The sequence below is a fragment of the Vidua macroura genome, chromosome 2 (genome assembly GCF_024509145.1).
Source record: "Vidua macroura isolate BioBank_ID:100142 chromosome 2, ASM2450914v1, whole genome shotgun sequence".
Classification (NCBI taxonomy): domain Eukaryota; kingdom Metazoa; phylum Chordata; class Aves; order Passeriformes; family Viduidae; genus Vidua; species Vidua macroura.
In genome coordinates, this window is record NC_071572.1 from 26775852 (window position 1) to 26847787 (window position 71936).

At 40.6% G+C, this 71936-nt stretch overlaps 2 protein-coding genes and 1 long non-coding RNA gene across 4 annotated transcripts; 2 read left to right on the forward strand and 1 right to left on the reverse strand.

Moving 5' to 3' along the window:
- Nucleotides 1-263: 263 nt before the first annotated feature.
- On the forward strand, nucleotides 264-27641 carry LOC128804268 (uncharacterized). Of its 2 annotated transcripts, XR_008435987.1 has the most exons (4): nucleotides 264-417; nucleotides 8190-8338; nucleotides 19686-19764; nucleotides 21202-21257. It is a non-coding gene; the product is annotated as an uncharacterized LOC128804268 (long non-coding RNA). The 2 variants fall into 2 exon arrangements; XR_008435986.1 differs by lacking the exons at nucleotides 19686-19764; nucleotides 21202-21257 and adding an exon at nucleotides 26096-27641.
- Nucleotides 27642-33609: 5968 nt separating this feature from the next.
- Nucleotides 33610-36195, reverse strand: SOWAHC (sosondowah ankyrin repeat domain family member C). The gene has a single exon (XM_053970173.1). The coding sequence runs from the start codon at nucleotides 36114-36116 to the stop codon at nucleotides 34608-34610; it is 1509 nt and encodes a 502-aa protein (XP_053826148.1). The 5' UTR covers nucleotides 36117-36195; the 3' UTR covers nucleotides 33610-34607.
- Nucleotides 36140-59974, forward strand: SEPTIN10 (septin 10). Its single transcript, XM_053970172.1, is given in 12 exon segments — nucleotides 36140-36336; nucleotides 36338-36437; nucleotides 36440-36480; nucleotides 39967-40084; nucleotides 40767-40962; nucleotides 42036-42222; nucleotides 45776-45937; nucleotides 47443-47539; nucleotides 48099-48261; nucleotides 55279-55411; nucleotides 57761-57949; nucleotides 58170-59974. Coding segments are annotated over 12 exon segments (1620 nt in total). The 5' UTR covers nucleotides 36140-36240; the 3' UTR covers nucleotides 58308-59974.
- Nucleotides 59975-71936: the final 11962 nt, after the last annotated feature.

The following is a 71936-nucleotide window of genomic DNA, read 5'->3' on the forward strand; positions in this document are numbered from 1 at the left end:
TTTCCAGGGATTTATTAAAGGAGATATGTGTGTTTCTGTGGGAGGCATATTGCAAACATGAATGGCATTCTTTTCCCCAGTATCTCCTTTTCACTACCTGACCGTGATTTAATTTCTGATATATCAATTCTCAAAAAACCCACGAAGAGTTCACCTCTCTGCGTGGTAGTTCTGCACACACCTTGTTGCTAAGAGCCATGTCACAATATATGAGTCAGCTACCTTGAGAGTCTTGCAATACACTTGTAAGGGAGAGTCTGGAGGAGCTGAGTGACTGGACATTGCATGAGCTTCTCCCCCGTGAACTTGATTGCAGCATGAGGCCATTTATAGCGGGCTCCTGCTGTACTGCTGGGCTGCCTGCAGTCCCTAGGGGATGTACACCACTTCTTGACTGGTTTCCAGGAGGCTTGTGAGGTATTTGAAATCAATGTTACATATTACTATTAGCAAATTGAAGAGGCCAGACTATTGCTTAGGTGATAGAAGAAAGATGCCTGTGAAGAAAGAAAAATAGCAAAGTACAATAACTTCTTTTAACAGCACATCTGTCTTCTTATATACACATTCCCCAAAATATTCATTTCTCTGGCAAAGGTATCACTGACCAAACATTTGTCATTTCCAAGGCTCAAAAGAACACATGGACTCATGTGTACTAAATCCTATGAATTCAAGGAAAATTCAATGGAGATTTGATCTGCTTCTAGAAGGAAAAATTCTTTACCATGCCTCCTTCAAAGAGAAACAAAAACATCCTTTATTATTCTTAGTGAGGGGACTGTGCTGCTGCTACCACTCTACATAGTGAAATGATGATTCCTTGAAAATCTTGCTCCTCTTGCATCTTAAATAAATGCTAACCTAATGGGAGTGATAGAGAATTAGGCAATAAGATTAGAAAGAGAGATTGTTCCTGAATCAGTCCATTAGGATTAACCAGGCTTTGTTCCATGGCAACTTAGCTAAGAATAATCATGACTGCAAATAGTGCTGTTCCAGTTTCTTGGGTGGAGTGCAGAGTAAAATTGCTGGTCTCCAACTGCAATTGTTAATGTGTTTGGCGGTTCTTAAATGTCACTGTGGCTGTACTTCAGCAATTCAGTTAGAATTGGTTTTGCCATCACATGTGATGCATAAGGAATTCAAACCCCTGCAGGCAAGCTGAGTTCACAAGGTCCTTGTATTTTCAGATTATTTCTGGTGGGACATGATTTCTGGCATTAACAGCTGAGACTGACAGCATTGACTCTGCCAAGAGTCACTGGTTGTACAGGAAGTGTGAAAGGAGTATGTGAGAGATGTGGGCTGGGGCAGTCAGGCTGGCACATTGGTGGGTCCTGATGATAAACCAGTTCTCAAGAATGTGGATCTCAGGTGGAGGAGAAATTCAAAACACCTCTGTTCATCCATGCTGCAGGACACATAGCCAAGCCCTGTTGTGGCAGCAGCTGAGCTGAACCCAAGGAAAGGCAGTGTCACCTATGAGCAGTTTGATTACATTGATTGTGTCCAGGAAGAATCTTGAGAATTTATTAAGAATTGTAAGTCTTGAATTGCTTTATATTACTTGTTTTTATTTTTCTGCTGTATAGTCCTCTACCTCACATTGCAACATATTTTTATTTTAAAAGCATCAGCCTGTCTCTTTCACGCTTGGAAACTATGGTGCTTTCTTAATACACCAATTTAAATTGGCATGAATCATTTCTACATATTTGATTATGGTGTCACAATCATTTAAACAAAGATGATGTGAGTGAATTTAATCACTTCACTGCAGGCAACACCAAACTTACTCAGGGTTCAGGTAGCATTTATTTGTGTATTGAAAACCACTGCAAGATACTCTAGCAGGAAAAAACCCACCGTATTTATTGGCTTATGGTTTAAGGTGTATTTCTAAACAGTCACTTATTTCTCCTAAAACCAGCCAAGGCCCTGGAAGAAGGTGTGTTCAGGGACATCCCTGCTTCACAAGTGCCTCTCTTTAGGGTGCTCGATGGGGTAAATCTGTACCTTTGGGGCACTCTCCAGCCTCTCCTGCCCACAGCCATTACCAGGCCTGTTGATCCAAGAGTCTCAGCTCTTCTGGGCACCCCACAGCCTCTGTCTATGAAGAGTGTGGCTGATGCCAAGAGCAGATGACATCTTGTTTACCTTTAATTGTCTGGCCTGAGCCTGCTGCCCAGGTTCCTCCACCAGCTGGTGGCATGTGGTGGGTACCACCAGGGAATGGCTCAGGGGCTCTTGTGACACCTTGGGGATGGAGGACCTGCCTCCCACAGACTCTACCTCCCCTCCCCTGGCTGCAGACAGGACACAGGTGTCCAGCCAAGACCTGACCCAAATGTGTAAGAAAGGAAGGGAGATGATTGACAGTCAAGTCATCCAAACACACATTCACTGAAATAAAACACTGTTTATTCCTTTTAAGGGAGGTGAAGAGCAGAAGATGGGATGAGGAGAGTGAAGCCCATGCACACATTTCCCCATTAACTGTAGGTTTTAGTTGGGCTGCTCTCATTCTTGAGTTCAAGGTCACCCTTTATTATGGGTGTTTCAGCCAGATGGTGTTGACTTTACACACACACACAGATGCACACGCCCTCCACCTGGCTTCTTTGGTAGATCAGCACCTTTCAGCTTTTGGTCTCCCCTTTTGTCCTAGCTCCAGATCTGGGTTCTCTCCAGCCAGACACTCACCAGGGCATTCTCCATCTCACTGCTGTTTTGCAATAGGCTTATAGTATTGGCTGAACCCCACCTTGCCTTGCCATCATTGCCTTTCCCAATTGTTTCCAATTGTTTCCCCCCTCCAATTCCCCTGCTTCTGATTTAACTCCATACAACCAAGTGAATAATGGCAAACTCATAAAAATTACAGCATCTTTACAGTATAATATTCATCCCTGTTACATTTACAACATGGTGCTCAAACTCTTCATCATACAGTTTCATTGAAGGTAATTCTGGAGTCTGCTTATTTTTAAAATAGACACAAAAAATGTACATATGATTCGTGCTTGTGGTTACGTACAGCCCTGTGTGCCTTTGGAAGAAAACACCTACAAATCTTGTGGAGACATGACAGATAGACTTTCTGGGGTATATAATTTGGAAAGTCATATGCAAGATTGCAGAAAGCCCATCCCACTGATGGCAGGCTTCAGACTAGAGGAGATTATCCATGCAATGCATTGGGCACAGGCATAATTTACAACAAAGGGCCTATCCCATCTGAGCCATGTCATGGGCAGTGTGGCTTGCTGAAAGAGTTGTGCATGTGTGGTCATGCTTCTGAAATTCCCATCTGCCATCCAGTTTTCTTGTCCTGGTAGAAGCCTCGTTGTGTGCCATACTTTTGCCATGAGTAGGAGTATGCATTGCTTACCAGCTGTGCTTTGATTCCACTTGCTGCCCCTACTCTGTGTCCTTGGGTATGTACTCCTCTTAGGTTGTCTGCCAAATCACTCAGTTGAGGCTGAAATACTCTTCAAGATACTGGGTTAGGAAATATTTGTGCAGGAGCGACAAACAAGAAAATGTGGCCGCTGTGTTATCCTTTGGCTTGGAGCTAAAATTAAGTTTGTCAGGAGGAGAGGGGAGCAGATGCTCTGCAGGCCAGTGCTGGTGCACAGGCTCCAGGGCCAGCTGAAGCCATGAGAGGGCTGCACCTCCAACGCACAGCCCTGGGGAGCTCACACTCACAGCACGGGGGTAAAGCTGCAGCGTGTGTGACAAAGAACCCTCCATGCCCTTCATCTGCCCCGAGCAGGAGGTAGGACAGCCCTTGTGCCACTTACCAAGTGCATTTCTTGATCTTCAATTCTATCTAAAAAGAGAAAAAAATAGAGAAAAATAACACCCCCCCTTCCCTGAATTACAATAATTTATTCAATGCTTTGTGCTGTTTTGTCAAGTTCATAAAGAACATCTCCTTTTTAACGCTCTACTGGAAAATGCTGATCTGTTTTCCAGAACTGATTTAATCTGTATATATTGTTGTTTAATATCCCGTGGATGTTTAGCTAAATTTTAATAAAGCAGCCAGAGTGTGCCACCATGGGAATTCTAACAAAACCCTCCAGAGGAAAATAGTATTCATCCCAAGGGATGTGTCATAGGTCAAACAAAAGCTGTCATACCTCCTCCTTATTTTGAAAGCACCCATCCTCTCAACTTTTATTTGCAATCAATGTAAAAAAACTTTTTTGTCAGCAATTTGTCTTTTTATTTATATGCTGGTGTGTTAACTAATTATTACAATTCCACACAGTGCTAATCTTGCCATAATGGTATTTCTAGTATGACAACTTTCATCTGCTGACTAAACAAGCACAGTCTTGCCTTTTCTCAGCATGGCCATGAGTCAAAAACAAGTCACTGGGAATTGAGGATCCTAGGGCTCGCCTGTACATGGTTTTTCCATGGGTGCAATTAGACAAGTTCAAGTCAAAGCAATGCATCCCCCAAGCATGGGTGAAACTGCATTCCTGTTAAAGTCAGTACAGCTTATCTGAATTCAGTGCAACAAGCAGTCTATGTTAGAATAACTGCTCTGGAGAACATGGACTGGCTGAGACAGTATCACAACATCCACCACCGTGCCAGCGTTCCCAGAACATTTTTTTCTGACAATATAAGTGTGATATTTTAGAAAGAATTCTTAGGGCAAGAAATTAGGCATCATGCCATTCACCAAAAACATGAGATTTTTCCCTCTGCCTCCTTTCAGATTTGGGCATTAAGAGCCTGAACTCTGAGGCTACAATTGGTTATAGGGAGCAACACAACACAGGGAACTTTTGTTAATCTCACACTAAATGACTGGGTGCAGGAAACACACCCTTTGCCACTTACCTCAGGGCAGCAAACATTCTTCTGATACAGAAGCTCGTGCAAGGGGCTCACCATGAGAAAACCTCACCACAGGGCCAGACTGAGGGTAGTTGTCCTTTACCACATCTTGTACTGTGCATGACACATCTTCTATATTGTGGGAGTTTTCTTTGTTCCTTTTTTTTTTTTTTTTTTTTTTTTTTTTTTTAAGCCTGACTACCATGTGCTGATGGTGCAGGTACACAATGTGTTTGCTTTGGCAGTGAAAGCAGCTGAATAATTTCCCACTTCTTCCCCCAGCCCAGCTGTTCACCCTGTTCCTCTTGGTTGTGCTGACTGTTTGCATATGGGTAGGACAAGCCAGGACAGAGAAATAACAATGTTAAAAAGTAACTTTCAACAAAAAATCCCCAACATTCACAGTTGCAAGGAGGACACTGACTTGTGATTGGGACAGGAATGCAGTGCAGAGGACAAGTAACTTTAAAATACATCATTAAAAACGTATTTCATATAGTCTGCAAAAGAAGTAGGAAGCAGCTTGTGTTAGGGACAAGGATGTTAAAGCTACAAAACCTGTGAAAAACAAGTGTTGAAATAAATAGACTAAACAACTAAGATGACATTTGGAATTACACAAGTGTGTTGTCATCTACTGTGAGCATCACGTGTATTTCTTCAATCTGTCTAATCTAATATAAACATAGAGCAGCAGGTAGATCTAAAAAAAGCCTCTTCAGAAACACCACAGATACCCATCTTGCCTTGGGGAGATGATAAGGAAGACAGCAAACCAGGTATGACAGCACCTGCAGGCACCATTTAATGTGTGGTTAGAAGGCATTCACATTCCACTCTGATGAGAGCAGTGAACACGAGGAGAGGAGAGAGGAGAGGAGAGGAGAGGAGAGGAGGGGAGGGGAGGGGAGGGGAGGGGAGGGGAGGGGAGGGGAGGGGAGGGGAGAGGAGAGGAGAGGAGAGGAGAGGAGAGGAGAGGAGAGGAGAGGAGAGGAGAGGAGAGGAGAGGAGAGGAGAGGAGAGGAGAGGAGAGGAGAGGAGAGGAGAGGAGAGGAGAGGAGAGGAGAGGAGAGGAGAGGAGAGGAGAGGAGAGGAGAGGAGAGGAGAGGAGAGGAGAGGAGAGGAGAGGAGAGGAGAGGAGAGGAGAGGAGAGGAGAGGAGAGGAGAGGAGAGGAGAGGAGAGGAGAGGAGAGGAGAGGAGAGGAGAGGGACCATGCAAGTTCAGCATTAAAAAAAAGAGATAGCCTTAAAGCTTCTTTTTTGGATGCTAAATTTATTGGACCATATGGAATGTTTTTATTGCCACTGACATATTCAAAAGCAAGTTTTCCTTCAAAATATTTTTTTCTTTTTTTGTCTTATAGCAAGCTGTTATGATTAAAAAATGCCACCTGTTTCCAAACACACAGCATTAAGACAAAAGACCTGCATGAATTCTGGTTTGTAAGAGTAACTTTGACTCAATTGAATCGCTTTTGGGACACTCCTAGAGCCTGTGTTTTGTAGAACTTCAGACTCACTGATTACACAATTTTTTCTTGACTGCTAGTTGATGAACCTACATTGGTTTGTCCTTCCACCCTAAAGTGTTATTGGCAAGTACAGTGAGCTTTGATGTGCTTTGCAGTGAGGATAGGAATGAAGCTGCCATTTGATTTTTAATGGTGACTTTCTGGGCCCAGGTTTGCTCACAGATGACCTTGCTCAAGAAAGAGGAGAAAGAACTTCAGGTTCTGCAGATGAGAAAACTTCCTTCTGAGAGTAGAAACAACACTGCCTGATATGTGATCCTTGAATGTCTTTTCACTGTGATTTTAAGTTAAGCCAACAGATACTTATTAAAACTTCTGCCATATTTTAAGTGTTGTTTGGATCTAATCAGTAACAAGTGATTACAGTTGTTCAACAGTAACAACTTCCAAAATGTCCTCACTCTAAACAGGAGAGGATTTAACATGCATTTTTATCTCATGCTAAGGAAAGATTTCTGATCAGGATTAGTTGAGGAGACAGTATTTGCATTTGAATTACTTTTCTGCCTTAAATTTAAATTCTGCTATAATAACACTGTCTTTCCAAAAAAACTTTTCAGTGTAATTGTCCCTGACAATGCTGGAAATCCCATTAAATCCCTGGTGGTCATATTTCATAGGTTTGTGGGTGAAATTTTGAAGGAGTTCCTGAGGCTGTGCATAGTCAGAAATCGGAAAACTGTCCCTCCATTCCTTGGTTGTGATGCAGAACAGCTCCTACCTTAGTGATGCAGTGTTTGCTCCTGTCCATGGTGCTCTGGCAGGAACCTGCACCAGATGTTTCCTTCCCTTACTGCTCTTCCCCCTCACTGCCACACTGCTCAGATCCTCTTCTACCTGCAGAGCTGGGCTTTAATACCCAACATGTTGCTCCCTAAAATGTTCTCACTTCAATCTGTCTTGGCAGCTTCTGTCTGGGGCCTGGAGGGAAATACTTTAAAACCCAACAAAGAACAGATTTCAGCTGTTGACCTCAGCAGTTCTTGCAGCTACATCATTTCCCTGATGCTTGCTATCTGGTTACCAGAGAGGACGCAAGTTGGCTGGCTTTTGGCCAGGGAGCTGGTTGCTCTGCACATTTCTGCAATCATTCCAGTCCATTGCCACAAGCACCACAGGGAGTTGTAAAAAAAAACCCCAAAGATGTGTTACAGATGCCTCAGTCTTTGCAACTGTATATGAAAGAGAAGCCAACAGCCTGTCACTGCTTTGGGGACTTACAGTACTGGGATATGAACAAGACCATTTTCTTGTATTCATTTCTGCACAGGCATTGTTGGAAACAGTGCTAAAACAGCACTTTTTTTTTTTTTTAATTTGAGATCAAGCCCATATCCCTGAGAGTGCCCCATTCTTCCCCCATCAAGCAGGTTGGCACTTACATGAACTGATGGTCACAGAGAGTGAAAATTTAGGTAGAATGAGATACCAGCTTACCCAGGCAGGAGACATGCTCCCCTGGCCATGTGAATGATGGGTATTTTTGTGGATCCTGTTTTCTTCTTCTTGTATGTTTACTCACACAACAAACAATGTATTTATTAATATTTCAACCACATATATGCTGACAACTTTCTTTCACATTGCATTTCCCCAGTAGATTTTAGATAAATCTTTGCATTTAATTCCAGCTATTGCAACACAATTAGTACTAAATAGCTAGCCTTTTTGCTTTTGATGTTTTGGGGATTAGTCTGGGTGCTTTTTCTTTGTCCTGTTTTGTTTTGGTTTGGTTTTGTGTTGGCACAAGCACTTGTATTTCTTCAGTTATTAAATCAGGCTCCTTCCCCACTGCAGTGGTAGGCACTGGAATCACTGCTGTTAGACAGGAGTATATCAAGGGGATGTCATCTCTGCAAGGTGCCTGATTCTCTTCTAACCATCACTGCCAAGAGTCACTACTGGGACAGTCAGACCAGCTCCTGCTGCAGAGAAGGCAGAAACAGGTAAGGGAGCACACCCAGGTATGATGAACGCAAGGCTGACACTTCCTAAGGCTGTAACTTAAAACTACCAAAGCAAATGGTACTTAGACCCTTTGAAAATGTCATCACCAATTTCTAGTCCAGTTTTGGATACTGGACCAAAATCTAAGTTTGCTTGAATTGTTTTGGGGCATTATTCAGTATAACCCAAGGCAAGCCTGGTGGAAAGGGTTCATTCTCAAATTCCTTCTGGGACTGAATGTATAGAAGAGAAAGACTTCTTTAAAAAAAACCAACAAAAACAAACAAACAAACAAACAAACAAAAACAAAAACAAAAAAAAAAACAAAAAAAAAAAAAAAAAAAAAAACAAGAAGTGTGATAAAGCATTGGAATTGTCTGCCTGGAGAGGTGGTGGAGTCACCATCCCTGGATGTGTGATGTGTTTGAAAAAAGATTAGATGTGGCACTTGGTGCCATGGTTGAGTTGAGGTGTTAGGGCACAGGTTGGACTCGATGATCTTGAAGGTCTCTTCCAACCTTGTGATTCTGTGTGATTCTGTGATTCCTAGTCTCAGGTCCTCTGTCTAGCCCTCAAGAGAGTAGGGAAAATGCATTTAAAGAGAAGGTCCTATGCAACTCTAAACTTGACCATATTTTCAGAAAATAAATGTAGAAGTTGTTACCTTGTCTCTACTGAGCATATGCGACTCAATTTTTTCTCACATTTGTAACCTGGAAACAGGAAAAAGCACATTTCATGCCAAACTGCAATTTTTTCCTCACGAGGATGGTGATATCACAACCTTTACACAATTTTCTATGTGAAAAACCTCACTTTGGTGTTATTCTGCAGTGCCTTATCTCCCTCAGCTGACTTGGAAAGAAACAAGCTTCCCCCTGCCCAAAGCCCTTGATTAAATCAAACTGAAGTTGGAAAATGGAAAATTTCAGACCATATGTTCAAAGTTATAAACAATTGAAACCAAGGTATTTTTCTAGCCAGAATATCAACCATATCTACAATGATTAGTTCTAGTTATGTTTCTTTAAACCATGTTCCTTTTTATCCCCATACAAATACATCTGTGATCTAGAGCTCCAAATACCCTGGAAAAGGCAAAACAAACAAACACAAAAATCCTCTTCCTGAGAAGATGAACAGACAAAAAATAGCATTCGAGTCAGAAACAAGGATACTGTTCACAGAAAAAAAAAAAAAAAAAAAAAAGCCATAGCTGTATCTGCTTAGAGAAATGGCTTACACTCAGATGGCATGTGGGTTTGTTGCCACCCTTGGCAGCAAATTACTTTCATCCCCCACCCATAGCTCTTTGACATGACCATCCACGGCTTTATCATGGTTTCAGATGAGTTAACAGCATACAGTCTCCAAACTTTCCTAAGGGGAAAAAAATGTAGTATTTTTAATCTCTTGCGTTTTTTACATTTTTGACATATTTGTGGCTATTGCTGCATAGCAGGTAACCTGCAGAGGAGTATGGACACTTAAATGCTTCTGTGACTACCTACTCAGCAGCTTCACCCTCAGCAGTCAGCAAACCTCAAAACCCATTTCCATTTGAGAAAATCTGCCAGGGTGAGGATGATTCCCTAATTAGCCACATCCTCTGTGTTTCACCATTAGATAACACAAGGAAATGCGTTCATGGCTTGCTGCTTCATAAGCTGCTGTAGTGATTCATTCCACATTGACTGGCACTGGGAGAGCAGAAAAGCCGGGGCTGACAGTAGGGATGTGAAGGAAAGCACCATTCCTGTATGACGTCAGACAGTGTCTCTCCCTTAGTTTTTTCACAAATGAAAGTTTTCCCTGTGCTGCCCCAAGGACCTTGCCCTCCATTTAGCTCCCAGAGTAGGAGATGTTTTTAGTTGGGTTAGTTCAAAATGTGTGCGTCAAAATGTGTTTTTCTTGAATGTGTGTTTCTTATAGGGGCATCAGCTGGATGCCAGTGTCTCTCCAGAGCAGTAAAATACTCAGTTCCCATGAAATCCTGCTCCTGGAGACAGGACATCTCTTGATGGCGTTCTTGTAGTCACAGGACTATTTGCCTACAAGAAGAAATGGGGCATGATGCCCTGCTCTGAGCACTGCACACACAACAATTAATCATTTTGTGTGGGATCCCCCCTTCAGCTGTGGCTGTCTGAGCACTGGTGCATCCTCCCAGCACAGGGCCTGGACTCCTTCTGTGGCCAGAGAACAACAGCCACATCTCCAGCAGGTGTTTCATCTGTCTTGTTTCAGACACTCTCAACTGTACAGGAAACCTAAGCAACCATTTTTGGATCAAGCTCATAGAATGCTGTATTTTAGAAACATGCATGCAGCCCTCTATCTGCAGTAATATGCATCTCTGCATTTTCACTTGATTCCATCTGTCCCAGCACCATTCCTTGTCACCCAGACATAACCTGCCTATGCATGTGATTGAATACTCCGTGTATGTGTAGTCTCAGGGTCTGTCATCAGACTGTTGAGAAATGTGATGGGAGCAGGAATTACTGACTGTACAGCCTGGAGCTCTGAGTTATTTCAGGGCCTAAGAGTTATTTTTGAAGGGTGCACTGTATTTTATATTATGTCTGCAACACTGTTACTTACAGCTGCAGAAAGTAATTCCTTTCTATTGCAAAGAAGAGCCTCTTCCAGGTGCCTTCACTGGACCTGTCGTGTCTGCAAGCACATTCCCTGAAGAGGTAAAGCAACATTCAAATATATCATAAACTTGATGACTACTCTCCCAGAAGTTATGCCAGTCTTAAGTATTAGACTCAGCTCATGGAAAAGTGCTGGGAGTTTCCCTCAGGAACAGTCTGTTTGGTTCAATGAAGGTTAGCATTCGTCCCAGCAGGAAATAGTTTTATGGTTTAGCCCCGGTAGCAGCACGTCAATAAGGACCAGTTAAGTCTTTATTAAGACATGGCTCAAGTGTACTTTGTCAGTGTTTGTGGCCAGATGGCAAGGCCTTATGCTGACCTGCATCAAGGGAAATATTTTGCTTTGATCTCCAGACTGGCCAGCCCAGGCTCCTCCCAAGCTTCTCACTCCCAGCCTCTTTATCTACCACTGAGCAGGTTGACCAGCTGGGCACTTGAATTCTCAGTCCTGCTTTGTCTGTCCCCATTCATTTTGCTGAGGCTTCCTTTCCCTCCAAAAGGTGTCTCCTCTAATGCATTGGCATTGCAGCCCAATCTGCTCCAGAAATCTGCCTGAAGATGGCTGATATCTGTCAAGTAAACAAAATGTTTAATGATATTCTAAGTGCTTTGATATTTTAACCATGTGTACAATGTAGGGAAGGTGGGTTTTGCTTGTAATTATTGTCCCACCAAAAAAAAAATTCTGAGTGCTTGTTCTACTATTAATGACCATTAGTACACATCTTATTTTCCTGCAGCATCTATTGTACTAATTTAGACTCTGCTGAGGACACAGACAAGTGTGAGAAACAAAGATGTGTCTAAAAGGAAAACACATCCTTAGGAAGACACCATCAACCATTCTCTCCATCAAATGGGAAATTATCTATTACTTCTCATCAAAGACCTTCAGTCTTCACCTTCACTGAAAGTGGGTTCTTTATGTTATGACATACCACAGAATATTGTACTGCAGCATTAATTACTGCATATACTTTTTATAATACTCCAGGACTGTAGAATTTTATGGTTTTTTTACCAAAAGTACATACTTTTCATTCTGAAAGTTTTTTTCCCCAGTTTTAGAGAGGAAAGCTTCTTTAAAAATGGTAATGAATTAAAAGTTGCAAAATTTTACTTATTTATAGCCTTAAGGATCAAAAAGTGGAAAATAAAAAGCTTTATTTCTACCCTGCTATATTTGAACTAAAATAAGATTGTTGTCCAAAAAAAATAACAATCAATGAAACAAACCAAATCTCATTTTTAAGAGGTGTTTTAGAGGGTCTGATTCAATGTATTTTGCACTCTTTGAGGCTATGAGACTGAAACTTCTTCCTGTTTGCCTGTGGGCTCATGGTGAGAAGACTGAAGTTGGGTTTCAGTTTTTTGTAAGTGGAAGTGAGGGAGTTAAAGCAAGAACTTGAGTCTCTGTCCTGCAACCATGTTCAAAGTAAAATGCCCTGGTGTTTCTGCATATGAAACTTTTGTCAGTGTTGGAATCTCTAAAATGTGCATACATCTTAAAAAAGGAGAGAAGTGTTTTCTCATTGTGTCTGGTCAGTAATATTAATATGATTATTTTTGTAGCTTTGAAATGTTGTGAAAGTTCCTTAGCTTACATTAGCTTTTCAAGCAGGGCATTTGTCTGGTGTCAAAGCAGTCTGGCATGCCAGCCTGACCTTTAAGAAGACAATGTCCTTAGTATTAGTTGTATTTCTCTTGGGATTCCAAGGATCCCTTGTTTTCTTTACTTATGAATAAGATAAGCCTGTTAAATAATGTTAGTTTTCAAGCTTTCCATTCTTAGGAAAGGAGGGGCCTTTTTCCTCTTTAAGGGTGTTTGTTCTACTTCTGCTTCTACTTCTAAGAATTACTCATTTCCAGTACACTGGCAGGTAGCATAGACAGCAGGGTTTAGCAACAGATTTTCTATACCTGAGTCACAGGATGTACTATACAATGTTATTTAGAAGGAATTACTGTCTCCAGTGTAGGGCATACACAATATAAAAACTAGCAAAATAAAAAAGTGGTGATGTCTCACCATTTTCTTCCCAAAGATAATGTGGTCAAAGCAAAATGTGGTGAGCCAAAATATAGGTAAAATCAGCATTCTGCAGTCTGTGATCACTCCATGAAACAAAAATTTGATCCAGGAAAAGACTGCAGAATGATATTTGTAAACAATTTCCCACACAGTCGCTCACTGATATGACTGAAGAACAACAAAAAGAAGTAGCGGTGAGAGAGAAACCTTCAGACTTTGGCCCTTTTCCGTGGTTGTAAGTGCAAATCTCTGTGACACTGCTGTACAAATGGTCTCATGTCCTTCTTTGACAAAAACTGTTGAGGAACACTGGAATTGACACCTCTCAATTTCTATGACTTTCTCCTACGCAAAGGGTAACTTACACAGCATTTCACAAAGGCAGTTGTGTCTCTTCTGCACTCCTCAGCACTTGATTACTCTCTTGTCTTGTACTGCAATCAAACTGTAAAATCTGGGATGATGACTATCTCCTCCTTTTCTCTGGACCTCTTACCCCAACAGGATCAGGTTCATGATAAGGATATTGAGGAGCTAAAGCAAAAGTAGAAAAAAAAAAATTGCAAATAATTAAGATAATGAAGAGTTAACAACGGAAGTAATAAGTACCTGTATTTAGGATATTAATACGTTTTTTGAAACAGTAATGGAAAAGATCACCATAGGAATAATAATTGTTACTATTTTTGTCTTGTGTATATTTTTTAATCTATGACTCTCTGAACATGCTAATTAAAGACTTTGTACATATCCAAGTACAAATAATTCCCATCTGGAAGGGATGGGATGTGAGAGTGAAGCAATTTAATGCCAATAATATCCTCATCTGACATTATCACTGCAGATCTGGGGTTGAGTTTCCATTTTTAATTAGCTAGCAGTCTTAATGTGACACAGATGGATTAAGTACATCCTCATCTACTGTTTGGTACATGGGTCAGTAGTCACCATCAGATTATGGATGGTTGCAATGGGCAGGTACCAGCAAACCTCTGACCTCTGAAGTGACTTGGTTATTGGCCAGAAAAAATTGTGTGCCAGTCTGCAGCTGTAAAACTGGGACTCAGCTTCAGACCTGAAGGTGGCAACTTCCTTTTCATTTTACCACTCACTATATGTGGTAAAAGAATTCCTTCCTCCAATTTCTTACTGATGGCATTAAGATTTCAGCTTTTCCTTTGTGGGATGGCAACCACCTCTTTTCTGCAGTAAACAGCCGGGGTGTCAGTATCAACCACAGACTTCTTCCTTGGAGCCAGGCAGCCACAGCCCCAGAAGACAGTCTGCTCAGTAGAAAGCAGCAAGCTTTTAAACTTTCACCCTAGTCTTATTTATTAAAACTTCTGCAGGTGGTTACATGACATTTCACTTTGCTCTGTGCCCACAGGGAGGGATAAAGGCAATCACTTTCTCCCCTAGCTGTCCTGTTTGACACCAAGGTGAGTGATTCCCATCTCTGTTTCAGAGGTCAGCTACCCATTTGCAAAACTTGCAGGGTCCAACTCTCCTCGCTTTTCACAGCTAACAAATCCCCAGTATTTCTTGGAGCAGCTCTGAGTCAGGTTTGGGTAGGTGCCACAAACCCGTCACAAGGAGCCAGGCAGCCAAGTAGGCAAAAGGCACCGCAGTCACATTTAGCTGTATCCTTCAGTGGCTGTTTCAGCTGTAATTCTTCTTTTGTTCAGCCTGCAGCAGATGGTGAATCAGAGCGCATTTGGGCAGGTGGAAAATCTTCCAGCAGCAATGTCTGGAGCTCTGAACTTGGCTCCTTGCTTGTCCTCCCCCCTGCCTGGTTGTGCTGGCCCAGGGTGCTGTGTCTGCTCAGATGGCTCCAGACAGAGAAGAGGGCTAGGGAGGAAAAGTGACAGATGGCAGCTGAAGCTGGATCAAAGAAGGAGGCCTCACCTCCATACAACAAGCACTGATAGGAACTGGATTTTGTTCCAGCTGTGTTTTGGGCGTTTATATTTAACAAGTGTCCTTTTACAGAGAATTTTGATTTTAAAACTCCACAACCTTTTGCTGTTTTCCCCAATCTCACCCTGCCTGTGGGCATGAAGGGACAGATCCAGACCTAAATTAAAGTATCTGTAAGTGTGAAGCTCAGGTGGCAGGACCCCATGGCTGTGTGTTGACCAGATGTAATGCTTCAGCTGTGGGGAATTCTTTTCAAGGGGTGATCCATCTTTATTGCCATGTTTGCTGTGTGAACATGTCTGTACAAGATGTGTAATTAAAGTGAGGTAGTTTTTTTCTATGGCCTTCCTGAGTTAACAGAAAGCTGGCAAAGCTTTCATAGCCCTTCCCAGGTGCCCTTCTTGTAACCATGCCAACATGTTTTGCAAACACTGAATTGGCCAAAATAGCTGCTTTCATATAATCTAAAATTTCTCCATTGAAAGTGCTGGGAGGGGATGAGTAAGAGGGGTGAGCAGGCCTGTAGGAACTGGTATATGCCCCTGCAGTGCTGTTCTCTGTGCAGCTCAGGATACAATAATGCTCTTGTGCAAGTCTGGGGGCATTTAGCAGAGGTGCTTGGTATCTGCTGCTCTTTCTTTTCACTTCTCCCACTTTGACAGAAAAAAAAGGATGGATTTTGCCACCAGGATGATGCCAAGTCCTTGAATAAAGCAAGTATCAGACATTTAAAATTTAATTTTGCAACCTCACAATATAGAAAAGTTAAAGAGAGACCAACACATTATAAGAAAACTTGCTAGCAGGACAAGAAAATGTGCCAGAGGTATCAGGACAGGTGTAAGACTTAGGTTTTCACTACTCACATTGATTAGGCAGCTCTGATGAGATCCATAAGCCTGTGTTTACTGCCCCACCAGAAGTGCTGGTGCCAGTAACTGTAGTCTTGCCACAGGACAGAAGTGTCCCAGCCACTCTGCCATAACATTCCTGAAGCAAAGGAGATCTAGCTATGAAGTTTGCCAGTCTGAAACCCAAGCTAATCTGAATCACAAAATCACAGAAAAATTCAGATTGGGAAAAGACCCTTGAGGTCATTGAGTCCAACTGTTAGTCCAACTGTGGTGGTGACTCACCACTTCCCTGGGCAGCCTGATTCAATGCTTGACAACACTTCAGTGAAGAAATGTTTCCTAGAATCCAATCTAAACCTCCCCTGGCATAACTTGAGGCCATTAATTATGTTGATAGTAGACAGGGGACAATCTGTTTCTCTTGGCTTTCATCCTGATGATTAGGACCATTTCAAGCATTTTCTATCTTCTCAATCTATTTTTATCTGGAGGAGGTTTCACAGAACATGCAGTATCTCAAGGAGAGCAATACTCAAGTGAATTGAACTGTGTGACTTATTCCAAGCAGGAAGTGGTCTTGATAAGCTTTCCTAGTACTCTGTTTACAGCTTCAAAAGCAATTTGCCAACCTAGGAGCTGCCTTGTTAGATGACCTAGGAGAAGATGTGCTGGCAAGGGTCCCTGGTCCATCAGCAGGAGGCTGGGCTGGAGCAACTGGGCTCTACTTGCAAATTGTGTCCTGCAACACTACATGGTTGGTAAATGGTTATCCTCTGTGTCTTTCTTTTGAGCTGGGGCTCCATCCCATCAACACCTGTAGATGGAAAGAGTTACAGAGAATCCCCTGCCTGATTGTATGGCAGTAACTCTGTACTGCATCAGGTACCCTCTAAAATAAGCTCAAGGGAAAGTGCTTTGGTCTATTTTAATATCTGCACTAATTGCTTTTTTTCATTTCACAGACATGAGGTGAAATGCCACAGATTTCACCAGAAATTGTGGGGCATTGTCATGCCTGTAACTGAAAAGGAAATCATCTGGGTTTCTCAAGGCAGTTTTGCAGGAAAAAGCCAGGGATCTGCCAAAAGTTTGATAAGATTAAAAATATTAACTAAGCCTTGGAAAAAAGTTTGAGATGGTACTTCCACAAACTGCAGTTTTGAGTGAAGATCAAGGAGGACAGCAACACCCCCTCAAAACAGATTCCTTCCAGAGGGGAAGGTGGTGGGAGAAGGGGACTCAAAACGAGCCCTGCGGTTTGGTAGGGGGTCAGCTTGCAGCACCCAGGCCCTGGTGTGCTGGTGAAAGAGTCCATGGGCTCCATGGCTGAGGGAGTACAAGAAGTATAACACTCATTCAAAGTACCTCTGGAAGATCTGGCAGTGCCCAAAGAACTTACTGCAGCTCTGAAGAGCAGTTGGGTTATTTTCCTTTTTGTTGGGGTATCAAACTGAGTGCCAGATTCTCCACCTTATTTGCAGAAATGGAAAAACCAGAAATAATCTCCAAAAAAAGCTGTCTTCCAGGATGTAGATCTACAGTATAGGCTCTTGCATCACCATGGAAATTAAGAAGTCTCTGACAGCTTAAATCTCACTGAGAAGGAAATAAAATAGAAAAATGTCACAATATGGCAGGATGAAATCTGCCATACCTATCTGGATATCTGGATACCTAGTGAGATAAACAGTTCTGGACCAGGGTCAGACAGAGCAATGGAACTTTAATAGGCTCCTGTCAGAGGGCTCCACGGGCAGAGAGGAGTAATGTTTTGAGTGGTTAAAATGCATTGAAAATTTCTATCCTGCCTCTTGGAAAAACATGTTAGTTAAACATTAACGTGGTTCCTTTGCCAGTGGCACAGGTCACAGGATGGGGACAAGCATGGACAAATGACCATAAACTTGTTTCTCTCACCTTTCACCAATCCAGTGTTACATGCTGGGTTTGGGCTTCATAGGTCATATTTGCCTTATGGTGTTTGTGACATAGTGATTTTAGGAAATAGTATTGCTGGTTAGCCAGCACAGACTAAAGCCTGCTGAAGAAGGTGCTGCTGCTGCTGTGCCAGTGCCACCACTGCCTTCTTTCTCAGTCTCTCAAATATGTCCTACTGCCATGTCATTTGGCTGGACACTGGTGCTTCTCTGACCCTTCTGTGAGCCAAGGAGCTGGGTAGGTTCTCTGCTAGTTTAAAGGACCATTATTTTGTGCAGAAGAGTTTGTAGATGCAACTTTGGATGTCAGTGTGTATATTGTAGGCACTGGGGCTAGTTACTTGAGAGGGCTGGCAGAGCATTCTTATTCTGGAGTATGGCACACTTTAAAAAAGAAGAGTTTATGAACAAGGCAATGGTAAAAAAATCATTTCACCAATATCCATTACACCCAAATATCTAACGTGAAAGAATTAAAAAGGGATTGGTATCTAAAAGAATTTTATATGTGGAAGTGATTTTGAAAACAAGCACATATCACAGACTTAAAAAGAGGCTAAAAAAAAAAGTAGACAGATGGTCAGATACCAAATTAGATGCAATTAGGATATGCAAAGATAATTCATATTCCTTATTCCCAACTTTTCATATAGACACTGGACTTGGCAAGCTCTTTATCTGCTCTGATGAGTGCTTACAATAGAGCTGAGAGGTCTGAACATTGCCAGTCCCAGCAGATCTAGTTTTTTGCAGGCTTAGTCCTACCAGCTGCTATCCCTGAGGTGCTGGGTGCTTTGGCCTCACTTGTTCATTTGCCTTTCCTGTGCCCATGATTTCACAGTGCAATAAATCCAGCATTAGGGCTCTGAGGTCAAAATCACTGCAGCCACACAATGTAAAGTGCTGACTTACACCAAACCCTTGCTGCTGAGTCAAGTTTTTGCTGTTAATCTGTTGTGCTGGCAGGGTTGGGTTTTTTTTTTTATAGGAGCTTTAGTATCATCTGTTTGTGCTGCTCGAGCTTTATGCTGGATCAACCACCATCTCCTGTGGCCAGCCTAGGGACAGCACAAATCCTGTGTCTCTATGAACTTTATGAGAGAAAGGAACCATGTGAGGAAGATATGTTGTCTCTGATTAACAGATTTTTTTTAAATAGCTGGAAGGACTGGAGTATCAGACCTGCATAGTGACAAGGACTGAGTTCATAGAAAAAAATTTAAATAAGCTAAACATTAAATCCACGTGGAATGCCATGAATTTGGATGTCTAAAATTTGTCTACTAAGGATTTCTGAAAGACAAATTCCAATACTCTTTAACAGACAGAGAAAATGCTCTGAAGCCAGATCTGAAATGAATGCATTTATCAAGATGCCTCATCTCCTCTCATGTCCTTTTGCTTTCTGGCTCAGCTTCAGACAATATGTAGGAGCCACAGTTTCTACAGAACTTATCACAAGCAGTTTGTTCTGGCTATTATTATGAGGGATCTCAAATATTTCCATTTCTTTTATGAGAAAGTTAAGAATTTCTGCATAAAATTATCAATAAGGAAAATATCGTTCTCTGAAACCAGGTCCTGGTTATTCATGTTACCTAGAAATAGGATAATGAAGATAATGGCTATTTTGAATCACAGCTAGTTCTGAAAAAATTATAGGGAAAAATAATTTTGAATTGCATCAAAACAGAAACCTTTCAGAAATGGCTGGTGAAATTAAAAGGTTTCAGAAAAATAATTTCAGGATAAATTAAATACTTGATTTGAGTAAAAGGCATTATTCTTTCTGCTTTGAGCACTTCCACACATATGAAACGTAGTAGAAAGTAACTTCAAGGAACTACCAAGGCAGGAAGTTCAAAAGAAATCAATTTCATTTTGAAAAAAGTAGAAGTGAAACAAACAATTTTCTTAAAAAGAATTTTATTTTTTTCTCTTAACAGATAATTATAGCCCAGCATCAAATCACAAAAGCTCACAGCATTACTGAAGCTTCTGAGAAATAATCCCACATTTGTGCATGTAAATTGCTTTCCAGGTGGGAAGAGGAGACAAGAGGAGGGGGATGCAAACAGCCATAGGGAGACAGGAGGTGCAGCCCCTGCTGCCCATCTCCTCTGCTGAGTGTCCTGAGGGCCCCAGTCCCGGTTTGCTGGCAGGACTCAGAGAAAACTAATCTGCCTGGGACTCCCAGCCTACACTCTGCACAGATGGAGAAGTCTTGAGCCAATGGAAGAAAATCAAAACCTCTTGTTCTGAAACGACTTTAATCTGGTGAGAGACCTCCATATGGATGCTAAAAGAAACAGAAATTCTTACTGACAGTGTAACCCATTTAGATTTCCTGTATATACGGATTTGAGGAAGATACTAGAACACTGATCTTTGTGACCCCCTTCCCTGTTTGTGTGTGGCACCTGAGATGCCATCCTGACTCAGAGGAGATTCCAGAGGGAGGAGCCCTCCTCTCTCCCTCCCTCTGGGTCAGTTGTTGATGCACCAGCCCCTCGCTGCTACGAGCAAAAGCAGTGGGACAGAGGGACACCCTGAGTTCACACTTTGAGTGATTCTGCTGGGAAAACATGAATATTGCCTTGGAATTGGTAGCCCAGAGTGCAGCTCTGTTGTTTGCCCTTCAATTTCACCCCAAATTTTCAAATCACTTTCTGTCTGATTTTCAATTTATGTCTTCTTCTTGATCTTCCTAAAAGTTGTATTTGCTGTATTTGCAAAGGCATTATCAAACAGCTATTTCCTGCTGCTAATACAGAGAAGGGAAAAACATTTCTGCCAAAAACATGAGAGAGATTCCTACTGCTAAGGGCAGGATGTCTCAGCTCTAAAACCCAATCTGCACGTGAACTGTACTGCCTGATAATGGCTTAACCATCTTGAGGTGGAAGTGCTTATTTCTAGGAAGAAGAATCCATCTGCAGAGGCATATTTATATTAATCTGATGGAAGATGGGACTGTAAGGTGTGTGAGGCATAAGTGAACCTGTAAGGATAAAGCCTCATCTTCATATATAACTCAGTGGAAACTTCCCAACTGGACTATTTTGGCTCTATGTCATTATTTGAAAGGACAAATTGCTGCAATGTAGTGTTTGTTTGCTTTCTGCATACACTATGTACTCCACGGATTTAAAAAAAAAAAAAGTATTTTGGCATAAGACAAAGCAAAGTATACAGTAACTATAAAACACAGCACAAATTCTGATGGTAATCACCCTGCACAGCAGGGGGCTTGTATTCAGCTAAACCAGTCTTCTGGTACAGCAGGTTCTGGCTAGTGAGACTCCATTGTCATTTACAAGCAAGCATATTTAAGTGGTTAGGATATCTTCATTCCATTTTGTTCTGATTTGGCTGGTCTCCTTGTACTCATTCTCTCTGAGCATACTTAAGGGACCAACCCCTTAATCTGCATATTCAGTTGCACAATAATTTTTTCATCAGGTCACTCTTCTGTGAGTTGCCATTTGACAAGTACTGCATTTGGAAGCATTTGCTGGTCTCAGGAGAGGTGATGCCTCATTGTGTTGGGAAGAAGAAGACAGAAGTCCTCACAGGCAGGAAAAGTCAGGCTAGATGAAAAATGCATTAGAATAAGTAAGATAAAAATTTAAGGTGTAGAAATTGTAATTGCAAAATGCACCTCTGTGAATTCTGGCATTAAGGGAACCCTGGAAACCACAAAGAAAATAACTGCCATTAGCCTGGGAATGACAGTAAAGCAGGTTTAAACTGAACTACATGATGTGGTGTTTAGGATGCACCAAGGACATGTGCAATCATCGGGGTGTACCCACACAGCACATCTGAGGGTTACCAGCAGTTTGCCACTGCCAGAAGTGGCAGCCCAGCCATTCTCCACTAGACTTAGCTTTGCCCCATCCCTGTCCCTCAGATGAGAACCTGTGAACCAATTCTCACTTGGCAGGAACTGCTCACCTTTTACTTTTGGTAGGGTTATTTTTGGTCAGGACAAGCAGTTTCAGTTGGTGCTTCATTCCAGCACTTGGAAGAGATCAAGGTCTCTCACCAAGTGTGAGCAGGACAGAGCTCAGATTGCAGCACCTTAGAGCTCATGTACTTCAACTGTACTCTGTAAAACTCTAAGGAGTCTGTTCCTGGGCTATAAGAGCCCACCACCTTTCTCCAGGATTCACAGTGCTGCAATATCTTTTTCTCTGTGTAGAGCTTCTGAGCTTAGACGAAAAACCAGTTTGTTTGGGGGCATGGAGTATGTAACCTTTACTCTGAGAAGCAGAAGCCTTGAGTAGTTAGTAGGCATGTTCTAAACAGTGCCAGAGAAAGCTATGGCTTTGGACTTAGGATTGCTCAAAGTTTGTCTTGTTTCTCCCCTCCTAGTTCCTGTGAATTTACAGCATCATTGTTTCTTATCATGTCGACAAATCAAATACCCAGAGTTTGTCCCTACCAACAAAGTCCAAAAAGATAAATAATGTGAAGAGAGCTGAAAGCATCATTCAGATGCAATCACGTCAGTACAGGTTATTGCTGGCATAATTTCTTTTTCTCTGTGTAAGTGTTTTGGTTTTGAGTTGGTTTCAGTACACAGCCTATTCCTAAGAACACTACAACACCAGTTGCAGTTCCTGCCTCTTGTGCTGCTATCCCAACTTGACAGCCAGTGCTGCTAAACAGCAGCAGAACTGAAAGGCTGAGGAATGTGGATGGGAAGGGACTTTCTGGAGTCCAAGTAAAGCTTGTAAGGAGAACAGCTTAAACTGCAAATGTATTTGGGAGGTCGAGATTCTGTAGAAAAGATTAATTTGAGACTCTTAGAACAGGAAAGGAGATTTAACCACATATCTTTCATTAAATAGTATGAGGAAATCCCCATGTCCAGCTTGGAAAATTTTGATATAAATTACTTAGTTGCAGAATGACAGAGTCTTCCTGAGTAGTACTAGTTCCAGCTCTGACCCTTTATAAGTACCAAGCTCAGAGAATATAATGACAGAAAACAAACACAGAGAAGCTGTTACACATACAAAAATGCTGAAAAATTGAATACTTTCCATGATGATTAAAAAAAAACCCAAAACCCAACAAGTTCTTAAATTCAAGCTGGCATTTAGGGGCTACAACAATCTAGGAAGCTTGGCAGGAAAAGGAGCACTAACCAAAGGTTATTGTTATTATTCTTTTTCTGGTAAAGCAGGAGCCAGTTGTGCTAGAGTTTATCCTATTTATTTAAAGGGAGCTCTTATTATGTTGTTCTCTTAAACTTCTGACTACTTCTGGTTTCATTTTTTTTTTTTGTCAAACCCACAAAAATTTGTTAAGGAGGACTTGGTCAGTTCAGTGCAAATTTCCATTGCTCGCTTTCTGGCCATTGTTTCTTTTAAATCTTACATAAGCAGAGATAGCTTGATGAGTTTGGAGCTTAAGGTCCCATTCTTTGACAATCCAAAAATGGGAGAACTGCAGCTTGATATAACACTCAAACTAAAAACTAGGAAGGTGTTAGGTTTCTTTTTAAGTCATCTCTTCTGTTTGTCAATGTTCCTTTTTTTTTTTCCCACATTAATGACTGCTGAATGGTTTGCAAAGAATGTTGGAGATGACCAGTCTTGTGTGCTGCAAAGTGTTCCATTCCTCTGCCTGTGGAAGCTCCTTGGTGTGAACACCATTACCTATCTGTACAGAGAGCCTAACAGGTTATACTGTAATAGGAGGTGAGGAAGCAAATCTGTAGAACTCTTAGAAGAGGAAAAAGGAATTGATCTGAAAAGAGATCCAATGAGAATTATTGCAGAGTTACATAGAAAATTAATTTAGCTAGTCATACAAGATCCATCAGCCTGCTGCCCCCACTGAAAGAACAGGCTCTATATCCTTGCCTGCAACCTTCCCAATATCTTTTGAGGAAATGAGTACGAACCAAGTCCCTTCGAGAAAACAAGTAAAAACCAATTACCTTTGTAGCTTTTGGTTTTGAAATATTCGCCACTGTCCAAATCAAAAAGTTCTTTCATAAAATCCTTCTTCATCTGGTTTTCATCCTGAGGCAAAACTAAAGTCCCCAAGCATCAAAGTCCTCAGGGAGAATATAATTAATTCTAATGGCAATGGCAGCTCAGCTTTCAGCTGCAGTAGCAGGCTAAAGGACCTCTCCCTCCATGGTCCCTTCTAAGAGGCTGTGGGTGCATATATCTGGGAGTGGGCTGGGGATGGAACAGGGGGAATCAAAGTCTTTCCTGTGTAAGCCAGGTGGGCCTGCAGAGGTGTAACATCAAACCACAGTATAGGATCAAGAATCCTGCAGAAAGGCACCTCCAGGTGCTGGTTTGCTACTCCAGAGCTTTTCTGATGGCCAGGATTCCAAACCACCAACTTGCTTATTGACTATTTTAGCGTTTCCAAAATGAGGAAACACTTTTTACCCCAGAGCAGCAGCTCTTAAGCTTTGAAGCACAGAGCATTATGTGGCAGAGCTCAGAGAAGCAGCTAGTTATTCACACAGTGTACATTAATGTAGCTTGTACATTAATGTGGCTTTTTTGAAGCTAATTACCAGAACATAACGAAAGAAATAAAAGTTGGATGGAGTAACTCCTTGAACTTACTCTAATCTGTGGACTTACAATTGGTTTGCAATGCCATAATTTGCTGTAACATAGCTTGTGGTATTCAAATCATGGAGAACTCTGGCTCTCTATTGCATAATTACCATAAGAATTTATTTTGGCTTAAAAGTACTTATCCTCAGAAACTCCTTGTTCCCTCTTTTGACTTTACAGAGATTAAAAAGAGTAACTGACACTGTAATTTAACTTCTTGATGACCATATCAGTCCTGTAGATCCTGCTCAATCAAGATGCTGATACTGCTGCTGATAAAATACAAATTGTCTGATAGACACCTGCCCCAAATTTATTCCTGCACTTGACATGAACAAAGTGTAGCTAAGGTCAAACATAAGGAAGTTCTAGTTAATCACAGTTCTGGAGTGAAGTAGAAGCAATGGACATAAATTAGTGTAATGCAGAGCAATTAGCAGGAAAAGAAACCCTAAGATTTTATTATTATCTCCCTGTGAGACTGCAATTTGCAATATAATTCCATCAGCTGTCTTTTCTGCTTCTGTGCATAATCAGATATAACATCACATATCATTAAAGAAACAATTATTCTAAGAACAGACTAATAAATGCCTTCTGTTAGATGCAGGATTTAGCCAGCAAACATAAATAGACCTTTTGCATCAATACCAGTGAGGATTAACAGTGACATTTTTATGTCACCCACTCATTTGTGAATTGCCACATTGTCACAGCAAGCCACAGGGTGGAGGGAAAAAAAAGGAGACAACCAGCAAATGCAAAGTTATCATTTGTGGGAGTGAAGAAACTGTGACTATTTAAAGACGCTAGACAAAAACTCTAAAATGAGGAAATATTTGAATTCCACCAAAATTCCATATTTAAGATTGTAGGATTGCATATTTAATGAGAATTTGGTGAAAGAGGTTTTTTTTTTGGTACAGTACTTCTTATTCACAGTCTTCCTGTGTTAACTTGGGCAACTTATATGGTATTTGTGTGACTCATATTTTCTCAGGCTTTTAATTTTTGGGGTATATTTTAGGCAGCATTTCCCATTCTTATTGGAAGCAGTTTAGTAGTGTCTGCAGAGAATCTACAGATGCTCTGTATGGGTAGGGAAATTCTGCTGTTTGGATGAAACATGGGAACCTGAAGATCCTGTCATAACAATTGGCTTCTTTTTCTTCACACTCCACAAATCAAGAAAACAGATTGCAGGGAGCAGCAGGGTTAATTTGATTCTTAACTGGTGGATAGTTAAAATTACACTGAAAAATTAGACAAAATTTCAAAAACCAATTTTTCAACAGAGGTATTTTTTTCAACAATTAGTTTCTTAGACACACATAGTAGGTTTTCTGTAGCACTCATCATTAGGGCAGTTAGCTATCCATGCCAGGATATAAATGCAAGTTGTCAGCTAAAGCCTTGCAGCCAGTCGCAGTCACACACTGATTTCCACAAACATTCATTGACTAGGCTGGGCTTAAGTTCCTTCCTAAGAATATTTTATCAGTTAAGCCTGAATGCAATTGTGTCCTTTAAACTGAGTTTTAAGGATAAAGATTTGAAGATTTGATGATATCCGTTTGATCTTATTTGAAATTTCATGAATGTCAAATGTTCTAGAAATGTTCTCATTTTGAAATTAGTTGACTGGCTCCCAGGAAAGTCGTAGTGAGGTGCTAAGTAGGAAAACATCTAGCCAAAAGCATTATGACTGTTTTTTTTTTTTCTTTTCGTATGTGTCTGCATACATTTTCTCTATATTGCAGGTGTGATCCCTGCCTGGCTGCCACCATTTAAGCTGGCTACAAAAATTCTAGGAACTGTAGGTGAGGAGCTACATCCTTTCCTCTATTTGAACAACATCTGATATTTTGGGATACTGACTGTACAACATCATCAGCACAAGTTTTGACAGCTTAATGCATTTCCTCCTCCTCTCCCAGTCAATCAATTTTCACTTGTTCAGTATCATTTCTCTGTTGTTTCATTCAATCTCAAGTCAAACAAGAAGGCAAACTTTCATAAACCTGCAAAGGACCATTAAAAAAAAGCCACACTGGCAACATTGGCAACAAGAACTCCACAGCTTACGGCAACAGTTCTTTTCCAAAAAGAACATTGGTGAAAAAAGAGTATTCCAAGAGTAGGTAATTCTTCATTACTGACCTACTACTGTAACAGGTCAGAGTGATTTAAACCAGAAAAGCACTAGTGTGGAATGTGGAATATTAAAATCATTCAGTAGTTACAAAGACAGGAGCTGTTGCCCTGTACTGCTTTCTCACTGTGTGTACTGGCACATCTGAGTTGGGTTGCTTTTTTTTTCCGTTGTCTTTACAATAGGCATTTCAGTTTGAAGGGTGTGTAGGAAAGTGAACTTTCAAAATGTTAGTCATCTGAAAAGTTACAGTATTTTACTTTCAACAGGATGTGAAGAAAAGTTTTCCAGAATGTAGATTCAGTTACACAGGGACCAAAAGGGACTCATCTGTAAGAGAATGATGTGGGCATTCCAGTTAGCCAGAAATCCCATTAAGGACCCCTGTAAAAGATACTACTTTTGATATGATTAATGAAATAATCATTGGAAATCCTGTGAATTATGTGCAGTGTTTCTTATTCAAAGCAGAGTATGATTCCCAGTGTTGACTTTAAGGTACACAACACTAAAACCTCAAGGAGAAATGTGGTCTTTTCCCACATTTGCCCACCAACTATTAGTTTTGTCTCTGTTATAATTAAAATGATGCATGTGAAGACCTTTATCATCAACACAATTTTTGTTCTTTCCACTCCTAAAATTTCAAGTGGAAAAGGAAAGCTTATATTTACTTTTTCAATTTAATTCTTAATATAGAGATTTCTTTATTTGAAGCATTCCCATTTTCTGAGCTTTATAGATCTATTAATCAATATTTATAGAATTCAACCCACTAAAAATAGAGAGAAAAAAAAAGGGGATGTATGGGAAGTAGCTAGGAAAGAAGAGGATAAAGATGCACAGCACTGTGATCCCAAGAGCTCTATGCTTTGCCAAGCACCATTAGCAGACTTTTTCATAGCAGGACTTTGCTACCTAGTGGAAAATCAATTGCTTTGTTTTTAGCCAAGGTTCCAGTCTAGAAGGAATCACACTTTAATTTAGAATTCTCTGATTTGTTATCTCTTCTGAGCTAAAACATAAACTTTGCAATGATGTAAAAAATAATAACTGCTATTCTGTACCACTGATATATCAGAGAGAAAAAAGCAGTCCCTCAGCGCATACAAGCAGAAGTCTCTGCTCAAATATTTGCCTGTTTGCAAACATTGCTTCAGATAAATTTACTCCAGATCCGGGAAAAGGTTTGGGTTCTCATTTTGTTTAAGCCCCACAAATGTAAACACTGGATAAAGGCCACTACCACATTTCTCTTGCATACACAAGTTCAAGAACTGCCCAGCTCTTTAATTATGCCAGGAAAAAAAATTGGCCACAAGGAAGTTGAGATTACTGCAGGAACTTGAAGCAGACTTTCAAAGTTGAGAAAATTTCAAGTTAATACCCAAAAGCCTAACACTGCCAAGCATGCTGACAGCTGTCAGTGACTTACTATACAGCCCTTAAAAGACATACTAGGGATGTAGTACTGCAAGCTCTTACCCATGATACAAGTAATTCATTTTGCAAAGGAAAAATATCCTTAATATCTTTAAGAACAATGATGTATCTTATGAGCAGATATGATAATCTTGCAGCAACTCTTTAGTTTCCTGTAGATACTGTTCAGTGTTGATCCAGTTGATTTCTGTCAGTAGCTAGAGATAAATAACAGACTGTTAATTAGCAATGTCAGCTATATGAGGTGCTTGGCACCATTTAACACCAAAAGTCTTCTCAGCCCTCCAGTTTCACCCATAGTTCAGTTCATGTCATTTATTCACATGTGAAAGCATAATAGCTGTGTAAATGTCGAAATGATGTAGCATCTCTGCTTCCATCCCCATCCAAAGAACTGCCAGCAGCTTCAAAAGGCCTCAGACTTACCAGTGCTGGAGCCCACACTGTGCAGCTGTGTAGACTGCAGGGGTGGCATCTACGACACCCACAGTCTGTTTCACTCAGCCCAGCTGTGGCAGAAGGGGATGTTTCAAGATGCAGAAGACAAGTGTGAGGTTGGTAGCTAATGGTCCTGCTGTGGGAAGCAGCTGAACCAGCAGGACATACCTGCATTCCTTTAATTATACTGTTCCAAACTGTCACAGACATTTCCATAAGATAGATCTATAGTAAGATACTATGCCACAGGTAACAAGGTAAAGAAATAGCAAATACAGATGTCCTTATATATTCAAGTGTTACAAACATGTTTTCTGGTAATTGGATGCTTTATATCGTCCAAGTGTATGTCCAGAGAACAGAGACACCTTCCTAAGTCTGTACAGTTAATTTTGTCTTTCTGTATTTAAAGCAGTAAAAGGGACAGCACCTCTTTAGTATGAAAAGTCCCAAGGGATTTCTGTGCCTCAACATATATTGCAGACATACTTTATCTCTCTTTTAAAAGGAAACCCCCCTGACACACTTCCAGAATAGTCAACCACTCCACCCAAACAACCATCACCCCACCCAGCTTTAAAAAAGACATTATTTATGCCCACCCTACTACCAGTTTCTCAGGCGCTCTTAAGGAACTGCAAAGTGAAATAACTGGGAGAGCTCAACAGCCCACCAGAAAAAGTGAAAGGCTTCTGGCTTCAGCAGAGTACTGAGGAAATGCCCAGATACAGCCCACATGACTGGATTATTCTGGTAGTTAGTAGCATTTGAGATTAGGTTTACAAAGTCTCTTTTCATGGCCAAGGGTTGATGCAAGAATACATCCTACAGGCTTTCTGCTTTAGACTGATAGCAGTCAGCTTCAATAATTTTCCAGCTGTGAAATGGATGCCAAGCCATGCATGGACATGGATCTGTTCACTTCCGTCACTCTCGCCAGTCCCACTGTGGGTTTGCCAAATGCCTCTTAATGAAATAAGGGCAGGTTAAAATCGATTAATGTGACTTGCCCCCAGCAGCCCAGGGGAGGGGACAGTTTACAGCTGTTTATGCAGAAGGGCAGGTGCACCTAAATACACTACAGTGATTCATTTGGCATGGCTACTCTAGCTGAAAGAACACAGAATGCTTTTGCACCTTGACCTAAGTATTACCTGCTCTAAGGGCATCTCATGCGCCACTAAAAGCTTCACTCCTTGTGAAAGTCTCAGAATATGGCTTCTTCAAGGTTTTACCACAGGAAATGAAGTACCTAACTTGTAACACAGTTGTATTAAAAGCAGACACAAAACCTGGTAGGTTGGGTCAGTTTTTCCAATAATGAGTGCACATTAGGACATGTCAACACTAAATTTGGCTAAACTGAAAAATCATAGAAGATAAATTGTGAACAGCTGTAAAATGATGTTTCGTTATAACAAAACTAGGAATTCAAAATAATGTTTCATTTTTTCTGTCAAACTGTTCACAGTTTAGCCCAAATGAAAAAGTTAGCCCCTCTCCTAATCCCTTCTATTAATCTCAGACTTCTTCTTCCTTTGCACACTCAGATGAGGACATGAAAAAATGAAAGCACGTATATTTTTTTATCTCCAATGCCAACAAGGAAACAAAATGCATAACTCAACTACTTTTTTTCTAGATGAAGTGTCTGAAGTTTAGCCCATTGCCTTCAGGTTCAATGCATTCCATATAACTCAAGGTGTATTAAGTCAGGACAGTAATCTCCTTAGCCCTCCTTTCTAGCTAATGGAAAAATAAAGTTAGCAATGCAATACTGAACAGCTTCTCTTCCAGTGAGAAGCCTGAAGTTGGGCTATTCTGATGTACCAGGACTGTGCTGCAACAGCTGTAGCTACATGCAAACACAAGAGTTGTTTGTGCTTTTGCAAACAGTACTAGCCACACAAAGAAATGTTGGTAAGAGGTCCAACTAAAATACTTAGCATCAGACATTAATTTATGTTAAGAGCTCTCAGCAAGCTGTCTCTGTCAACTATTACTCTTTAGGAGAAGGGATGTATGTTGAGATACAATTTTCTAAAGAACTAGTCAAGCCATTGCATGATCAGCAAGCCTCATGGAGACTGCTCTTCTACAAAGTTCTCCACTTCCTCCATAACCTCAGCTGCTTTCACATGCCTCCGTTCTTTCCTAAGTTTCCAAGAACACTTCCTCCTCCCTTCTTCTCTCACTTGTGTCACCATACTACTGATTTAGGTTTGCTTGGCTTGGAGCTGCATGCATCCTGATCCACAAGCATGGTAACAGCTGAGACTTTTTTCAGTTTAAGCAAAAATCTGGATGTCTGTTAGGAGCTACTGGCCACATGAGGTTTTAACATATCTTCTGGTAAGGCAACAGCTTCAAACAATTTTTAGATACACCAAAATCCCACAGTCTAGCTTGCTGATGAAACTTCCCTTTACAGTAGCCACCAGCTGTATTTAACATGCATTACAAAATACCTTAATCCTAAACCCTTTTTAATTAGGTGTTGACCTTTACACAGTGACTAAAACTAGTATTAGTCTTTCCAGAGTCAGAGATATTAAGCTGCACAGAAGTAAGGTCAGTATACTATTTTAAGTTAAGCAATGCCACTCTTCCAGGCCCTTATTTAGACATATTTGTCTACAACAAAAACTGTTGTGTCTTCATTTAAATTGACATGAGTTATTACAAAGTAGCTGCCAAAGAAAAATGTTACTGTCTTGCAAACAACTTTACTATATTTTTTCCATGTCTTACTGCTTGAGTGCTAGACAGCATCAAACATCCTGATAATGAAAAAAACCCAACAGAAACCAGTAGATAGTTTTAACAGCCAATATGCACCTAAGTATGTAGCATACAGGAGCCAAGTCAGAGCATTCATGGGCTCTTTTTATTTTGTAAAACTAAAGCTTACAGATTCTCAACTCATAACCATTCAGAGAGACAACCACAAAAAGTGTATTAATAAAACCCAACAGGCTTCCAGGCCTCTAAAATTTTTCGAACATAAAGTACAAAAAAAAAAGATACCATATGTTACATTATAGTCTTGCTGCCTTACACACCATCATAAAAAGTGAACAAACACATTCAGTAACTTCAGGCATACCATTAAAAAGATACGAGTAAGTGCTCCAGTTTTCTGTACTATACAACTTTATTTCAGTCACATTTCAGTCATGTCTTTCTAGGCAACGTATCCAAAATATTTGACTCAAGCATACCTTTAGACTGCAAATATACTGAAATAGGGCATCAAGTCTTTCCTACCTCAAAAAAAAAAACATTAAGTTTTAGGTCATATTATAAAAAGTAACCATGTGGAATGTGACAAGTCATAATGTGAAATCAAAGTGCTTTACTCCATAGCGCAGAGAGACACAAGTGGTTATCCAGCCATTCTTTTGTATATCTCAAACACCAAAAGAGATATTTGCTCTGTTGCACCCCACCTTGCAAAAACCTTTGGACCATTATGGTGAATTTCATTAACTGACAGCTAAACAGTATCAGTGGACCAGCAATTTCACTTTAATACTTCAAATGAGTTATATATGAGGCATCTTTTCATCATTTTTCAAGTTCCCTTAATAATTTGCAAAGTTCTACTGTATTATGTAACATTATATTCCAGTTAATCTCTTAAAATCCAAGGTACGCTCTATTCAAAACCCTAAAATTATTTCCCTGTAACCCAACAGCTGTCTAAGACTTGGTATTTTTGTGCAATTCCTCACTATTTGCACGTGAAGAGAGAAACACTTCACCCAACAGCCTGTATGAAAGAACTATAAACTCTCAAAGCAGAAAACAACTTTAATAAGGTTTGGACATCAGTAGTCGCATGGAATATGTGCTCAATTCAGATGTGCCCATACTGAAGAATACTCATGTTTTAAGTGTTCAGTCAGAAAACTTCCCTCCTACAGAAGTCTAAAAACCTAAGTATCTTGCAGAGAAAAGTTTAAGACTTCAGCATCTAATTATCTTTTCCGTTACAACAGAATTAGCTCTACATCATAATATGTGTGATTAATCCTCCCTTTTTCAGACACCCCACTGTACAGGTGTACAGTTTAAACAGGGAGGAATGAGGGAAAATTTATGGTCCTGTCCCACAGACATAAAAAAGAAGCACTTTGCAAGACTGATTTTATTAATTGCATTTGTGGCAACCAACCCAAAATGAAGGCACATGAAATCTATAACATTATAGCTTATAAATTGTAAACTAAAGCTGAACCTCTCTATAATTTCTAGTCTTTTTGCACAGAAGTAATGACCAGCACCTATGCAGAGGTTCTTTATTATTTTTAATGCAGCTTTTTCCAGAAATAGTTAAGTGTCACTTGCATGCCTGTGAAAACATTGTTATTTATTAGGTTTTGACATGAAGTGCAGAAACTGGTTGTTTATCTGCATGGAAAGTCTGATGCCAATGCATCAGTAGCACTTCCTTCCCGTTGCTACAAGAAATACAAGTCACCAGCAACAGCCAGAGAGACCTGGCTGTTACCTCAAAAGTGCACACTCCCAGCAGCAGTTTTCCTGTGAGGTGTTTTACAGCTTGTGGCATGCATTTAATCAGTGTCTCAAATTCGGATTTTAACATGTCAAAGCCTATCTACTTTTGGTTAGCTACAGGCCAGGCACGCACATGCATCTTAAGGAAGCCAACTCGAAGCATGCTTTGACAGATGCTGCATTGAAACTGGCCATACTTTACACAGATGAGCTGCTACACTGAGCAGCATTCAGGATCCAGGGTCAGTTCAATACCTCAGCTCTTAAGGAAAGCTGAATATGGATATAAATCTGCCTCCTAGATTTGACTGCAACTGCTGCCTTTAAAGTAGAGAAACAAGATTCAAGGTTCCCGAAAGCTTTAGCAGACGGATAGGCTCATCAATCAGATTAAGACTTACTAGGCTGTCAAACAACAGTTCAAAGCCTTGGCTATCACTTCTCTAGAAATACAGGTTTAAAAGAACTCAAACACCACTGCCACCACTTAACTAGAATATGTAATTATGCTGCTTCATTCAGAATGATAAACAGGGATTGAGTTTTGGAGTTCTAGTTTTTCACTCTACCTATGAATTCACAAACCTGCCTTTTTTTTTCTTCCCCTTTTATTTTTTCTCTGTTTCCACACAGCGTAAGTTGAAGGGATTGGCATACAAGTCAGACCTGTAGCTATTACATTACAGAACCATATTAGAGTTTCATGAAGATTTCATGCAGTGGTGTCTGTGCTCTTTTATTCTAAAATAGAACAACTTTCACAGGTAACATACAACACAATCTTCTGATTTTAAATGCAGTGAGTTACACAAAGAACATTAACAAGAATTGACCAGACTTAGTAATGGGAACTGCGCTAGGTCTGGCACTTGAGAATTCACAGTGATTAAAATAAAATTGCTTTGCCTAAGACAAAACATAAGATACCAAATATATATAAAAACGCTTTGTTTCTATTATCTTGTATTAGTATTCCAACAGCGATAAGCAAGCTCAGTAGTACTCAGACAGCAAAGACTTCTGCACATGGTTAACTTTATTCATTGCTTGCAGTGCAATGGATTTTTTTTTTTAGTAATATAGTCATGTTGTCAAATCAAGCAATTTTCAATGCATAAAGTCAACACAGGCTCAACTCTTTGATGGACTGAAGCTTGGATTCTGACAGGAAACTGTTCTGTACCGATTTTGTGTACCCAAATCCACATTGTGCCAGGTGGTATTGCTGTTAAAGAGAAACTTAAGGTATACTTGTATATTACTGAGGTGTTCTTCTGACATAGCAAGTTGTTTGCTGATAGTTTATTGTACCAGTTAATAATGTAAGAGTAAAGCATTTGCACTTTTCTTTCCCCCACTCACCTCACTAATCCTAGTAGATCCACTAACACAGGTTTACGATCCCAAAGCCTGCTTTTAGAGAGAAAGGAGCACAGCTTTTAAACAGTGTTTCTCAACATACCCACCGCCTCCCATTTCAGCACTGAGGGCCCGGCTGAAGCAGCTGCTCCCAGGAGCTGTGAGCTCCCAGAGCCCTGCTGACCTGCTGGGCTCACTGACCACACCGAGCTGGGAGTTGAAGCAAGATACTCAGGACCCTTCTGGCCAGAGTCCACGAGTGTAGATGAGCACCCACTCGTACCTGCCTCACCTTCTGTGCTACACCTGAGGGCACTTTGGTCCATGCATCCACCTCCCAGACCTCCTGCTCCCTGGCCTTATCCAAACACATTGGACTTCGGCCTGAGCTTGAATGATGATTTCAGGGATTTCTCCTCATGCTCTTCCTCCTCAGCGTCACCACGAAAGGAGGGCGTGTTGTGGATGATCTGAGTCCTGAAGCGGATCTTATTAAGCCGAGGCTTCATCCGTCCGCTGCCAGATGCTTTCCTGGTCATCTCCTTGCCTTTGCCCGGCACCGCTGCCCCATCCGTACCTTCAGCTTCCTCCCCAGTGCCGTGATGGTGGTGGGAGAGCCGGTAGTTCATGAGATTTGATGGCAACACCTTGGAGAGCCTCCAGCGCCCGCTCCCATTGCCAGCATTCCCTTCCTCCTCCTCCTCCTCCTCCAGGGCCCCCACGAGGTTCCGCATGTCCCCCGAGGTGCCCTGTTGCAGGTACTGCGCAGCCTTACGCCCGCTGTAGTCGCGGATGTCCACGTCGGCGTCGTAGGCTCCCACCAGCAGCTTCACGACCTCGGCGTGGCCGTGCATGGCGGCGATGTGCAGCGCCGTGTGCCCGCCGCTCGTGCGGGCGTTGATGTCCACGGGCAGCCCGTGCCGCTGGGCGAAGTTGACCAGCGTGGCCAGCAGCTCCTGCCGCCCGTGCTTGGCGGCCCAGTGCAGCACTGTGAAGCCGGTGATAAAGTCCCGCTTGCAGAGCAGCGCCGGCTCGCAGCTCAGCAGCCCCTCCAGGCTCTCCCACCGCCCGTCCGAGGCCGACAGCATCCAGGCGTGCTCCAGGGGGTCCAGTGCCACGGAGCCGGTGGTACTCCCCTCCTCCTCGGCGGAGGACGAGGCCACCGAGGCGCTGTCCGAGTCCCGGCCGCGGCTCCCGCCGGGGAGGGCGCCGCGCTTCAGCTGGGGGGAGCTGCCCCGCGCCGCCTCCCGCAGGCTCCGCCGGCCGCCGCCCTGCGCGGCCGCCCCGGGCGCTCCCTCCGGCGCCCCCGCCTCGTCCGTCGCCGGGGGCCGCCCCGGGCCCGTCGCTATCGCGGTCTCCTCGCCTCCGCCGCCGCTTTCGCCGCGCCCGGGCGGTGGCCCCCGCCGGGAGCCCCTCCGCTGGCCTCCAGCCACCGCCGGGCTCGGCCGGGGCGGCTCGCCCCGCTGCCCCGGGGGCTGCGGGCGCCTGCCGGCATCCTCGCCTGTTGCCGGCGGCGTCTCCTCAGCGCCTGCCCGTGGGGAGGGCGGCGGACTCAGCTGCTTCGCGCTGTTCTCCGCCGCCGGCTCCTGCTCCCCGGGGGTCAGGGGGGCGGCGGCGGGGGGCTCGGGGGCGCAGTACCGGCGGCGGAGGTGCACGTACTTGACGCCGGTGCCGGGCTCCTGGCGCACGGTGGCCACTGCGTTGACCAGCTCCTTGAAGCGATGCCGGGCGGCGGCGCGGCGGGAGGGCTCCGCGGGGTTCAGCCAGTCCCGGAAATGCTCCAGCAGCTCCGCGTTGCGTGCCCGCCCGCCCCGCGCCGCCAGGAATCGCACCACTGATTCCTGCTGCAGCTCCGCCGGCTCCGCCATCGCCGCCGCTACCCCATCGCGCCGCCGGCGCTACTGCTACTGCCGCTGCTGGTGATGGTGGTGGCAGTGGTGGTGCGGGCGCGGTAGAGCCGCCGCTGCCCGAGCCCCTCCTCCCGGCGGCAGCATGCCCGGCAATCACTGCCGCGGCGGCGGCACCGCGCCGCCCTCCGGCCGGGAGGCGCCCGCCAACAGCGCCCGCCCCGGCGGCGGAGCCGCGGCCGCGTCCCCTCCCCGCGCTCCTCCCCGCCGCGTGGCTCTCCCCTTCGGCGGCAGTTTTGGTTGTGTCCTTCTCTCCCGGCTCTCCTCCATCCTTCTGTGTCTCTCTGGCGGGGCTATGGCCGCTTCCGATGCCGACGGGCACCTGGTAAGTCCCCTCCGCGGTGCGGGGAGCGGCTGGTCAGCAGCCCCCTGTGCCTGAGGCGCGGCTGAGGGGACGGAGGGGCCCGGCAGCTCCGGCACCGGGAGGGGAAGGAGGGTGGCTGTTGCACCGTGCAAAGAGGTGGAAGTGCCGCCTGTACCTCGCTGCCCTCGCTGCGGGGCACCGGGCGCTGCCCCCGCTCTGTGCCGGGCGCCGGTGAGGGCCGCGTCAGGGTGGGGTCGAGTTAGCGGGGGAGATGAAGGCTCCTTCCTCACGCCGCCTGGTTCCCTGAACTGCCAGGCTTTTAGAACTTGTTAAAGAAACTTGTTTTCAGATGTCACTCTTCCTAGCGCTCCCATGGCGTATCGCGTATTTCAGGTAATAAGTTGAATCTTCTCTACTGAAGAATTACTTCTGTGTAATGGCAAAGCTGTCAGCTTTTTATTCTGAAGATTGAACCCCTCCACACGACGGTGCTGGGCGTAGTTCCTATGCCTGGAGATAGCAGTGGAAGACTCGGGCTCAGGAAGAGTCAGATTTGGGGTGCCTATGGGCGCGTTAATGGGATGCCCACCCTCGCGGCTGGGGGCGCGGCATCCTTCCCAGGACCTCCGCGTAGCCGCCTGGGGCTGGCGGGACCCTCACTCCCTGCATAATCAAACACTGGTTACGGTTTTCTTCGAGTTTTGGAGGGCAAATTTCAGTCACATCTTCAAATCCAGCAGCCAGCTAGTTTCTTGCTTAGACTACTAATCTCGTTCTGCCGAGGTTTATGCAAAGTAATGCATGTAGCCTGAGACTTAGTTTTTGCTTTGGTATAGCATGGCGTTGTGCAGTTTTGGTTAAAAATATGTGGTAAATTTAAAAGACTACTGTTTTTTCAAGTTTCTTTCTGAAAGAAATAATAATTTTTAAATGTTACACCATCTCAGGCTATAGTTTTTTTTCATGCTGTTTTTAATGGTCAAGACAACTTTATATAAACCAAATTATTTTATTAAATAATAGAATCTTAGAACGGTTTGGGTTGGAAGGGATCTCAAAAAGATTGGTTCCAACCCTCTTGCTCTGGGCAGGGACAGTTTTCATTAGATTGTGTTGCTCAGAGCCGCATCCAATGTAACGAATCTGGAGAAATCCAGACACGTTAATTATGCCACCAACCTTTAAAAATGGGGTTGAGGGAAGGAATGAGCTGTGAGTTAGGTGATATTTAGGTAATATCAATTAGGTAATCAACGAGGTGATACTTCTTTTAGAAGTAGTAAGAATGCAGATACCATTTGGTCAGTTTTGTGGACTTAATTTCTCTGCTTATTTGTTAGGGGACAAACACCTGATGTCCTTGGAAAATTTCGGAAGGAAAAATGTAGGCTACTGCTTTTCTATTAAGAGAATGCTTCAGTTGCTGTCAGGTGGAATAGGTTTAGACAGTGATTCTTGTGTAAGGAAGGAAGGTGTTGTCCTGAAAGAGGGCTTTCTGCTTGGTAGGCAGCAGCAATTTACACACTAAGACAAGCTACCTCTATTTCTTTACTCTAGTTTGTGCAAAGTGGGGTGCTAGGTGATAACCCACAAAATGCTAGCTGCCCAGTCATCAAAACTATGTTTATAGATTTTAGCAAATAAGGAGATCAAGGGTCACTGGCTACTAGTTGCATAATTTTCTTAATTAGTGTTCTACCTTCTGTTGGTTAGTGATTCTCTCATTTGTCATGCTAATTAGTCCACATTCACAGTTTTTCTCTTCTTTTGAGTCTGTGGGTTTCTTGAGTTGGTGGTCACAATCTCTTTCTTCTAAAATTTCCTTGGAGCTGAGTCAGTTGGTTTCAGCATAGTTGCTGAGTTGGCTTTGTTAGTTTCTTCCTTATATTGGGTGTTCTGCCAAATGTCCTTGTGCCCTGTAAATTTTAAAATTTTTTGTGTCCACTGTCATTAGCACATCCTTCTCCCAAGGCTTTGTTAGCCTCCTCCAGGTCTGAGATCATCGAGGCATGTCAAGCCCTAAGCCCTAACAAGGCAACTCTGCTGACAAAATAATTTATCTTTCTAACATCTGGACATCAGAAGGAAATAAATTTATTCCTGTGAGGGGTTTTTTTGGTTGGAGAGTTACAAATGGCACTGCAGAGGTTGGGATTTAGGCTGGTGACGTGAAGGTGAAAGGCCTCCTTTCTTCAGTCACGCTGAGCCGCTTGCACTGGCTTTTGGTGTGGAGGCTGAATGGTTTGTGTTAGGTAACTGTCTTATCCTAGTGGTAATAGAGGTCCTTTGAGTATCAGACTGAGTAGCTAGAGTTCTTAGATGTGCTGCAGCCACTTGTCTTTAAATGGACAGGAAACTGACAGGTCTCAATGTTTCTCAGCACTTTTTAATAGTAATTTTCTTCTGGTAGAATGCCTTGAGAAATTTTGTTTTCTGAAATGCTTTGAATGTACATTTTTTTAATAGCCCAAAGATGTCATATTTTCTCTTTAAATTGTTCACTTTGCATATGCATTTTCCCTCATATTAGTCTAAAATGGAATTATCTAATTAGAGGAATGTAAAATGAGAGTTGGTGCAGTTAGTGCAGTGCAGTCTGTAAATTCATACAAGGAAGTCCTGTGCAAATAAAGAAGAGGATGAGTATATGCCATGAGGAATATCCATATCCTTCTAGCTACAAGAATTCTGAGACTTGCTATGCATACCTATTAAAAAAGGTGTCACTTTAATGGGCTTTTAAGTGTTAAATTAAAAAAAAATTCCTGCTGTTGACCATGTGCATGTTCATGGGAAACAATAATCATTTCCAATTCCGTGTGGATTGGAACTATAAGAGAAAGGATAGCATGGACCTGTCACCATTTCTACTTCTGATAGGTAATGTTTGTTTAAAAATACAGTTCATTTGTATGAATCAAGATATTTTCTTTTAGCCTTATGCATTTTAGTGTGCTCATTGCCTTGATGTTGTGATTCTAGATTGCTAGCTGATGTTTGAAAAGGAATGTGCACCTTTAGATATTTGTAATGAAATAGATGTAATGCTATCTCAGAGTTCTGGTGCATAAAATGAGTATAGATAATGTTTTAGTTGACATAAATAGCAATTTCAGTTCCAGCTCCTCAGAATGAGTTCCGTTCGGTAACGCACACCTTCCTCTGATTATGCTTTCTATTTTGAATTCTGATGCTTAGATCTTTTTTTAGTACTTTTTCCTATTTTCTAAGAGCGAACCAACTGTGGTCTATTTTCTCCCTACAGTTTTCAGTTTACATTTTCAGTTGGACTAGTCAACTTTATTTCATTCACATTTCATAAGGTTGTTTGGTTTGGGGCTTTTTTTGTTTTTTCAAATCATGGAATAAAGCTCATTTGACAGGTCTTTTTCTTTCAGACTTTGGCTTTTCCTCATTGTGTGTGAAATCATAAGGAATGAGTTCTAGCTTTCTAGTAGAATTTTTATTGCCATTGTTAACTGATATTTTGAAATTATTTTTCTGTAGCAAAATGTTGGCTGTCGAACTTTGTCCTTGTCTGCGCATGTTGGGTTTGACAGCTTACCTGACCAACTGATTAGGAAATCCATCAAGCATGGCTTCTGCTTCAACATTCTTTGCATTGGTGAGTAGTATCTGGATGCCTAAAATGGTATACCCATCTTAGGAAGTGACTGGAATTGAAATACATTTGTGGTGTTAAACAGTTCTTTAATGTTAAACATGAACTGTAATTCCACCCCTTCTCCCAGCTTTGTTTATTAGGGTTTGTATGTAGCATTTTCATAAACAATGTGAAGACCAAAAAATGTTGACAATGTATGCCAGTCATTTATTCATTTATCAGCAGCCTTTTGGATTTTTTTGAGTAAATGGGGCTTACACCTGTAACAAAGAGCTTGAGATTAAAATAATTCTAAAATTCCATGTTGGTATTACTGAAGTGTTTCTATACTTATCAAATGTTTTGCTCAGTATTTTACCCTTATTCTTAAAAGATGTTTGTTGAATCTCTGGTTTCACAGCTAGCCACTTAACTTTTAAAATCTGTAGGAAGTTAATTCAGACTTTTAAAGAAACCAAAGTGTCAAGACACTGTTCTGCTCATTACTCATTAGCTGATAATTTACCCTTATATTTAGGATGAAAAAAATAATGAAAATATATTTAGTGTTCACTAAAATAATGCACAAATGCACAATTTTACACAGAAAAAATCAGTTGAGTTTTTGTGTACACTTTCTGTGATTATTATGTATTTATTTGGTGTGAAAAGTGTCTTCTCCAACCCTTCTGTTTAACTTTAGGGGAAACTGGAATTGGGAAATCAGCCTTGGTGAGCAGTTTGTTTAACACTGATTTTGTGGACTCTCCGTCAACACATTTTCTGTCAAGTGTGCGACTTAGAGCCCAGACTTTTGAACTCCAGGAAAGTAATGTTCTTTTAAAGCTGACAGTTGTAAAAACAGTGGGATTTGGTGACCAGGTCAACAAAGCAGATAGGTAAGTGTCCTCTTGTCACTATGTTATGCTGGAGTTTTGGTCTTAAGTGCAAGTTGATTTTTCTTTGGGCTTTGTAGTAAGTGATTGTCTTACATGTATTCCAAATAGATGGTTAACTGTTTTCCCTGTGTGCCAAAGTAAACGCATTGTTCTTCTCTTGTAAGAAATTATTTTATAATTCAGATGAACTCTGCTCCTTTCTTTATGAAATATTTTCTTTCTTAATCTTTTATAAATATGTGTACATGCAGTAGTTTCTTTTGGGGTGGAGAAAAGCAGGGAGTTCAACGGGCAGGTTTTTAAACAGTCAAGCACATTATAAAGTACTGTAGATTATATAGATTAGATCTACAGGGTTTTAACAATTTGATTGTAACTTTTTGAAGACCTTAAACTGGAAATAACATCATGTGGATTACTGAAGCATTTGATCTGGTTTGTAAACTTTGTGGAGCAGGAGAAATGTAAGAGTCCTCCCTAAGCACTGCTTCTACATCTAGCAAAACTTTCTTTTTGAAAGCACATTAGAATTTGGTTTTAAGTAGGATAAAGTATACTTAAACTATACTTAGTATAAATTGGATTTTTATTCTCTAACATTTCTCATGTTAGTTTTTGTCTATTGTTTAAGAGCTCTCTCGCGTACAGTACTTCAGAAGATAAAGTTCATCCTGTTTCTTGGTACTATTAGTTGCATATTCTTTCTTTTCCTGTATTGTACCTAAGAGGTTGTTGTATCTTCCTTATATTTAAGAGTTCTGCATTTGCACAACTTAATTGCAAAAATTTAAAAACATCACTTGGGAAGTTTGGTTATAATCATAATTAAATTTATGTAGCTTTTTTCACTGATGGTAGCTAGGAAATATTTTGTTTGTATTAGATGCACAATTCTTTTTTGAGTTGCTTTTCAGAAATTAGGATTAGTTTGTACATGTAATTTTCTGCCCTACTTGAGCAGCCTTTTGACATGTAAAGCAAAAATCTGCAGAACAATACAAGAGAATTCCCTTCTTAGCCTGTCTCTGTTTAGGAGTAGCTAATATCTGGTTGTTAAATTTTATTTCCTACAGCTATCAGCCAATAGTGGATTATGTAGATGCACAATTTGAAGCCTATCTTGAGGAAGAACTGAAAGTTATACGTTCTTTATTTAACTACCATGATACTCGCATCCATGTCTGCCTCTATTTCATTTCACCTACAGGCCGTTCTCTAAAAACCATAGATTTGTTAACTATGAAAAGCCTAGACAGTAAGGTAAGACTTGGAAACAGTTCCAAGAATTTGTCTTACTTTCTAAAGCATCTTGTAGCTTTTAGGTCCACTACCATCTTTCAGTTCTATATTGATGCATTTGGTTTTGCAATGTTTTTTTGGTATTGATATACTTTTAAGTTCAGAATAAATGAGCTCTGCAAGTAGTTTGCAGTTCATCACTTGTTTATTTAAAAATTAAAAAGAGAGAGACTTATAGCAAGAATGTTGAAAAAAGAAGCACAACAAAGTTAAAAAAAATACTAAAAAAAGTAGAACCACACCAACTTTACTTTTATTAAACCCTAAACATTGTAGTGAGATTGGATAGGGTAACCTTCCATAAGTTCTGTACTATTTTTAATTATGATTGTTTCTAGTTTTGGGACTGCTGGCATATAAAAAGCTCTGCAACACTGTGAAGAGCTTCGTTATAGATAACTGAAGAAGCATGAAGAGCTATGAACAGAAGACCCTGCCAAATGTGGCTTTTTCTGTGATAGGCTGCACTAGTGTTTTAACATAATGATTTGTTTAGAAAGCTTTCAAATAACAGTTTCTAGTGAAATTACTTGCATTTTCTAAACCCTTAACTTTCTTCCTGTAATAGGGCTGTGTGAAGCTAAATGTTTAACCTATTTTAAGAAACCTTAGATTATTTGGATTTAATTGGTTGAAATGTTGAACATTTTGAAAACTTAAATGTATTTGCTGTGCTTTTCGCCTTTTTCTTTGTGCTGTACTAGAGTCCCCCCCGCTACATTTTCTTCCTGCATTTTCTTGTTTCTGAGAAGTTTTTCCAAGATAGCAAGGATCAAACCAACATTTGTGGTTGATAAGCACATTTGGAATTTTTGTTACTTTGTGGATGTATTTTGCATTCTGAACTTTTCAATAGCAGAGAAGGGAAGGTATGGTGGTACAAAGGTAGGGGAGAGCAGATTTCTGTGTGCTATGTCATTGGTTTCTGGGTTGTGCCTGCTCTTCACTGAACTTTCTTTAAAACAGTGTTTCTTTCAAAAGAAAAAGATACAGATCTTCAAATTCCAGCATCCTAAGAAAATACTTCCATCAGGATAAACAAAAAATAATTCTGCTTTGGGGAATTTTGGCTTCTAGCCATCTACTGCAAAAATTTTTAATTCTGCTTTGGCACAGAGAGCATAAACCACGTGTAACTCTGGCGTTTTATCCCTTTGCAATGGCTTCTTTCTGCTCTTACTACAGAAATATGCATGTACACACAGAAAGAGTTGTATGCTTTAACTGTAGTTTTGTTTCCATCTTGTTGTGGAGCATGTTTGTGGTGCTTTTAGTAGTACTGCATTCTCCTAGTGGCAATTAAGAACTTGAAATTTCCCAGGATGTGGGAGTCCCTGGGTGTATTCCCTGAGTACAGGATTCCATAAAGAGAAGATGGTACAGCCACATGCATCCATCAAATGTGTAAATCTATGTCAAAAGCTGTCTTGAGTTTCTTCCTAAATCCACTGCAGTGTACACTGTGTACTCTTGCTACAGTCTGCTGCTACAAAACAATAGCAGATTATACAGCTCAGAGGTAGAGAGGGTTCTGGGAATAGATTAGGTTCATCCTGTACTTTGCAGGCCTTGAAGAAAAAAACAGAGTATCTATGGTCAATTTACTTTTCTCTATTATGAATTGGATGACTAGGTAAGAATTTGGACTCTAGCATTTAGACACTGGAAAATCCTCTAGTTTTGCTTAGGTTGACATCACTACAGACCAGCCAGGTTTCATTCACAGACAAAGGGGATGTTTTCCTGTACTCTTTCTTGCTGGAAATAGTGATTATTCAACTAAGAGCTCTGCAGTTCTAATTCCTTCTCACAGAATTGTATGCAGCTTATGGCTAAGTCAGTAAAGTATCATGGGGATTTAGTTTGGATTTTTTCCCTTCAGAAAGAATCTTCAGAAATGTTTATACTGATTCACAGAGGTACACTTAAATCAGCCTGCTCTTGCAACCAACAGTGATTTCAATTACATGTATTTCTTTTCCTTCTTTGTTGCTTATCTAAAGCCAGAGTTAATTTTATGTTTTTCAATTTTTATGCAATTGTGGTGATTTAATGTCAATGTTGATAGCTGTAATCTCAGTTTCTGATTTTGCGTTTTACTCTTCTTGGTAGACTTTCTCTGCTATTTGTTTTCTAAGAAGTTCTCTCCTAATCAGTGAGTGCTTGAAAAACGTTCACGTTGAAAAGACAACTTTCATGTTGAAAAAGAGTAGAGGTTAATTTAATTCTGAGGACTCTGTGTTCCATCCATTTTTAGATATATATTGGAGAAAACCTATGTTGTCCCTCAGCTCATTTGATTGAAGGCATTAATTACTCCTATTGCAACAGTTTGTTTATACAATTCTAAATGAGTTCAACTATTAGAAAAATATATTTCATAATTCTATTTGATTTTAGATATTTTACCCCATATATGCTTAGATCATGTATGTTGCACAATTAAGGACTATCATCAGGTAATCTTGGAAGTCATACTTCAGAGCCGGCTTGCTTCTTTTTATTTGGGACATTTTGTTTAAGACAGAAATCTTATTTGAAAAATATCCATTTTGAATCTCTTCGTGACATTTAGGCATTCTGCCATTCAGGCAGAATATTCAGAGGAATAGAAAGTGTGTATGTTGTTTTGTTTTTTTTTTTTCTTTTCCTCTCCTTCCTTTTTGCATCTGTGATCAAGGAACTCTGTAAAACACTTCATCTTCTGAAATCTGGAAAAATTATTTATGTTGTTCTTTCAAAATATTTGGATATTCATTATTTCCATTTTGTTCCACTTGGGCATTCATTATTTCCATTTAGTTCTGAAAAATGTGTGTTTTGGGAGTGGTGATAATATTTGTAAGAAAAAATTGGCATCTATTGCTTCCAAGTTACTGCCATCACTGTTTTAGGAAATAGGGCAGTTTAATAGAACTGAATTCTGTGATCTGAATAATTAGTGTAAAGACTGGTAAGCAAGAAGCTTTAGCCTTTGTTATTTCTCTGCTCATGTCAGATACTGGAGAAACTGTGCTGCAGTGGTGAGGTGGAGAAGATGTAGCTGAAAGGAACCCAAGGAAGAGGCTCAGGGGTAGGCAGGGTTTGGTAGCCAGCTTCCTTTTCTTTCTGTATTTAGACTGACAGCTTTCATTTAACACCTGAGCCATGTCCTCTGCTGCTATAACCTAAACAATCTATTTTTTTTTAACAGAGATATAAATACTTAATGGCGTTTAGTTAATAAGTAGGCATTGCTTGCATTTGAGTACTTTGCTCTATGAGACCTCCTTCCTTGTTCTTGGAATCAATTACTTTTAAGGGAGTATATTAAATAATTGGTTGCTAGTTAGTTAAATGATGCCCATGAGAATATTTTTCATTGTTTGTCAAAAATTGTTATCAATTGATGGAAAGATTTGGACTGCGGAGGAGGCTTTAAACAGCTAATTAAAAAACAATTCGATTTACAAAAGTTGCCACCTCAAAATTCTCAAAAGTCTCACACATTTCATATAATTTATGTCATTCACAGGTGAACATTATACCAGTTATAGGCAAAGCAGACAGCATTTCTAAATCTGAGCTACAAGAGTTCAAGAAGAAAATAATGAGTGAATTAGTTAGCAATGGCATCCGGATATACCAGTTTCCTACTGATGATGAAACTGTATCTGAGATAAATGCCATCACAAATGTAAGTAAATGACAAAAATACTGATATTTCAGTACTAAAGCATCATTCTGTAATGCTGATTAATGACACTGCTGCCACCCTTTTTTTTAAGTTTGCAAGTTTGCATGTCATGATTTTGTTTATTCTTCTCCTTAAAAAGCTCTTATGTGTTGGGGGCTTTTTTTCCCTATTTGCAAATCTTCCTGCCCCTCTGCTGTTGATACCTGTTGATACCAGAAAAGAGGTTCTCTTGCATAAATGGTTTTTCTAATACCTGGTTAATTAATACAAAATTACTATTATAGATGGAGAAATTGACTTTGATCTTTTCCTCAACAGATAGAATTTTACATCTGGTAGCGAAGCTATTTAGGTGCCTCATGTCTACAACTTTCTACAACAGCAAGTCTTGCACCTGCTTTTTTTCTTTTATTTAGTAATTTCTTTTGAAATTAGGACAGATTTTCTCTGGGGATGAAGAAGTCAGATGCAACTCTGTCTCATTTTCTGTTGTCCTTCTGACTGTCCCAGTGGTAGCTGCCAGCTGTCAGCTAAGGCTGTGAAGCTAGATGGCTTTGCCTTGAGCACTCTGTATTTGCTGCTCTCGTGCACATGTTTGTAGGTGCACATGATCATGTTTGTGTGTACGGGGGTTTGAAAGTAGGGAACAGGAGCCAGGATGCTGGAGCCCATGGCTGTGCATTCCCAACCTGTGTTACCTGACCAAGGAGTGAGAATGTGCAGCTGTCCATCAGTAGCAGGACCTTTTGCTGTGGGGAAATGTGGTGGTTTGTTACTTACCACTTCCATGCTCTGCTAGTGATTTATTTTCCAGGTAATGGTGTTTCTTTATTTGGTCAGCTGTTGTGGGTCAGCACACAGGCATTCAGTGCCCAGCCTATCTTTGTGCCAAGCCCACAGCAGTAACCACAGCACAGGTTCCAACATGTGATTGTCATGTGTTACTGGGATCTGAGCTCTGATTGAATGTGAGTCATATGTTGTAGAGCAGTTTTCTGTTTGGGGCTGGCATTTCCTAGTGCAGCTCAGGATGTAGTTGTCTGCCTTTGCCACTGGGACAGACCTGCTGAATCAGGAACAACCTGCTGTTCACCAAGTTGTTGCCCCCATGTCTTATTCTGCAAAGTGCCTTTCCAGACAGTTGGCTCCCAGCATGTGCTGGGGCACGGGCTTATTCCTCCTGACATGCAGGACTTAGCATTGCTCTCATTTCTATTTCATGAGGTGCCTGTTGGCCCATTTCTCCAGCCTGTTGAGGTTCCTCTGAGTTGTCAACACACCCATCTGGGTCTGTCAACTGCTCCTTCTGCTTCTATTGTAGTTTGATTTTTTTTATCAGTAGATACTACCCAGCTGCTGATCTCCTGGGGGGTGATACCTGGTTTTAAACTGCCTGTTGGCTGTTTCTGAAATGGTGTTTTCCTCCCTAATTTATTTCTGAAGTGTTTTTATGTTTTTACATAAGAGTGCTGACAGATAAGACTTAACTGGTACCACTCCGACAGGGTTATTTGCCATTTGCTGTGGTAGGAAGTATGGAGAAGGTGAAAATTGGAAACAAAATGGTGAGAGCTCGTCAATACCCTTGGGGCATTGTAAAAGGTAAAAGAATTCTTAAAAGTATTTTTATGAGATTTTTGCAGTTGTTGAAGTATAAAATTCACCAATAATAAAAGGGGCTATTTCACTGATGCCAGGCTGATTATATTTATATATCAACACTTATAAGGAATTTAGCAATTAATACTTGAGGCATGCACTAACCTGTAGTATCATCCACACTGATGCATTCTTGGGATCAAGGTATGACATCGTGTGTGTAGTATTTGGGCAGGTTAGGATAGTGGCAGTACCTCTAGCACTACCAAATTTCAAACATTTGTGATTGTCAGTAAAGAGGGTTAAAAAGGAGAGAAATGTGGTTGTGTTCAGCTCAATCAGGAAATTAGGACAGTTGAAATATGTTCACCAGTACTTACAGGTCTTCAGTACTTCAGTGTGTATATTAGAAATTAAAAGGAAGTATAAGAGGTATAATAAACAACAAGATACCTTTTCCTAGAAGTATATTTAGTGAACAAAGTAAGTGATGATGTTTAAAAAGTATTTTGACTATTTTGCTACTTCTGCATAATAATAAAACCTTCTTTTTACTGATTAGTGGAAAATGAGAACCACTGTGACACTATAAAGCTTCGCAGGATGCTTTGCACAAATATGGAAGACTTAAAGGAGAAGACTCGAACATATTATGAGTCATACAGACGCTGCAGGCTCGAAAAGTTGGGTTGCAGAGACATTGGCCCTGAGAACAAACCGGTCAGGTAAAGGACTTGGTGTGCAGTGCTTGCTTTCAGCATCCATTCACTTCACATCATCCCAGTTCAGAGCAGCTTTGATACATAAAATAAATTTTCTGAGAAGGAAAGAATATTTTTTTTTAATTGAAGGATGTAGCTGTTCATTCAGTTACCTTCATGGAGAAGTCTGTGAGTTTAAATGAGCATTCTTTTTAAAAACATGAAAGCCAGGTTTATTTCTGAAATCTTTCTCTTCTATAATACACCTGAGGATTTTAATTTTTCTCAGGAAGCATGTCTGTTTTCTTTAGATACTTGTGCTTTATGAACTTCTAAATTATTTTCATTGTATATTAGTATTATGTTTTACTTTCTTTCCTAAGAATATCTGATTCTAAATAATAATTTGGTTGGACTCCAGGTTCAGAAGGAACTGAAACAAAAACTTTTATAAAATAAGTGGTTACACTGTTGACTTCCCACATTATCTGCCATAATAACAAATGTCTTAGCATTTTCAGGTTAAGAAATCTCTTGCTGGACTGTAGGGAGTTAAAAAATGCTTCCAAAGGAAAGTTAAACGGAAGGTTATAGACACTCAGTTGTTTCATGTAGTGAAGCTGCTTTCTACTGGAAGCATTTAAAATTTTATATCTATTTTGTTTAATCATTTATTTCCAGTTCTCTCATCTCCCTCTTCCAGCTTCCCTTGTTTTTGTTTTGTTTTTTTTAATGCATGGGACCGTACTTTTAACTGGTCAGAATCCTGTTGGGGAAGATCTGATGCTTTGTGAATTGTTAGTGTTAGTGAAGCACCATTACTGCATAGTCATGGTGGGAAATACTGACTTAAACCAGGCATAAAAACAGAATAAGACTTCGCATTAAAACCAGTTTTTCATTGTTTGAACCGAGGCACATTTGCAGATTAATTCATTGAGATGATGTTGAGCTGACCTTGAATCAGTGGTCTCTTGACATTTCTCTTCACTTAACAAGAATGTAATCCATCCTTTTCATAAAAAGAGAACCAAAGGTGAAAGAGGTTTAAAACCAACTGAAATTAACCATAGCATTTTCATTTGGTTTATGTTTAAGTTTAAGAACGTGTGTTAATAGCTGATGTCTTGTTATCCTTGTCTAGGGAAGATTTTTTTTTTTAGAGATTTTTTCATGACAGTATTGACTCCAGTTCCTTCAGCTTTTCTGAAGCTCTGTTTCATGGTGTACAGCCATCTCAGGATAAGACTTAAATTATAAAAACCATCATCCACAGAAGTGCTTTCTTTTACAAACAAAGGAATTATCTCTGTAAAACCCCTACACTGTTAGTGTTTTGTAAACAGCCTGAAGTGGCAGGTTCACATCAGACTGTCCCAGTATTTTACACTTCAGAGCTCATTTAGAAGTTGTCTGCTTCTTGGTTATACAGAAGAGCTGAGTTCTCTCTGGTGTGTAGATTTTACGTATGGCCCGCTAGATGTCAGTTTTATTGAGAGAGTTCTGGCAAGAAAGTACACTTAGTAATTAGTTTTGGTAAATCAATTTTATTGAAAATGTCTTTGTTTTGGAAGGGTAAGAATAGATATCCCATAAGAATCTAGAAAAATGAACTTTTTCCCAGATTTACTGCAACAGGAAGAGAAAAGCAAGACTAGGATGTGGTTGTAATGGTAGTAATGTGGCATAGTGAATGATGCTGATGTCTGCGAGAGAAGGTGTTTGGTGTTTTGAGAGACATTTTATGATACTATAAAAAAGGAAGAGAATTTAGAGGATGTGTATGCAGTGTAATTAGCAGACTAATGCAGCCTTACCCATAAGATGTTTTATCAAGTTACTGAGGTAACAATGAAAAGTGTAATCCTCAGCAATGTGATAGAAAATGTCTATTTACACAGAGGAAGTTCAGTGCTTCCCAGTTTGCTTGTACATTTAAATAATTTTTAGAATAGGGACTATCCAGTTGTTTTGGGCAAAAATGTGTTATTAAATTGTCATCCTCTTTGTCCTTAAAGATGTTTACAATATATTCTTGCGGATTCTAAGAGCTGTAGTTTTAGACTATAATTAATATTGCATAGCAGTATTTGCTTGAAGATTAAAATTTCATGCTATTTGTATAAATAATGATCAAAATGCATGTTGAGAATTCATATTTTGTGCCTGTGATGTAGCTGTCTACATATTAAATTTGATAATAATGTAAATTTAGAAAACCTTTGCTAGACTTGAGTAATTGGCTGTTTGTAGCATTTGAACACTGACACTTGAGTAGCAAAGTGCCCTGCCTTTTGGCATATTGGGAAGAAGCTGCCTGTGAAGTTCCTGTACTACCCTTTTGGATTTAGAAGTAGGACAGTAGTTTATTCATCCAAAATTGTATGCCACTGCAAGGCAAAACCAGTAATTCTTGGATGTCCAGTTACCTTAGGTTGTGGGCAGACATCTGTAAAGTCTTTCACTCTTCTGTGTGTGTAAAACACTTAAGCTTTTACATGTGTGTAAAAACCTGTTGGCAAGTTTTACTTTTTTTATGGGAGATGTGGTTTCAGCATACAACAGAAAAATATATTTGCATCTTTATTACTGGGGCTGAGAAGGGAAAAGAAAGGTAGTCTGAAGTGACTGTCTTGTGCACACTTTTAAAAACACCTATTTCTGTATTTTTGGTGAAGCTATTTCATAATAACTTTTTAAATTTTTTAGTTTGCAATTGCATTCTAAGAATGAAGTAATGAAATCAATGGATAGCAGAGTATTTAGAGTGTGGTTTATACATTTTATGCAGTATCTGTTGGATATAAAATTCAGAAGTGAATTTTTTAATTTTTTTTAAATTTTTGCTGCTTAAAATTGGCATTTGTATTTCTTTGTTGTTGAAAAGTAAATATAAGCTTTTGTGTGTGTCTGTGCAGATAGTCTGGTCCTGCCTTTTTGATGGTCCAATTATGTTCGTTAGGAACAGGAATTCCTAGTCTCAGGTCATTCTCAGCAAGAGATAATTGATGAGATGTTTTGAATGGTAAAATTTGGAATAGTTGAAAACAGAAATCTAGACATGAAGAGTGCTTCCAGGAAAACAAACTTCTAAATATACGCACACACACACCTAGTTAGTTAGCCTAAGCATTTGCAAGGGAGGAGAGGATTGCTAGTGTTTTGAAGTTGAACATTTTGTTAAGTCCATTTTTCAATTTAAGTTGTTGCCTATGGGCACATTTTTGTTTTGAAAGAAGAAAACTGGAAGACCAGAGTCTGTTGAAAAAAGCTGAGGATTGATATTCAGGCCATATGCTTGTGTGTTTAGATTTGCTGATGTTAATAATTCTCTGGGTTAGTTGTTTTTCTGTCACTGTGATTACAGTTTGTTCTCCATTATAATTGCAATTAAACATTGTTGTAGCATAAGCATCTTGGTTTCTCAGTATGTGGGGATTAATTCCTTGCTTTTTTCGTCCCCGAAACTGGGATATTCAGACCTTGCAGTTCTTGAACTTGTTTATTTTTCAGTCTGTTTTGAAGATGATTACATAAAACCAGGAAGGATTCAGTGACATGAAGAAGTTTATATGTAGAGAAAGGTTGATGTGACTCTTGTCATGTCTAAGAAAAGAAACCTAACATTTGAAAACCTGTTAGACCTTTTCCTTAAGAAGTCCTTGGCAATGGAGTTCATCTGACCAGCTGCAGACCTTTGCATTTGAGCTAAATATTTTACCATCTTAGAATGAGATTGGACCACACCCAAAATACCTGGTTTTCTTGCCCCTACTGAAAAATTGATAATTCTTTAGGTCTACCACATCCTTACTATTGCTCAATATCAACTGAGTTAGATAACTGAGTCGAAGCACGGTGCTAGAAATACCTGCCACTAGTTAATTTTTTTTTTGTTTTTCTGATATACCTTAATTAATAGTCAAATGTTCTGCAAAAAGTTACAAGTGTTACTTTCAAATTTGAAAGCTTTTAAAAAGTATAATTTAATGAACTTTAAATACTTGTGTTGTTCAAAGTGCACATTGTGTTCCACTGAGAGTTAAATTCACTTCAGAGTGAATTTAACTGAAGAGTCTTTATTTATGAACATAATGTGTCTAATTTGCAATTTTAGGCTTCCATGCTTTCAATCTCATGCAGACAGAAAAAACTGTCACAGCTGTGTTTCTGTAGAAAGGCATGTGGTAGTGCTGGTATGTATAGATTAGTTTAGACTTTCTTCACAATCCCTTACTATAAAACCTCACTAAGAATACATTATTTAAATAATTAGTTATGACATTTAAATTTTGTGTCTTTGTACAGAGTATTACATTCTGGATGTCTAAACCAGAAGAATGAGAGTACCTGTGAACTTGATTTTCATAATGTGCTAAAAGAAAAGCAGCGAAACCAGTCTTCAGATAAACCAAAAAATATTTTACTATGAGCAGTGGATGAAGTAATGTTGAAAGGATTGGCTTAAGATGTGGTGAACTGTTTTTCCTTCCTCCCCAAATCTCCTAACACTTAAGAGTGTTTGGGTTATTGTGTTGCTGGTATGCCACACGCAGAAAAGGAAATTTTGGTTTAGTTCTTTCTTGGTGATTCCCAGAACAATTCAGTCCAGGGGGAGGGGGTAGTTCATGGAGTCATAGAATGGCTGGGATTGAAAGGACCTTAAAGACCATCTAGTTCCAGCCCACTTGCCATGGACAGGAACAACTTCCACCAGACCAGGTTGTTCAAAGCCCCATCCAGCCTGGCCTTGAACACTTCCACACTTCCACTTGAACATTTACTGGCATCCACAACCACCTGCAAAGTAAATTTAAAAAATACACTTTCATTTATCCTCTTATTTTTATGTATAATATGATTATTTACTGAGTTGAGTGTCTTCAGAGTTAATATTTTAAATTTCAACACAAAATTGCTTTTGCCTGATAAAGTAACCTAGTCTGGGTCTAAAGATGTCCACATAAAGAAATGAAGGTGTGACTGTAGCATGTTAACTTAGTCTAGCATTTGCTCTAGCAGCTTTATCATTCCCAAAGGCAGCATTTTATCCATCAGAACTTACAGTGTGTGCAGAAGTGTGTATAGTGTGAGATTGCCAGCAGTTGAAAAACCTGTGCTGTAGCATTATTGTCTAAACTTAGAGATAGTGTGAATTAATACATCTGTGTGAAAACCATGCCCCTTTTTCTTGTGGATTTAGGGATTTACAATTTCAGGGTGACCTAAATTATTTCACAGCTGATTAAAAGCCCCCAAAACAAGCCCAAACAAAAAAGGGTAATTGTTCTGAATTAATTTTGTTGCCATGTAGTGCTCAAATAAGATAGAATAGGAGGAGTGCTCTGACCTTGATATCTTAAGAACATTGTCTGCATGTGCAATTTCAAGATGTTTCTTCTCTCTTTACATGATATTTTGAATACAAATTAAAACATTAGGATTGAGAAACTGCACAGTCACCATAAATTTAAAGATAGAGCTGTTTAAGCTTAGTGTTGCTCTAAATAATTAACTCTTTATGGTTTTTTTTGTAAGTTTTTCCATTTATAAATGGTTTAAATAGAAACAGTAAAAGATAGGACAAAAACATAAGTGTGTATGTATATTAAAAATAGAAATCAAAATTAAATACTTAATATACATACCTATTTTGTTTTTCATGAGAGTGGAAGGCATGAGTTACCTGGCAAAGGGACAGTAACTCAGCTGGGAAAGGTTGACCAGTCAGCACTCAGCAAGTGCTAGAAGAGATGAAAAGTGTAAAGAACAGCCCAGAAAAAAGGCTAGAATATTATCCACAGTTTTATCTGTTCTTAAGCCAAATGTTGTAGAAGACAATGCTTTTGAATTTCCAATAATCATTAAAACAGCTGTGGTCCTCCAGTTGTGCTCTCTGAAATCATGTGACTTAGTTTTATGGTAAATGTTTTGATGGAAGAACTCGTGTCATTAAGCAGGTTTTCTTTTCAAAAGAAGTTTGGTGTATGAGGTACGTCTGTGTACAAGCTCCATTTGTATTTCTTGAAAAGCGCAACATTTCCCACCAGCACTGACTGGCAGTGGTAGTATAGGCTCTGAAAATGTCAAACCTCTAGTAGTTTATTCATAGGAATAAATTACTAGCATCTTTTAATTTGCCATGATATGCTTTGGCGTGAAAGAAGTATTTCAATTTCAAGTACCTGTTGTTTGGAGGGAAAAAAATTATCTTGTGTACTGAAAAGAGAAGGGAGGCATAGATTTAAAAATAATGTTTGATTTACCTGCTGACTTGTTTTTTTTTGCCAGAGATTTGCTCAGTGATCTGAACTAATTTGCTCCTCCTATATAGTTTCAAATATAAGACAGTATATGTGCAGTTTATTTACTTCTGGAAAAGAGGGTTCAGGAAAAAACAAGCAGTCTTGAGGTTTTGGCTGTTGCATGTTGGAAAGTAACCCTGTGATTTGGATGTTGAACTATTAAGGAAATTGAATTCATTCTATATTAATATAATTCTGCTATATTTAAATTTTGACATTAAAAAAAGAGTGCTATATGTTTTGAAGATCCTGTTATTTTCTTCCATTTTTATATAGGAACAATCAGTTTTTTGTTACATTAGTGCTCCAGATTAATTGTTTTTGTGTGGTCCTACTTGAAGACTGAGGTTTCACAGTGTGGAAATTTGGGGAGATTTTTCTGGCAATTTCAGTGTCTTAGTAGTAAGCAACTTAAAGAAGAAGCTTATGCATGTTGGAGTCAGGTATAAATCAAGTCTTCAGAATGTGAGATGCCTAAAGTGTTGTATTTACTTTGAAATGTAAATTGCCCAGGAGCTGTTAGCATAAGTAATTTTACTCAGGGTTGTTTATGTAAATAAAAAAATAGATAAGATGCTTGCTTCTGTTTAGGTTTCTGCTTGAATTTTTATGTGGAAAGCTGTAGAAATTAATATTTCAGATGAGTATTAATTGTTTCAATGATTTTCTAGATTGTTGGTTTTCCACACTGAATAAAGCAGCGTGTTGCAGAGTTGCTTACATTTTTGGACTTCAGTCTACAGGAAGTCGTTGAGGCAAAGAGGCTCGAGTTCTGCCTTGAAGTGGAAAGAAAAGAAGAGGAGATTAAGCAACGATTTGTGCAGAGAGTGAAGGAGAAAGCAGCAATGTTGGAAGAGGCAGAGCAACAGGCAAGCATGCCTGTCTGTCTTGAGTTTGTTTTCTGAGCTAAGTTCTTAACAAAATCACCGGTTGATATTTTTAATTTCCTAATATTTCGAGGAAAGTAATGCTTTAAATCAAAAGCAGTTTGATTACACAAGTTGATTGGATTAGCAGATTAATTAGACACCAGCAAACAAGAGAATATGTCTTATGAGGAGCAGCTGAGGAAGCTGGGGTTGTTTGGCCTGAAGTAAAGAAGACTCAGGGGAGAGAGACTTTATTGCTCTCTACAACTACCTGAAAGGAGTATAGTGATTTGGGGCTTGTATTTTCTCCCAAGTGCAAAGTGACAGCATGAGAGGAAGTGGACTTAAAGTTGTGTCATGGGAAGTTTAGACTGGATATTAGAAAAACATCTTCACTGAAAGGGTTGTTAAGTGTTGGAGAACAGGCTGCCCTGCCATGAGTCACCATGCCTAGAGGTATATAAAATATGTGTAGATGTGGCGCTTGGGGACATGGTTTAGTGGTGGACTTGGCAGTACTGGATTCATGCTTGGACTTGATGATCTTAAAGATGTTTCCCAGTGTGCATGATTCTGTGATTCTATAAATGGATCTTGTTTTGGGAAGGCAGGAGCTTATGGTCTAAAAGCTTTAATGGGTGGCTTGGTAAGCACCTGTTGAGTAGGAGTTGATATGGTGAAGTAAGAGAGTGATGAATATAATGGTTGTGTTTCTTTGTCTTCTCTAGCAGCGTGCTGAGAAACATTGGCATGCCATAACAACACAGCAGGTGCTTTTCGTGCATAGATTGTGCTGTAAAAACCAAGATTTTAGGAAAAAGTCTTTCCTGAGGCTTTTCAGAGTGGGCCATGTGGATTTGCATGACTTCCAGATTAAATTATTAAATCTAAACTTAGCCCTCATGCTGAGAGGTTTGAACGTGTGTATGTCTGGTATTCTGTTGGTTTGTTTCGGTTCTGCTTTCAAAATCTCATCTATTCCCAGCTGCCTTAAGACTGTTTGAAAATGTAGACTGTATCTCGGCTCTGTTTTTGAAGATTTAGTCCTGTCAAGATGGACTAGCAAGATAGGATCTTCTCATCTGCTTTCTGCCAGGCTCTTATCATGGTCATGTGTATTTATATTCAAACACTGGTTTATTTGAAATTGGAAACCTGTGTATTTTTATGAATTTTCTTTTCTGTATGTCAGTCCCCCAGCAAAGATGTAGCAGGTTTTTTTGAGGTGTTCAGGTGCATGTTTTAAATAAGAAGGCAGCTTAATATTTGTTTTCTGAATCTGTTAAGACCCCCATGCTACTTGTAGAGAAATAATCAAATTTAGTCCTTCTCAGTATGAGGCTGTCCAGTTGGAAGAATGCTTAGCCATGTTCAAAGCAGGTTCAGCAAGGTCTTACACAGGATCTGTGCTAACCCTTTGATATTTTCCTTGTATAATTTATACCAAGTGGTTTGTTAACTCTGCATATTGCAGAATTACGGATATTAGTTTTCCAAGTTCCTGATGTGGGAAAGGGATCATGCAATCACTCCTAAAGAACATTTGTCATGTAGTCTTACTGCTGTATTTGTATCTGGAAACTAAAGAAAACCAGGAATTTCTGTTGAACTTCAGATTTCTTTCACATCCTTCATTTTGAAGAAACTTGCAGGTGCACCTATAAAATTTGTCAGATCTGCTGTGTACAGCAGATGTACTGTTACGTTTATAGTCTTAGTTTCTTTGCAAAAGCAGGATTCTAGGAGAATTTATGTGTGGGGAAATGGGAGATGAGGAAGGATGATTGTTGTCACATACAACTTTACAGTAGGTTTAAACTGGTTAAAATAGATCTGGAAACTAAAATGCATTAATATGTCAAAAAACCCAATCAAAGAGCTGAAAAGTAGGTAGCTTATTGCAGCCCACTAGTAACTCCCCAGCCAGACTAACTCTGTGTACTTACTAATATTTAAATATACACTTCCCCACTATATTCCACTTGAGTCATCTTGATTTAATCTGTCTGTTGATAATTGGTTTGTCTCTAAAGGCTTCCTTTTTTGAGACAATAAAGATACAATAAAATGTAGTAGGGAATCTAGTATTCACTTAGTGCCTTCCATGTTTCCCACCTGTACTTTGAGTGTAGTAGCCAGGATCATGAGAACAGTCTGATAAAAGTTATTGTTTTTCTGTGTTGCTGCTTTTTAATCTTAACAGTTCAGGGAAATAACTGCAATTTCTAATGACCATTAACACAAGCTGACATGGGTTTTAGTGTTATTTTGCTGAGGGTTCTTATATTGTAATATCACCACCTTGTGTTGCCAGTTGGAAATGTTAGTTTTTGTGCTTTCTTTGAATAGGTACTGACTAAATTTGAACATCTTATGCTAATGCATCAAGAGGAGGAGCTGAAATTAGGGGAAAAGAAAAAACTTCTAGAAGATGAAATAGCTCAGTTTATTGAGAAGAAAACTGTCACTGAATCGATTCAGTCACAAGTGTCTGCCTCTAGCCCTGGTGTTAGTTTGAAGACACAAGGTCTGCGAAAAGTAAGTGCTGATGCCAGTCATCAGAGAGCAAAGAGAAAGTTCTTCACATTCACTTTTATAACTCAAATTTCAGTAATCTTTTAGAAAAGACAGCTGCTCCTATTCTGTGATAAGAAGACAGAAGTGTATAAAATACCCTCATGTTTGGATTTACTTTTAGAGTAATTGCTGTATGTTCTATGAGCATTGTTTTATCTTTCTTTTCTTTTTTCCATGAAAGAACCAAGATTTTCAACTTGAAGTCCAATGCTTTCATACCAGAGATGAAGGAACTATGAATGTTGGAGAGCAGAGGGAGAGTGAGAAGGAGGAGTTAGAGAGAGAAATTCACCCAGGGAATTTCAGGAATAGTATTTGATTGCAGCACTCAGGTTTTGAATGCTAGGGTATGTTAGTAGTTTTATGAAGCGGTCTAACTGCTGTTGGCACTTACTAGATGTGTCTTCCTAGTACAGGTTTTTGAGAGAAGAGATTAATAAAATTGGCTGTAAAAACATGAAGTGCAGAATATGACCCAATAAAGATTTCAATTTCTTCCCATCACACACTTCTTTCTTTCACCACTCTCAAAATAAAAACTTGAAAAATTGTGAAAATTCAGAAATACTTTCAAAAGTAGTGTCCAGAATAACATCCTCAACTGATTTATATTAAAAACATTGAATTAAATACTCATATATTAAATTAAAGTGACTTAAATGTTTTTCTCCTCCAAAACCGTAAGTCAATTAACTTACTAATTTTCTTTCCTGATAATTTACGAATTTACTGCAGATAACATTTTGTTATCTATGATAACTAACTAACTTTTGTTATCTATGTAACATTTTGTTAATTAATAACTTCCTGCAGTTGAAAACAGATTTCTTGGTTCTGAATTTATTTATAACGGCTATATTCTGAAGAATTTTAGAAGCTACCTTGGTGCACATATTTCTACAGATATCATCAAGCTTTGACATTTTTGGGGTGTATGCTAGAAGCCTAATTTGGCCAAAGTTTATTGCATTTCAACTACTGTTACCAAATTCCATTTCCTTTCTTTCTGGATTTGCATATGAAAGTGGAATTCTTGGTAACAGAAGTCATTATCTGCACTACTACGAGTAACTCCTCTGGTTTAGTTTTATTTCTTCAGAGTATGCTAAGTTTATATCCTTGCTGTGGTTTTTCAGTTCCAGCTTTATGTAGTACTGATGACAGAAGACACAATATTGGTAATTTCTCATGAGGAAGCAGTGATTCATGGTGTACTCTTGAAGGTATAGGAGTTCCAGTTTCTTACTAAAATGTTTGGCTAATATCTCTTGTTGCTGCATTCTGCAAAATAATAATTTTTAAGCATGATCTGTATGCCACACAGTGTGGTGGTTACTGTCATTGTCATCACAGGGTTTCTGTTACAGCTCTGCCTTGATATATATTTGCCTTACATAAGTGTGGTCAACTTGCTTTAATTTTAAATGCATTATGCCAAAGAAGGTGTCCCTGCCATAAACAGTTCTATTCAGACTATGAACAGTTTAGTATAAAAGTATTCTGTGAATATATCCACTGCAAGCTTCCTGAAGAGTTCTTTTCAAATGGTATTGTTTATTAGTCCACTAAGTGTTATTTAATACAGCTATTGACATATTTGAACCATTTACTCATTTTGCTAATAGATTTTTGCTTTTAGGCTTTTATGTACAAGCAGTGTTTTGAATTTCAGATACAGTCTTTTATCAAAATTTACTGAGATATTTTTGCAATGCTGTACTGTTGCAGGATAGTTAATCTGATACTACTAACTCAGTATGGAAAGTACCTATATTTGATGGTTTTGAGTGTGGTATTTAGTTACAGTTGAAGATTTATGAAAACTCCAGGTTGGTTAAAACAAGTTCTAAGTGCTTTGTATGTTTTCAGTAGTCATGATAACTAATGGGAAACTATAAGAGGTACAGTTCTCTGGAGTTGTGTTGTTTGACTGTTTAAAAATGAAATACTAACTTGACAGAAATAAAATAGATTGGTTTTGCTTAAGTATTACTCTTGTTCTGCTTCTTGTCTCTCATATGCTATTAAAAAGGAGTAAGATTTCACATCTAACTGAAAAATATAAAGGTTTTACATCTGTTTTAAATATCTTAAGTAATTTATTGATTGGAAAAAATAGTTGATTTGTGTGAACTGTACCAGAAGGGCAGTGTGACTTGTGATACACTTGTCATATACTACTGTACTTACCATATAGTCGTGGAATATCTCAAGTTGGAAGAAGACCATAAGGAGTTGGAAGACCCTTAAGGTCTAAGAAGTCAAGGTCTAAGAACCGAAGAAGTTGGAGACCCTTAGATTCATTAATTCCAGCTCTCTGTTCCTTGCAGGACTACCATAAAATCCAAACTGTGACTAAGAACATTGTCCAGACACTCCTTGAACTCTGACAGACTTGGTGTCATGACCACTGCCCTGGGGAGCTGTTCCATCACCAACCTCACCTTCTATTTTACTCACACAGTGATGCATACCATATAGTTTTAGAGGGGTGGAATAGACCTTAAAGATCATGTAGTCCCAAGCCCCTGACATGGACAAGGACACCTCCTATTACACCAGGCTGCTCAACGTTTCATCCACCCTGCCTTTGAACACTGCTGGGAATGGGACATTCACAACCTCCCTGGGGGCAACCTCTTCCAGTCCTCACCACCCTCACAGTAAAGAATTTCTTCCTAATATCTAACCTAAATTTCCCCTCTTTTAATTTGTACCCATTGCTCCTTTTCCTATCACTACAGTTCCTGGCAGAGTCCCTCTCTGGCTTCCCTGTAGGCCTCCTCCAAATACTGGAAGGTTTGTTCCACACAACCTTCTCTTCTCTGGACTGAACAGCCCCAACTTTCTCAGCCTGTCTTTGTAGGGTAGGTGTTCCAGTCCCCTTATCAACTTTGTGGCCCTCCTCTGGACTTGTTCCAGCAGTTCCATGTTCTATCCAGAGCTGGATGCAGGACTCCAGGTGGGGTCTCACAAGAGCAGAGTAGAGGGGCAGAATCCCCTCCCTTGCCCTGCTTGGGATGCAGCCCAGGACATGGTTGGCTTTCTGAACTCAAGTGCACATTGCCTGCTCGTGTTGAATTTTCCATGTACCATCACCCCCAAGTCTTCTGCAGGGCTGCTCTCAATCAATTCTCTGCCCAACCTATACATAAAAGCTTGTTTTCCTTCAGTAGCAGTGAGAAGGAATAGATAGTGAGACATAAACCCTTCATTGACCAGGAAAGAGTCAAACTGCTAATTCAGTTGTCCGTACAGACAGAACAAGCTGTTACATAGGAGGGAAAGGGTTAAGAGGAGACACTCATTTAGCACACACACTCAGGCAACATATGACTTTGTTCAAGAGAAGAAAATGGGACAGGGCCAGGCTCTGTGATTGCTTCTTCCTGACCAAACTGTAGCTTGATGAATGACTATTTTTTGTTTGACTTTGTACCATTGACTGGGCTTTTTGCATTTGCTGGATTAGAAAGCACGGATATGCTTTTCTTAAAGGAGGTAATAGCGAAATGAAAAGAAAAAGATATTTTTACAGTGATTTGGAAGTGTTATGAAGTGATCTTGAACAGAATGTAGTAATAATTGAATGATGCATGTTGTCCGCACTCAGTTATCTCCCAGTGTCCTATCCCAGCTGCTGATGTTAGTTAGCTCAAGCACAGCTCTTGATGAGTGTTACAAAACTGCATCAAAGGACAGATTTAGCTGTCTATAGTCTGGCCACTTTGAGGACAAAGACTGAGAATAGTTAAGTACTGTTTGACCTAGATAGCTCTGTGCCTGGCTAGTGCTAGAGGATGTGCTGTGCTTTGACAGCTGGGAACCATGAATAGGGACATGTGGTACCACATGTCTTGGTCAGATTGGTTTCTGTGCACTTGCACGTGCTGGCCCTACAGGATTCAGCAGGAAAACAAAACTGGTTCAGGCACCTGTGCAGGTCTTTGGAGCAGGTGACAGTCAAAGGGGGATTGTTCAGTTGTAGCACAAAAACAACGTAGCACAAAGTAAGAGAGCAGGTGGGTTTTCCTTTTCGCTTCCTTTAAGCAGTGGAGAATCATCATCAACAGTGGGGAAGATTCCACTGTTATTTTGTTTAAGTTTGCTCAAAGAAGAGATACCAGCTAAGAGCACAAGTGCACATCACAGCCTGACAGTCAAATGTAATTCAAAGAATTATAAAGGAGCAACTAACAATATTGTCTGGAAGTGGAGAATTAATAGTGGTGGTAAATAAAAACATGTGTGCCTCCTTGTGGTTTACCTTAGCCATGTGCTTTTCAATTGGACACTTCAGAGAGGTTTATCCTACATGTGTAATGGTTTCAGGACCACTTATTAAGGTCTTTTTATTGTTACGGTACTTTCTGCAAGTGGCTGCTGCAAGATTACTTATGCCCTGTTGTCTGAAGGCTTTGGTTTTTTTGAATCCTTTTCTTTAGGTTATTTTTTATATTTATTCACAACTGTATATTTGAAGTTACTTTGTCAGTAACAAGACACAGCCAGTAAGGAGTTTTATCTTAAATCTGGTTGACAGGTTGGGCTCACAGAGTTGCAGTGAATGGGGTTACATCAGACTGGCAGTCAGTCACCCCAAAGCTCACTTTTAGGGTCAGTGCTCTTTAATATTTTTATAAATGAACCGTACGTAGGAGTTGAATGCACATTAAGGAAGTTTACTGATGATACTAAATTTGGGAAGCTGTGAACTCCCTCTAGGATAGAGAGGCCTTACAGAGACATCTGGATATGCTACAGAGCTGTGGAGTCCCCAGCTGATGGAAATTAACAGGAGCAAGTGCCAGAAACTCAGAGGAAGTTCAGATTGGATATTAGGAAAAGACTTCCCTGGGACCATGGTTGGAACCGGCTCCCCAGGACAGTGGTAACAGCACCAAGCCTGTCAGAGTTCAAGAAGCATCTGGAATATGATCTTAGTCATATAGTTTAATTTTAGGTAGTCTTGCAAGGAGCAGAGACTTGGGCTCAGTCCTTATGGATCCCTTCCAACTTGAGATATTCTGTGATCTATGATTTTAACTTATGGAAACACAAGTCTCTTGTAACAGCAGCAACATAATATTTATATAGAAGGAAGAATACTCAAAAGAAAAATGAGTAATTTTTCAAGACCTTTGTGAAGACTTCTGTAATTCACATTCAGTGAATCACTGCAAAAAGTATTTTAGTGTAATTCATGGATGATTAAAATACTCAGCTGCATATTTATTAAGTACTGAGGTATCTACGTCTCCACATTTTCTTTAATAAATGTATTTTTAAAAATCCAGACCCCAGCATCAAGGCAGCAAAGCCCTGATAGTTAATACAGAAACGTGCAGGATCTTAAAGCGGAGAAAAAAAGCTTCAACAGGATGTTCGCTAGGGTGCGCTCGAAGCACGTGGCGCTTGCTTTTGGGGACAGGACCGTGGCACGGAGCAGCTGTCACTGGCCCTGAACAGCCCCATCCAGTTAAACCTGGTTTTGTCGAGGGGTTGGTGTAGGTGGGCTCCAGAGGCCCCTTCCAACATCAGCAGTTCCATAATTCTGTAGCTTTTTTGTCACAAACAATTTTTTTTTCTTCAAATATTATGAAAATACTAACTTATTTTCTGTAGAAACAAAGGTGAAAGCACAGAAGGCAACATTAAAGTAAGTGCAGTGAGAGCTCGCTGATGCGGTTGATTATGTGCTAGGGCATTAAAATGCTGGAATCAGTCTTTATAATTTGAAAACCTAAGAGTACCATTGCACCTCATTCTGAGCCAAAATCTTTTTAAATGACTTCCTGGAAAGGTGTGAGAAAATAGCATATTTTTCTTCTTGAGAACTACAAGTGAGATGTGTCAGGATGATTTCTGGGTGACTACTATGTGAGCTTTAGACTTTCTGAAAAAGACTATTTATGGAGCTACACAAATGTCTTGGGAACAGATCTCTAAGTATCTCTTTTATTTTGGGCATACCTGTACTTGCAATCATTAAGAAATAATCTCTCTGGGCACTTAAGGGTATCACAGTTTATAAGTGCAATTTTCATAAATGAGCAGCCCACCAAACCAATTGTTTTAAAATTAAATTCTGGCTTCTGGCAGACGTTTGCCTTTCTCTGATTTTCATGTCCAAGTGTGAAGGATTTTGATATATTCCTATATACAAATCCATACTTTTTTGTAAGTGTAGAGAGATGTATCTCACACCTGCTGGTGCCTATGGATATATAGATCACTCATGGCAAGTGACAGAGGTTAGCTAAGAGTGGGCCTTGGGCTGTGTGGTTCCTGATAAGTTCAGGAGACTCTTTCAGTGCTTATCACTTGGTCTGGGTGCCTGCCTGCAGTGTCTGCATTCCCTTGTGCTGGGAGTCAGAAATCTTTACTAACCCACTAGTCCACATACTTCTGGGGGGATGATTGTTCCTGCTGAGAAGAGGCAGCAGGGCAGAGCTCTCTGCAGATTTTACACCTGTGCCCTCGCAGAGTGGAGATGTGGACCTACTCCTTTCTTTGGAAGATGTTTAACTCCTTCACCCGTGGCTTAAAAGCAGCAGACTTGTAGTTGTCACCCCTTTGGAGAGAAGAGAGAATAATTGGCATGTTTAGAAAGATGATGAGAAGGTGCTGGTGTCTGCACAGCTGTTTTTCATGGCTTCTACTTCAGTTTCATTGGTAAGTCTGGGGAAAGTCAGAGACTGACTTCCATTCCCACTTGTGTTGGCAGTGTGAAGATGGTCAGTCCTTTGAGCTTCTGGGGAAACAACGATCCCTGTGCATTTTGGCCAGTCCAGCTGACAAGGTGTGCAGGCAGACAGGACACACAGAACTCTGTCACAGGCTTTCCTCAAGCGTTTGTTACCCCCATCACATCATGGGACATGACAGGACTCATTTGACTTGCAGGCTCTGCTGAAGAATGCATACCAGGTTAGAAACACAGCAGGCAGTACTGATGCACTGTGCAGAGGAATGCAAAATACCAGTGCTGCTTTATGGCTGTGTTCACAGCAGATGAATGACATCCAAGCTTTGCCCCAAGGTCAAATCAATATATACCCCTAATAATTTAAAATGTACAAATATGCAGTGTGAATACCTACATGTGAGAAATAATTCCATTGCCTGTCCTGGTGGGGTTTGAGATTGGCATGTGTATTTTGTCTCCAAAGTTACAGAAGTTCTTCTTGCCTATGCTTACTTCTCAAGGGAAAAAATCTCTTAGGCAAGTCAGAATATCTTCTGACTGCTTCTCAATCTTCATTGTATTTATTCTTACAAAGTACACTAAGAAGTTAAAAGATACTGCATTGGAAAATGAGATCCACAGCGGGTAGGGCTCAGATTTTTAAGCATATTTAGATTTTTTTTTTTTTTTTAATTTGGACCCACTCAGTGAAGATGAGCCATGGAAGTAAATACATAATAGTTTTTAATGTGTAATTACAGTCCTGCAGGAAATCTATGATGGACTAGGTACTTGGGCTAACATCCTTTGCTGGTGAAAAGCACAGGCCTGTGCTCACCAAACTTATACATGGATCTCAATCCTACTGTTGTTTTGACTGATAAATAAAACAAAAGAGCTTTTGTGGAAAGTGATCTACATTAGGAAGAGAATGCATTCTGAATTCTGACTACTTTGGATTAGGTTTATATGAGACCTTGTTTTCCCTAAATGCAAAATTTCAATGCTCTATGCTGTAGCATCTTGATTTCCCAGCCATTTGGGTTTTAGAGAGGAGCTCACATACATGTTTAACATCTTCAAAACCTGAAGTATATGGGTGTGCCCTCATCAGAGGAGAGGCTTCCTTGATACGTAATTTGTCCTGAGTTGTCAGTCCATCTTGCTGGCCTTCTCCAGCTTTATTGAGATGGTAAAGAAAAAAAAAAAAAAAAAAAAAAAGATTGTGAAAGAAAAAAAAAAATCCAAGTTTAAGTTCATGTCAGATTTTGCTCCATTGCTCCAGTATGAATATAGTTTCTCAAAAATTCCTTAGCCTGGTGGACAAGTTCATTGGCTGAAATGTGAGAAAGCTCATTTCAAATTGCTTCTCCAAGTTTGGCAGAGCAAGGGGCTGGGTTTAAAACTCTTCACATTCTGAAATAATTTGTGAATATATTTCCTGTAGTTTCCTACAGGTCAGGGCTTTCTCTGGTTGCTGAATGACAGTGATCTTTGGGAAGGCAATTGTTTTATGTGTGACTTCTTGGAGGCTCTGGAGTAGTCAGAAGTTAAAAAAATGCAATAGAAAAAACACTTCTAACAAACTCCACCCCAAACCTCTGTTTCTGGGAGGCAGAACTCTGGCCCTGGGAACTGGTGCTTGCCAGAAAGCCTTTTGTAACCTCCTGTCTCAATCAGACCTCAGGCTCATCTTTGACCTCACTGGTCTGGTTTTGGTAGGGCTAAAAATAGTTCAGTTTATTAATCTAGTAATTGAAAATATGATCACAGAAACTAAAGGGCACTGCTGATAACATTCTTGGTAAGTGAAATGCAATTATGGTGGGTGGCACAGCAGATTGCCCCAGTAAAGGCTTGCATGTCAGTTGTGTGTTTTGAATGTGCCATTCTGTGCCTGCAAGGTCAGGAGTGTTCCTTGAGAGTTCTGTGGGATGATGTAGTGGAGTTTGTATATTGGCAGAACTTAACTGGATCAAAAAGTAAAGATAGTGCATTGCAAGCTGTGAGTTAACAATTGCTGCAAACGGTTGGTTGAGGTTGCTGTCACTTTAAGTAGACAGATAAAGGAATTACAGCCTAATATGCCTGTTGCTGAAAGCCTTGTTTGGAAATTTGCCTGGATAGGATGTTTTTAAAAAAAGCCCATAGAATCCCTATGTACTTCTAAAAGATTATTTATAGCTTTAAAATTTTTATAAGGTGCAATAATACAAATGTCATATCTCAGAATGTAATACCTGAAGCAATAAATTCTCTGCTCTCTTAAAAGAAAGACAAAACCCACATGCAGAAGTTTCTGGGCCCTGCCTTGTGCAGCCTCGGAGGTTGCAGGTGCATCGGTGAGTTTAACTGGATAGGAAAAAGAAAGTATTTCATGTTTGATATGACATGAAGTTGAAATTACTAAAAATGACAAGCAGGCCATCCAAAACTGCAGAGGAATTTACAGATGTGTGTGATTTCAAAAAAATTAATTTTACTCTGGCCAGCATTTAGTCAAGACTGCACGAAGACTACAAAATTATCCCTCATCTTGTAAATATGGCAAATGTAAGAGACATACCAACTGAAGTGTCCTTTGAATGTGTATTTTCGTATCATCCTTAATCTGCTCACCTTTGATAGTTGGAACCCAGTTAATGACTTACTAAAAGGATTCTTTAAATAAAGTGTTTTCATGTAGCTTCACAGAAAAAAAAAGTAGATAAGATATTTGGGACTCCTGTGTTTTGAAAAACCAGATCTGTTTGCAGGAAAGAATGGTTTTTAAAAAAGATTACAATTGTCTTGGAAATGTAATTTCTTTGAAATTAGGAGGGAAAGGTATATTGTGGTTGCTGTCAGTCTGGGTTTCTCTGGATCTTCTATTTGGTACATTTTTGGGTTTATTTCTTCTCTTTGTATTTTAAAGGCTCTTTTATGGAGGCTGCCAGTGAGGGGTGCTACGTGATCACCCCAGAGATGATGGAGCTCCTGAATGTATGTCCTGCTGCCAGCCAAAAATTATGTTTAACCATAAAAACAAACCCCCAAGCAAAGGAAAGCTGTGAAAGCCTCACTTTATAAAGCGAACATTAAAGGATTGTCAGGATTTTACTCCTCAGAAGCAGCCAGAATGGAAATCCTCAGGCAGTTTGTACTCCGTGAGAGTGGAGTGGCAGGAAGGATTCAGCAGCGTGGGATGTAAAAGCTGTCTGGCAGGGATGAGGTTTTCAGCATGAGCAACCCAGGGGCAAAGAGGAGAGCGGCTGGGGTGTGCGTGGAAAACCCTGACCTTCCTAAGGTGGGGAGTTTGATACAGTATGTTCTAAAGCTTGGATGTAGAAGACTTGAGATTTTTCTGTCTCATCTTAGTTGTCAAACACACAAGAGATTATTTTGATTTAAACCAGTTTAACAGTGTATTTTATCGTTGCAGATTTTTGTTTTCTTTTAATTCTAGACATAACAGTATATCCTTCCTCTTTGATCTTAGCCGCTTGCTCACTAAATCTGGTGAAGGTTCTCAGCCTTAAAGCTGAAAATGTGCATTACCTAGGTTGAAAAGAATGCTCTTTGGTAATATACTCAGTGGTTTACATCCAAAAAGTACCCTTCAAAGTAAAAAGTGCACAGCTGATGTCCCTGTCCTGCTGTGTTGACACTAGAGCTGGAAGGCACCTTGGCTCTGTCAGGCACTGTGCAGATGCTCACTGCTTCCTGTGGTGTCTGAGGATGGGTTTGGAAGTAGATCAAAGTAGAGATTAAAAGTGCAGCTATAACCAGGTAAGACAACAAGAAACTCCCTATTTAAAAGAAAGAACTTCCATCTGGGATTTCTGATGTGATTTCTTTTGGTGTTGGAGTGGGTGATGTCTGATCCTCTTGAGGAGGGACAGTAGGACAAGAGTAGTTCTGTTGCAGTGAATATTAGAGACAATGGAAGAAAAAAGTTCACCAGCTGAGATTCAGCAGTGGCAGGAGTCAAAGGCAAGACTTGAGTCCTGGCTCCTACAGAACCCTGAAGAGAAAGCTTTTTTTTTCTCCTTTCTGAAGAAAACGCAGTGAGATAAAACGTAATTTCATTTCATTCTTTACAAGCTGCTCCTCTGGACACAATGAAACATTTTGTTCTCTGGCACAAGAGGGTCAGTGTGGTCTCAACACTCATCTGCTGTGTGAAATTTATCCTTCAAACTGCTGGGGAGGATTTGTTCGGGGCTTGTGTGCTAATGCCTGGGGCATCCTGATGATGGTCTGGGCTGAACAGGATCTGGGCTAGGCAGCAAGGCATCCTGCTCATGCCAAGTGGTCTGCAGGATGCCTGAGCCTCAGCTGTGCTTGGTGGCTGGAGGAACCTCTTCAGACCTGATGGAGCTGGTCCATCTTCACATGGAAAAAAATGAGGGCTGTAACTACCTCTCTGCTCTTCAGATAAATGCCCCAATTGCTCAGCTGGTGGTAGCAGGGAATGGGCTGATTTTCAAAGGATGCTTTTACTTTGGGGCTAATTTTCAGAGAATTTGGGGATTAAACCTGAGTATTTTAGCAAAGAGAAAAATAACCTGTGTCTCTTTCTCTGTTGGTTCCCATTCCAGCACCAGCTTGCTTTTTATTTCCATGCTTCTTTGTGATTTCTTTTGTAGGTCATAAGGGTCTTATCCCCTTGCCTTAGTGTCTGCAGCCTGCCAGGGAGCTGCTGGCAGCAGGACTGATGCAGCTGTGCAGTCTGCCCTGGAGGGGTGGGCCTCTTCCCTGGGAACGCAGTGCAGGCTCATGGTGATTAACTGCAAGCTTTTGGTTCACGTAATGCAAATGCAGCCTGGACAAGAAGTAACATTTGCCATCCTTTTGTAAAAGTTTTGAACATAAGAGTTTGCTGAGTCCTGCTTGGGAGGGTTTGCTCATTATTTATCAAATCACCACTTTTTTAGGCACTGCTGCACAGTCTGTCATATCTGCAGCACAGGACTGCAGCACAGGACTGTGTGCCATGGCACCCAAAGGAAAGCAGCAGGAGGGTGGAAGCTCTGCAGTGCTGGTGGCACCTTCCTGGGGGCACGTGGCTGTGTTGAGGCTGCCTGTGGCCCCCTGCACCACGGTCCTTAGCAAGGCAGAGGCTCTTGCCTGGGGGCAGGGAGGGATTTCTTCATCCATCCCCACAGACAGTGCTATCCCAGGATCAACTGTGAGGAAATTAAATATGGCTCTCAGTGTCCTTAAAACTGCAATATGACCCCATGCTTTTAGTGCTGTGCAATTCCCACTGAGAAAAGCTCTTCCAGGCTTCTGTTTGGTCTCTTTCACACATGCACATGCTCATTCTTAATTTCGTGCTTTTTTGGCCCTTGCTTTCTGAGTGCCTCTTCCATGAAATGTCTTGAGGTTTGATTATTTTCCTCAGGAATACTGGCTTGCACCTTCTTCATGTTATTCTTATCTTTTGACTGTGCAGGATTTGTAAACTTTTCAGGCCCCGTTGTATCATTTCTCTGTGCTCGTGGCTGTAACACCTCCTGGCTCCATATTGGCTCCAAATGCAGCATGCTGTTTCCTATAAAGACTAATGAGAAGACACCAGCTTGACATCAGCTCGGATGTGCGCCAGGGCACGTGCTCTCCACTAGACTGCTCCTCTGCTGTGTGCCCTGAAGGAATGAAGCAGTGACAAGTGGCGGGTGCTTGTCTGACAGCCAAGGGTGCGAGGTGTTGCCTTGTGCTCCTGCTGGTGAGTGTGGCACAGCTGGCTCATTCTGCATGCCACTGGTGTGAACAGCTCCATGGAGCCCCATGGACCCCTGAGGAATGGGGGCTCTCCAATCCCTCCTGACCCAGCCTGGAACCCTGATGCAATGGGTAGAGAGCTCTACTGGAACTGTTGATATCAGAGAGAACTTTTAGCCTTTGCTGGTGCTTGGAGATTCCAGACTATCTGTATGGTAGTGTATTTATTTAGTGGCATGGTAACAGCCCAGCCAGGGACACTTACCAAAAAGCCTCAGTGATTAAAACTTCAAAGTGGAAGAAGCTGTAGTATGGACGGGGAGGGGATTTAAACCTTATTCCCTGCTCTTCCCTGGCTGAGGTCACTTGGTTTGTTCAGCCTAGTGAAGAGGAGACTGAGGGGAGACCTCATAGCTTCCTGCAGCATGTTCACAAGGGGAAGCAGAGGGGCAGGCATTGATCTTTTCTCTCTGGTGATCAGTGACAGGATCTGAGGGAATGACCTGAAATTATGTCAGGGGAGGTTTAGGTTGGATGTTAGAAAAAGGTTCTTCACCCAGAGGATGGTTGGGCACTGGAATAGGCTTCCCAGGGAAGTGGTTACAGCACCTAGCCTGACAGAGTTACTGGACAACACTTTCAAGCACAGGGAGTCATTCTTGGGCTGTCCTATGTGAGGCCAGGAGGTGGATTTGATGATTCCTATGGGTGTCTTCCAACTCAGGATATTTTGTGATTCTATGATCCACATGGGCCCTGGGATCTCTGTTCATGGTTTAGCTGTGAAACAAGGACATTTCCCTGTGGCCAGGAGTGCTAGAAAATAATCTTTCTGGGCCTAATATGAGCACCTATCAAAAACTCAATTTCTGTCATTTTGTAAGCCATGGGATAAGTATGGTAATTGCTGTCTCAGGGCTGGAGCTCCCTTTAGGCTTGCACAAAAATTGAGCAGGTGATAAGAGCCAGGGCTGTGGGCAATTTTACATGGGTGAGTCTGTGCATACATATCCATTGCTTCAGAGGTAAAGCATTTTTCACTGGATGCATAAAATATTATCATTCTCCAAATGGCAGATTAGAGCAGGAAGAGCACTTATTTAATGTTTTTCTACCCTTATATTTTCACAAGAGCTGGGTAAAAACATTAGCAGCCAGGAGCTCTTCTGTCCTTGTTTCTGGTGGACGTGCTGGTCTGCTTTGTGTCTGTACAGGCTTCACAGGTCCCATGGTCTTCGATAAGGCTTGGAGTTGCAGTAACTTTGGGACCACAAGGGATGGGGGATAGAAATGTGCTGAACAGGAGGAAGGAAAAATCCAGTGGTGCAGAAGCAGAGCACAGCAGGACCCACCAGTGGATGAAGAATAACCATGGGCTTACTTGCAGACCTTGTTGGGGCTCTGGGTCTGGTGGCAGAGGGGTGGCCTCTGCCCTCCCCATGGCTGGCACTCATGGTACTGTGGTTGCCAGTGCGTTGGCCTTGGGCCAGAGCTGCACCCTCACTGGGCATCCCCCAGGTGCTGGAGCAGCCCTGCCAGCCAATCCATTTCTCC

Coding starts and splice junctions, on each gene's coding strand:
- SOWAHC (XM_053970173.1), bottom strand. CDS start 36,116: ATGGCGGAGCCGGCGGAGCTGCAGCAGGAATCAGTGGTGCGATTCCTG.